General features: G+C 47.4%; 1 protein-coding gene and 1 long non-coding RNA gene across 2 annotated transcripts; both read right to left on the minus strand.

Moving 5' to 3' along the window:
- Positions 1-711: 711 nt before the first annotated feature.
- Positions 712-53,934, minus strand: FA2H (fatty acid 2-hydroxylase). The gene is made up of 7 exons (XM_023637328.2): positions 53,047-53,934; positions 23,907-23,999; positions 13,204-13,346; positions 12,500-12,606; positions 5,139-5,311; positions 3,436-3,688; positions 712-2,185 (listed from the first exon to the last, which is right to left on the minus strand). The coding sequence occupies exons 1-7, from the start codon at positions 53,314-53,316 to the stop codon at positions 2,106-2,108; spliced, it is 1,119 nt and encodes a 372-aa protein (XP_023493096.1). The 5' UTR covers positions 53,317-53,934; the 3' UTR covers positions 712-2,105.
- A 10,615-nt stretch (positions 53,935-64,549) lies between these two features.
- On the minus strand, positions 64,550-70,063 carry LOC138923384 (uncharacterized). Its single transcript, XR_011436903.1, has 4 exons — positions 69,999-70,063; positions 69,402-69,625; positions 66,530-66,711; positions 64,550-65,874 (listed from the first exon to the last, which is right to left on the minus strand). It is a non-coding gene; the product is annotated as an uncharacterized lncRNA (long non-coding RNA).
- Positions 70,064-71,665: the final 1,602 nt, after the last annotated feature.

Consider the following 71,665-nt stretch of genomic DNA (forward strand, 5'->3'; position numbering starts at 1 on the left):
GCACGGCTGCTAGAGCAGGGAGAGGCAGCAGCGGCGCGGGCTCCCTCCATGATGCCAGAGTCTCACCAACATTAGCTCGCTTCTGCTTCCGCGCCTGCGTTTGCTCCCGCTTCCGCTTCCGCTTCTGCATCCTCGGGCAGGCGAATCCAGAGCTCCCGTCTGCCGGACCTACTGAATTAGACTTTTGAGTGTGAGGACCTGGATCTGTATTTTGACAGGTTTCTCTGGTAATTTTGAGGTAGTGACTGAGAAGACATCCTGAGAGACTTTCACCTAGGCTAAGCCGGCCTGAAATTGTTAGTTTCCACTCCGGGCATTTGTTGCTGGAGTCTTCCCCTTTTGTTTTAGGAAAGTCAACTGGAATCTCAGTTGAGATGGGATAAATTCCAGAAGAAATGCCTTCCCAGTGGTGTACAAAGGCGGTTGGTGGGAGTGACACCCTCCCCCCCCCCCCGACCCCACTAGGTGCAAGCAGTGAGGGGAGATGCTGCCTGCAAAGAATTTTAAAACAGTAATAAAACCGAGTAAGAGGATGAGAGTTGGTCAGCTTTTTATCATCACCACGCCGCAGCCAGGCTACACAACCTGGCCAGTGATAAACACCCCTCTCTGCCGGACCGACCACCTCCCATCCCCCACCCTGCAGCCCCTCCCCAGCCATGATGACGTCTGGTGAGTCACCATCAACAAGTAGCAACTAATCTTTGTTGGTTTCTTTTTCAATGTTTTTATTTTTCAAAATATACAATTTATTTACACCTTTATTTCAAAACTGTAGTTTTTATATTTATTCCAAAATCTTTAAATAACTCCACAGTAAACAGTACAAATCACAGGATCGGTCAAACTGCTTCTCTTTAGCCTTTGCACACAGCGAGTTTTTAAAAAGTTTCAAGTAGTAGTGGTTTGTGGGTAAGAAGGGAACAAAAACAGGACAAAATTTTTTACATAAGCTCGACACGTAGAATTAGAAAGGACAATCTGAGCAGCTACTTGGTCTGGGGCCAGACTAAGGGCATTTATATAGTTTATAAATAAGACCCTCTTATGAGCAGTGAGGGTTTTGGTTACGAGGAAGAAAGGGCTGGAACCTCATCTGCCAGGGGGAGCAGGGAAGCAAAGAACGAGGAGATAAGGCACCGCATGAAGGCTCCTTCTTGGCCTAAGGAGGCTGGAAGGGTCTTCAGTGAGGGAGCAGGGGCCCACCTATGCCAGGTGGAGGTCAAGAATGGCCAGGGATGGAGAGGGGCTCCCACTCATGAAGAGGCCTCCAAAGCCTTGGGGAAAAGCTTTGTGGTTCTGGAGGCAGGGGAGAGATGGCTAGAGCAGCTGGTGTTTCCTAAAGAAAGAGGCCTGGGCTCCTGCCAGCCTTGAGGTGATGCCAGCTACCCTGCACTCAACTGCACAGGCAGGTGAGGGCTGGGCGTGTGGGTGCTGGATGTGTTGTAGCCTGAGGCACTTGGTGGTACATCTGGCATTTGTGATTGGCAATGGTCAAAGGCTCTGCTGTGGGATTTAGGGGTGGCCTGTGGGAGGCATCATGCTGTCCCTTCTTGTGAGAGCCCTTCATCCACCTCACTGTTCTCCATTCATTAGGAGAATAGCCGGAGCTACCCAATCCTCCCCAGGAAGGTGGGGAAGATGAGGGCCACAGGCCTTGCAGACCCCACTCTTCGCTGTGGACATCAGCAGCTCCACTGTAGGGGGTGGCTCCTAGGCATCCCAAGGTGCTAAGACACTGGTGGGACACAGGCCTGGCTCCAGGGGTCAGTTTCCTTCATTCCCCTTGAGAAATTCCCCATTGGCCAGGTCCTAAAGCAGTCCTGTGGGCTAAGGCTCTGCGCAGGGATGCTGGTGGAGAGGCCGGGATGCTCCAGGAAAGAGCTAGTCCCTGAGGGCCATTTGGCCACCAAGTGGATGTGACCCTCCTGTGGTGGGTCAGGAGGGCAGTCTCAGGGTCAGTCTCAGCCTTCAGGGTCTCCCTAGCACCCTCCACCAAGCCCGAGGGCCGGACAAAGCCCATCTTGCCTGGCCAAGCAAACCTTCTTTGCAGGGTCTAGATGGGGGTGGGGGTGGGGCAGGGGCCACAGCGGGGCTGGGAGTTGTCACTGCATCTTCGAGTGGGGTTCTTCCGGCATAAGGGTGTGGAAAAAGTAATCCCAAAATTTAGAGCTGATGCCAAATCCTAGAGAGGGAGACAAATGGGGAGAAGATGAGGCACTGTTGAAGGAGTGGGGGAAATTTGCTCAGGAAGGGAGTCTGGGTGGGGGACCGGAGCATGTGGGGAAGCTTTCAACATCTGTCCCTGCTGGCCTTCCCAACCCTCAGGGCCATTTTGGTAGAAGTCAAGAGCAGGGTACCTGTGCTTCTAGTCTTCCAAGAATGCCATTGGAATAAACCCAAATTCCTGATCTGGCCTAGTTCCTGGGAGATCCTGGCCCCTGCCTGCCTCTTCCTCCCTCTCTCTTACACTTCAGACTCTTCCTCCACTGTGAAGCTGTCAAGTTCATTCCCACTTCAAGGCTTTGCACCTGTTGCTCCTGGGATGCTCTTTCCCCAGACATTGGCTGCTGGCTTCTTTCAATTTAGGTCTCAGCTCTAATGACATCTCTGCAGCACACTTGCCTGGACCACTTTATCTAGCACTCTGCCCTCCAACATGGCAGCCACTAGCCCAAGTGATTACTGAGCACTGGGAATGTGGCTAGAGCTATGGAGGGGCTAAATTCCTAATTTCATTTAATTAACTTAAATTTCAGTTAAAAAACATACTTGATTCAGTTCCTGGAAAAACTTTAAGCACACTTGGAGCAACTCACATATGTGAATCTCCTTTTTTTGGCTGTAAATTTTATAAGTTCTAAATACAGATCAAGTATTTCCCAATGAAAATCTGACTTGAATTGAGATGTGCTGTAAGTGGAAAATATACACCAGATGTTGAAGACTTAGTACAAGGAAAAGAATGTAAAATACCTCATTAAAGAGTTTTTATATTGATTACATGTTGAAATGATAATATTTTGGTTATATTTGGCTTAATAAACTATATTATTAAAATTAATTTCATCTATTTATTTTTACCTGTAAGTGGGGCTACTAGACAATTTAAAATTACATCTGTGATTCGTATTATTTTATTAGACAGTGCTGGGCCCCTCTCCCCACTGAAATGGTTCCTCTAACATCATCTTGCTTTATTTTCTTTGTAGCACATATCACTGACTGAAATGGTATTTGCTATTTATGGATTTCCTTGTTTGTCGTCTCTGCACAGCCCCCGACACCAGTGAGTAGCATGGGAGGCTCAGGCTTGCCTTGCTGTCTATGTATCCCCAGTACCCAGAACTCTGCCTGGCCCTCACTAGGGGCTCAATAGTAGCTTCAAATAAATAAACGAACAAACAAGGGAGGCTGGGAGGAGCCGGTCCTCACCTGACTTCTGATGTGCAAAGTGATGCTTCACATGGTGGGCCTTCATCTTGTACAGGTAGGAGCCCTTGTGCGGCGAGCCGAAGTGCAAGTAGTAATGGGTCATGTCGTAGAGGACATAGCCCAGGAGGCCCCCAGCAAACACAGTGCCCCCCACCGCCTCAGGCAGGAGGAGCCGCAACACCATGTAGAAGAAGGCAATCATCAGAGAAGCTGGTACAGGGGGGAAGACCAGGCGGGACTCATCGAACGGTGCCTGCAGATGGAGAGGCTCACGTGTCAGAACACAGCCCAGGGCCCCTGGTCCCACCTGTAGTCACAGCATGCCAAGCCAGAAACGCTCCCCACAGAGGACGGGGCGGAGCAACCCAGACATTGCAGTGAGGGGGCAGCAACCTGTCCTGGGTAGGCTTGGCACTTTCAGTGGCTTTGGGGAGGGCAAGCCACCATACTTGAAAGCCCTAGAAAGACTATCCTGCTCTCAGTTTCCAAGCCAGGATGGAATCTGGGAAAACTGTCCAAGAACATGGGGATGGATGTGTTGTGGGCAGGATGCTCACGGTTCTGAGTTCTGCTTTATGTACAAGAGGCCACTTTGGCTCTGGAACTTGTTAGATGATAGAGGGGAGCCCCCCTGCCAAATACCACGTGGGGTACCTAGACTGAGGCCTGATGTTGTCCGGGAGGGCAACACATCAGTAAGCTGAGGTTAATGCAGACGCAAATGGTGGGACGATACTGGAAGTGTTAACAGATACATTCTCCCCAGACCCACGTGCTAATGGGAGTCATTCTTCCTTCCAAGGGGGTGTTGTCACAGCGAACTAGAAAACAAAAGAGCCAAGCCTTTGGCCCTGGAGCTTCAAAAGCCAAGGGCCTGCCATAGAGGTAAGATTTTAGAGACTGCTTGGTGAGTATTCTGAGAAGAGAGAGACCCTTTAAAGTCTGGAAGAGAAGAGAGAGAGAAAGCAGGTGATAGTCACAGAGCGATACGCTGGTGTGGGCTTCCCTCCTCTCAGACCCGGAGCACCTGGACCCATGGTGTGCCGGGAAACTGGCTCTTGGAAAAAGAAGACAGGAAGGGAGCGGGGAGGGATGCCCTGGGTCAGGCTAAGAACAGCCTGTGCAGGGACAGCGAAGCAGCCAGGGGATACAGCTTCCTCTGGGCAGACCTGGCTTCCAGTCCCAGCTGCTGGAACTGTCGTGCTGTCCTTAAAGAGCCCGGGGGGGTGGGTAGTTGAGAGCACAGACTCCGGAGACCACAGAACAGGGCACAACATCCTGGCTGTGCCAGCTGTGACCTTGGGCGAGTTCCTTAATTTTTCCGAGCCTGTTTGCGGCTCCACAGAATGGGGAGAGCTGCAGCACCATCTGCAGAGGAAGCTCCGTAAGGACCGGGTTCCTGACTGTTTTGTTCAGTGGTGTCTGGAACCGGACCTGGCACATAGGGCGCACTCAGTGAACATTTGTTGAATGAATGGAGGAGTTGTGAGGATTAAAGATGGCACGTGGAATGTACCTGCAGAGTGCCTGGTATTAACATGATGGCATACAGACACACAAGCTCACTCTGTCCATGCCCGGTTCAGACTAGGACCCAGTCCCCGCTCTGAGCAATATCAAATACCCTTGATTTCCCCTCAGTCCCAACCTGACTCCCACAAAGATGGGCAGCAAGGCCCTGGGTGGGAGCCCACCCTGCTCACCTTGTGGTGCTGGCCGTGCAAGACGAAGTGCAGCGTGATGAGGTAATAACTGTTGCTGGGGGGCTTCATGTGGAACAGGAAGCGGTGGAGGACGTACTCCACTAGGCTCCAGAGGAACAGGCCCAGCACGAAGAGGCCCGGGAACACGGACTCGGGCATGGCTACTGAGTACTCTGCAGGAGGGCAGGGGAGAGGCAGGGTCAGGGGGGATGGCCTGGGGTGCAACAATGCCTGCTGGCTCCAGACATCTCACCGCGCCGGTCACCGTGGGAGCTGCTGGACAGAGGGTCTCAGACAAAGGGGCCACTGGCCAGAGGTCTGAGCTCTTCCTGAGAGGGACTGTAAGAGGAGTACTGTGGCCGGTGTTGGACCTCTGCTTGGTGCTATGGTCTAAATGTGTCTCCCCAAATTCATACATTGAAACCTAACCCCCAAGGCGATGGGAGTGATTAGGTCATGAGGTGACTAGATCAGCGCCCTTTTTATAAAAGGGGCCCGAGAGAGCTCCTTTCCCCTTTCTGCTACATGAGGACACAACAGGGAGTCTGACCGGGAAGAGAGCCCTCACCCAACCATGCTAGTGCCCTGATCTTGGACTTCTGGTCTCCAGAACCGTGAGAAATAAATTCCTGCTGTTTATAAGCACCCAGTCTGTAGTGTTTTTTTATAGCAGCCTGAACGGACTAGGACACGGGTGAAGGGTGACCTTGCCTCAGTGGCGTGGGGGAGTGGGAGACGTGATCCCAACGATACCAGTAAAGCTGGGAGATTATGGATGGGGGCAGGGGAGACAGGAACCCCCAAGTAGAGAAATCTCAATGGGCAAGACTTGAGATCATAGACTATGAGGATGATGTGGAAAAATGGAAGATGATTAGTCTGGAGACCAGAAGACCGGAGAGATTAATGAGACCACGTGTGAGGTTCCCAACACCCAACTCTCGGGTGACAGCCTGCAGTCCTTGACGTTCTTGTTTCTTTTCTCCACTTCATTCATCTTTGACTTCACGGGACTTCAGCCCTTGTCACTGTTTACTCCATGTCTGTCCTCACCCTCTTAGCTTGACTTCTCTTTTCCATAAGCCATTGCTTTGGCCACGCTTTCTCGTTCTTTTTAAAAATAACAGCTTTATTGAAATATAACTCACATATCATACAATTCACTCATTTCAAGTGTACAATTCAATGCTTTTTAGTACACTCAGAGTTGAGCACGTCACCACGTCACCACAATTTTAGAGTATTTTACTTCCCTGTACCCATGAACAGTCACTCCCCATTTTCTCTGACCCCCAACATTTCTCAGACCCAGGGAACCACTAATCTACTTTCCCTCTATTGCATTTGTTTATTCTGGATATTTCAGATCAATGGAATGATACGATATGTGGTCTTTTATGACTGGCTTCTTTTAATTACATTATTTTCAAGGTTTATCCATGTTGTAGCACGTATCCAAACTTCATTCCTTTTTAGGGCTGGACAATATTCCACCATATCGACATACCCCATTATATTTATCCATTCATCAGCTGATGGACATCGGGGTTGTTTCTATTTGTGGCTATTGTGAATAATGCTGCTATGAACATTCATGTGCCAGTTTTTGTGTGGACCTATGTTTTCAGTTGCCTTTGGTATATGCCTAGGTGTGGGATTGTTGGGTCATATTTTAACTATGTTTAACCTTTTGAGGAACCACCAAACTGTTTTCCAAAGCCAGCCATTCTCTTTTGAACTTTATTCCATCTCCCTTGCCTGCCCCATGAACTCCTAACCCTGGATCAGGACAAGATGTACAAGCTGCTGAGCATTTGTGTAGCCATGGAGAGTTGTGTAGCCATGAGTCTGGTACCTTCAACCTCAGCTAGACCTCAAACACTGCCTGGTGATCCTTTTATGTCCCCAGGTCCAGCTGCCTCCTCACTGCCCTCAAACATCCCCCCCTTCTTCTAGCTAGCCTCCTATTTCACAGAGAAAAGAGGCCTTGGGAGGAAGAGAGGGAGAGGGAGAATGGCTTCCTTCACAGCCTCCCTTCCACCTTCAACCATATCCAATCCTGCCCCCACCCTGGAACTTCCTTCTTGCTCTTCAGGGAAGAGGCGTGCACCCAGGTACCTGGGCACTGGATGGTGGTGGTAATGTTAACAATAATCATTGCAGATGTGTATTGATCAGTACCTACATGCCAGGCACCATTCAACTGCTTTACATGGATTCTTTCATACTTCATCTCACTCCAACCTTACGAGGGAAGCACTAGCATTGCCCATATGAGTGAGGATGCAGAGGTACAGACAGCTTCTATTACTTGTCCAGCTCAGCCCACTAGGTGGTGCACAGCCCTCAGCCTGCCTCCCGCAGAGCCCCTCCATCCCAACCAACCCCTCTGGGCATCTTCAACTTCTTCTCCACCGGCTCTTCTGCTCATCTTTAAGACGTTCCTATCATAGACTCCGTCCCTTCATAGCCAAGCCTCCTGAAAAGGTAGGCTAGACTCAAGTCTCTACCACTTTCCGTTTGCTTCTCAAGCCCCTAAAGTCTATCTTCTGCAAAGAACTATGAAAGCCATTCATGATGCGTTTCTTGCCAAATCTAAGCAATTTTTTCAATTCATCTCTAACTTGGCTGTGGTATATGACCTTGGTAACTACTCTCTTCTTGAATCTGCAACTGGATAGGTTCCTAACCTGAGGTTTATGAACACCCAGAGGGTCCTCAGTTGGATTTCAGGGTGTCTGTGAACATGCTGAAATGATATCCCAAACGATACATCTGTGTGCATTTTCCTGAGGAGTGAGTCCACAATTTTTCAGATTCTCAAAGGACCTGAGACCAACAAGGTTAGAATACACACCTCCACTTCCTGCCTTCTGGGACACTTGACTTTTCTCCTCTTCTCTACATGCCCTTTGTCAGGCTCCACTGTAGAAACTCTGCCTCTGTTCCCAGGGTCAAAGCCTTGACCCTCCACTCTCACATGCTCTCTGCTCTGTCCAGGATGTCAGCCACACTCACCTGCTGATGACCCCCAGATCTATACCTCCAACCCAACCCTGGACAGCCACTTGCTACTGAGCATCTCCACACAGCTGCCCATGGGCCCCTCAAAGTCAACAGCTTCCAAACGAGGCCAGTCATCTTCCTCTTTCTTCCTGCCCACCCAATTACCCCAGGCTGCTCCTCTTGGGTTCCTTCCCCAGTGAGGGGTGTCGACATCCATACATTACCAAGGCTTAAGTTATCCCTCTCTCCTGCATCCAGTCACCAAGCTCTATCAGCTCCTCTCTTTACTATCTCTTGGCAAAGCAAAAGAAGCCAGACACAAAAGACCACATATTGTATGATTCCATTTGTATGGAATGTCCAGAATAGGCAAATGTATAGAGATAGAAAGTAGACTGGTGGTTGTCGGGGACCACGGGAGGAGGAAATGAAGAGTGACTGCTCAATGGGTATGGTGTTTCCTTTTGGAGTGATGAAAATGTTTTGCAACTAGACAGAGGTGGTGGTTGCACAGCATTGTGAAAGTACTAAATGCCACTGAATGTACTCAATGCCATTGTTCACTTTAAAATGGTTAATTTTATGTTATATATCTCACCTCAATTAAAAAAAATCTGTCTGTCTGTCTGTCTATCTATCTATGTCTTGGGTCAGTTCACTGCTCTTAATCCCCCACTGCCGTATCATCTTTTGCCCAATGACTGCTTCAGCCTCCCACCCCAACTCCTTGCCTCTACACTCTCTTAAAACCTTTCTATGATGCCTCTTTACCCTTAGACAAAGTCCAGACCCCTAGCATGACACTTATGGTCCCTTGAGACCCGGCCCTGCCAGCCACATCCCTGCCTTGTCTCCCCATCACCCTGTACGGGGTCAAAACAAACCACTGTGGCTTCTTAGAGCACCACGTTCCTCACCCTTCCCCACCCCTCCCCTGCATCCTCCTAATCTTGCTCATGCTTCCTTCACTGGAATTCCCTCCCTGCCTTCCTCATCCTTGGAGATTCAGCCCATGCGTCACCTCCTATGAGAAGCCTCTGCAGACGCCCTTCAGCCCCACCCAGGCTGGGTTCAAGGCTCCCACCCTGCCCTCCACATCACCTTTGTCACACTGAACTGTGGCTGCCGTTTTACTCATTTCTCTCCACTAAGTTATGAACATTTTATGGGCATAATTCATTTTATATCTCCAGTGCTTAGCCCAGCAGGTGCTCAGGCACATGTTGGGAGATGAATGGGTGGACACCAGCTTCTCTGAAGGGCTGTACACGGATGAGGTTTGATACGTGCTGTTCCGCGCAGAACCAGGTCCAGAAGGAGGGAGCTTCTGGTTCTGTTTAAGGAAGCACTTCTGAAGGGGTGTGCCCAGCGTGCATGACCACAGGTGGCTGCTGAGGAAGGAAGAAAGCCCAGGAAGGCAGGGAGGTGACCTCCAGCTCTTTGGACCAGATTCCAGGCCCAGTGCCATTCTGACAAATCGTTCCAAATGAGTCTGTGTGCAACGGAAAGATTTTTCATGCCTCACCTGGAAACTAACATGTGATGCGGCTAAGATTCAATCCCTAAAATGTCCATCTCTCTCAAATCAGGTGTTAAACTGGTCTGACATCTCCCATCAGTGGGACCTGCTGTGTCCACACCCGGTACAAGATGCTTGCCTAACAGCATTGTCTGCGAGTGGCCGTTTGGCCTTGGCTGGGCTGCTCTGGTTGGCCAGAGGCTCTGCTTCCAGGGAAGCCTTGACACCTCTGGGGTCCTTCAGAACAATCTGGTGAAGTGCAGACAGCACAGGCTTTGGATTTGCAGACCTGGGTTCAAATTCTGGCTCTGCAGCAGCTACGTGTTCTCTCCACAGTAAAGTATCCTACCCATTGTGAAGGACTGTTAGGGCGGAGGGAGTATAATCCTTGATCATAAGATAAGTATATATATCATCTTCTAAGAATATACTATTATGTATTAATACCTATCATAGTAATATAATACTCCTCATATATAACAAGTAGCTACTAAAATTTTTAAATATAACGAGTCAAATATATCTAAGTTCCAATCCACAGTCCTCCTGTGCCCACCTTCTCTTGTTTCTCCTTGTCGAGCTCTGGAGGGTGCCTGGTTGGGGGAGAAGGAGCTTCTCAGCCCCCTGCCTCCCCACTGCCCAGAGTGCAGGAGCCCGCCATTGCTCCTTAGCTCTCTTGTCGGCAGGGAAAGCACTGGACACACAGCAGCATTCCCTGGCCGCAGACTTTGGCTTGACCTTTGCTGGCGCTCCCACTACACAATCCCCTTGGAGGTCTGCATCCTCACCCAGGATGCAGCTCGGCAATAGTTGCAGCTTGGGAGTCACTCTAACCAGCTCCCAGGAACTTCTCTGGGGCCATCCTGAACATGCAGAAACTCTCTGCTTTTCAAGGCATTTTCACACATGCATCTAGGAATGCCAGCCTTGGACTGATCTCTCTGTTCAGCTTCCACTGCTTCTTGGCACCCTGACTCTCCTGCATTTATTCCAGTGAGCCTTTTGTCCAGCAGCTGCACTGGGACCCTGCTGAGGCCCCTCATCTTGCTTTGTGGCTCTTGTTTTCTCTGCCTGTGGCCAGTGCCTTGCCTGATGAGCTGGGGGCGAGGGAGGCCTGTGCATATTTCTCATGCCACCATCGCTGGCATCATGTCACAGGCCCACTAACCCTCTACACTCAACCTTTATTAGACAGCACGTCAGCTCTCTGAAGAGGCCTGTGGTTCTGACCAAGCCTCAAATCACTCTCCCTGCCATGCAGAAGAGTCTCCTCCTATAGGTCAAGTCTCCGCCCGCCCCCTCACCCCAGCATCACCCCTGTCGGCCCATCAGGCCGGAGCTGGTACCGAGTGGCATCTCTGGAGGAATCTGCAGAGGGACCTGGGCCAAAGCTCCGGCATCCCCTGCCCCCTCCAGCCGCCAGCCCTGGCGGCCCTGCCTCTGTTGGTGATTGTTAGGGGAGCACCAGGCAGACAGTAGGCAATTCAGTGAGCAGGCCTTCTGAGCAACAAGCCCTGTGCTGTGCCTGAGCTATTCAGCGTGGGCAGAAAAGGGTAACCTTGGCTCGTGGGGTACACACACATTAACCCTTGGTGACTGGGAGTAGCTCTGGGCTCTGGGGGACTTCCTGCAGTTTGCTTATCCCTGCCCCGTCCTGGATCAGGTGGGATAACCAGGGCTCCCATTGCCGTCACTGTGGCCCTTCTCATTTAAACCATTCAGCCTTCGATTGGCCACTCCCGGGAGAGGTGGGCAGGAGAGAGCCTCAGAGCGTGGAGAGGAGGAGCCTGCGTCTGGCAGAGGGAGGAGGGTTCAGAAGGCTCCAGTCAGGAACATGGTGTGTGACCAGGAGATGGAAGCCCACCTGAGCTCTCCCAGCACCCCTCTGCTGTCTGTCCCCTCAGCCTCTATCTGAGCCACCTGCCATGGGCCAGCACCTCCTTGAGGCAGGCTCAGCCAGGACGGACAGACCACCGGGCAGATGGTACGAACCTGGAGGCCCAAGGTAGGCGCTGAGCTTGGGAGGCAGGCTGGCAGAAGAGGCCACACCAAGCCCACGGCTGCCCTGAGAGACTCAGTCCTATAGGCTCTTTGGAAGTCACACATGTCAGCCCCTCTCTCTGTCCCCTGCCCCCTGAAGCTGAGGGGCACCTGGCCTCCTGGCCACGTGACCCTGAGGGGCACCTGGCCTCCTGGCCACGTGACCCTGAGTTGCTCACTTGACTTCTCTGAAGCTCCGTTTCCTCGTCTCTCAAAGGGCCTGATGACAGCACCTTTCTCGTGGGGCTGTTGGGGGGCTTCAGTGAGATGGTCCCCAGACAAGGCATGTGGTAAGGGCTCAGTAGAGGTTAGTGGGGTGGCTACTCTGAGTCAGGGCTTCTGCCGCATGGACCTTTGCCTAGGAGACACTGTAGGACACTCCTGGATCTTTCTTTCTCAAGTTCTAATCTGTGCTATGTTCACGGGCCATTCTGGGTCCAGCTCTCAGCTGTGCCACCTGCTGAAAGGATTTCATTTAGTTTCTTGACAAACAATCCCAGAGCTTACATTTCCTAGTATTAGACTCAGTAAGAAATCCCCTTCTCTATTGCTACGCCACCTGATAAAATGATTTCCTTCAGTTTCTGCTAACGTGTTGCTGGCTTTTTAAACCATTTTGTGGGGGAAGGATCTGACATTTCTCTTTGGAAGACTATTTCTACAGATAAGACTCCTTTGAAAATGTTTGTGATGTGGTTTGCAGTTCTGTGTTCTCAGAAACTCAGGACCAGGGTGAGCGCTGAGTTCTCCCGCCTCCAGGAGCCACGGGAGCAATTCAGGAAGGAACCGACATTACCTGTGGTGAAGGACGTGAAGAGTCGGACGTTGCCCTGGGCGAGGGTTCGGTAGTAGGACCAACTGAGGTACAGGATCAGGGGCATCCAGACGATGGGGACGCTGTACCTGCAGGAGGGCCATCAGGGTGAGAGAGATACAGGGCTTGACAGGGTCCGGCTTCCCTAGAGACACACCTCTCAGAGGGAGGATGACATGACACCAAAGCATGTGCAGAAACCATGTGGAGACCTGGGGATAAAGGGACACTGCTGTGGGGGTGGGGAGGGGAGGAGGAGAAAGAAGAGAGTCACTGTGAGTCCATTTGCCCCAGTCTCTGAGATGAGTTATTGGCAGAAAAGAAAGGTGTTCCTGTGGCTACTGACTCTGTGCAGCTGGATAGATGCTGACCTCTTGTGGCAGAGGTACTAATTGCAGGCAAAATTGTTCCCATGGGCGTTGGGGGCTACAAACCCCTCCTAGGCATCTGGAATACAACAGGAGTGACACTCAAAGTGGTTTCTGGCTACATGTTAGGTTGTCACTTACTCGGTAGACAAAACCATGCATAGGAATGGATTATGCCTATGGCCTGTTCCACTATCCCCAAGAGCTTACAGTACAGCTCTGGCCTCTTGGGAGGGACCCAATTGCCCTTCCTCTTCATATCTGGCTGGCACCATCAGGATGAGGGACAGCCCACCATAGGCTCAGGACAGGGCTCACCAGACAGTCTTGGTGAGGGACTCGATGAAGTCTGAATGGAAGAGGCGGATGGGCCTGGTCACCGGCTGGTGGACCCACTCATCGTACTTCTCACCCAAGTGGCCTACCTGCCACAGTATGGGCTTCCGCCAGTCCACCAGGTCCTGCAAGAGACAAAGTGAAGTGGACACTTGATATTCACACCTGTGCACAATCATTCTTCCATCTCCTAGTTACAGTATCCCCATCCCCACCCCCCACCTCAGCTCACATGGTCTGTATGGAGCTACCTACCCTCCTGCTTCAACGATCCAGAACTGATCAAGCTACTCATCTCAGCCTCCTGGCAACAGAAATGGGAACTAGGACAGGCTCATGCACCTAAGCTGATGCAATGAGCTGTCAGACACTCTCTCTTCCTACTGGAGTTGCTAAATTGGCAGGGCATGACCCTGGAGTTGCCAGCAGAACCCTCTGAGGACTCAGTCAACAGAGAGGATGGCCAAGCCAGGAACTAGAGACACCAAACCCTGGTGATAACATCTGAGCACCCAGATTCAGCAGTGCCTGAGGCTTAAAGTCTTCACTAGGACTCTTTAGGTACAGGAGCCAAAACACTCTGTACTAGGAATGAAGTAGGCCCTTTGCCTTCCACCATGGGCTTTCTTCTTAGTGTTGGCCTGGGCAATTCATTCAATCATCCACTCAAAAATTCATCCATTCAACACTTTTGCTTGAGATATATATATAATATATTTATATGCTAGGTGCGGGGAAGAATAAACAGGAATATAAGAGACAGTCTTTGCTTCATACAGCTTAGTGCTTAATCAGAGTTCAGACTCTGCAGTCAGGCTGGGTACAAATCCTGGCTCCGTCACTTACTGTGTGACCTTGGGCAAATTACTTGAATTTTCTGAGCCTCAGTTTCCCCAGCTATGAAATAGAAGTAATAATAATGGTACCTGCATAAAGTGCTCAGCAAGATGAGACATGTCAAGCAAGATAGTTTAATGGTGATGCAGGCAGGCTGAGGTCAGGAGGTAGAACGATCGGTACAAATGCCCGGGTCCAGGGTAGGAGACGAAGGCTTTGAAAAGAAGCTGACATTTGGGCTGGAGCTCATAAAACATGGAGGACTTGGAAGGGGGAGAGGGGAAAGGAGGTGGGGAGGGAGCGTGGGCATAGATGTGGAATTGAGAATGACTGTGGACTATTTGGTACCTTGACACTTGATCTGCACTTGATCTGCAGGGCAGCAGGAAGAAATCTGCTGAGGGCTTTAGATGACAGAACACCCAGTACCCAGCCCAGGAGCTGGCATTTCACCCTCTAGGCCTGCTCTCTCCAAGGTGGGGTGTATGTGTGCCCCAGGGGTACTCACAGGCTGATCCCCAGAGGTGGGGAGAAAATATTCGAGACTATTTTTGATGTATTTGTTGCATCTATAAACCATATCTGAATGTTTCCTAATGTACATAATACAAGAGCACATTAGCACATACAAATAATTTATAGATAATTAAAATGGACATAATGGAGAATGTGTTCAAAACCTTTTACTTAAAGGGATGCAAAGGTCAAAAAAGTTTGGAGGCTGCAGGTCTAGGCAATGGGAAGCCCTTGAAGATTTCTGATGAGTCAGCGTAGTGAAGAAGATTAATCTGGACCAAAATCAGTAAACCAAAACCAGTTAAGAACAACGACGTTACAGTCAGGGGACCATCTTCAAAGCCTGGCCCTGCCATTTATCAGCCATGAGATCCTAGGCAACTGTCTTCATTTCTTAGAGCCCCTTGGCTTTCCCATCTGTAAAGCCAGGTGTGCCAGGACCCACCACCCATGATATGCAGTGATGTGTCCAGTGTCTGGTGCATGGTGAGTGTCAATAAATCTCCAATACAAGGAGTTAGGCAGCCACTGTAGGTGAGAAAGGAGGTGGTGTCAGGAAAGGACAGGAGAGGAGAAAAAGATATATGTGGAAAGAGTCAACAGTAACTCAGAAACCTGCCTTCCTATAGCCCTGGCTAGAATCTCATCCTTGCACAGGCCTCCATACCAAAGCTGGCTCGGCCTCAGCAGGTCTTTCAGCTCTGCTGGAGATGAAGCTAGCCCCACCACCACAGCCTTGGAGCAGAGGTCTGGGGGTCACAGGGCAAGAGGGGAAGGTCACTGAGCATTCTCTCTATGTGTGCAACCCGGGGAAAGGCCCAAAGATGGTTGTGGTTCCAGCCATGTGAACTTGGCAGGTCCCAGGTGCTGGCTGCCTTCCTGTTTCTCAGGCTGGAAGATGATCCCGGTCAGCCTGGAGCTATCCCATCCAATACCAGTTAAACCAGGTAATCATCCAAACCTCACCTGGTCACTGTTCTCTTCCTGGCCCCAGTTGCCATGTCTCCTTGACTTCATCCCTTGGGTCTAGCAGCAAATGGATTCATTGGGTGCATGTTGACTCGTGCCTTACATTCCTCTGCCTTAGGTCTCTACACACACACACACACACACACACACACACACGCACACACAGCATACCACCACCACCAGGAAAAAAAACTGGAGGAACAAGCTAGCGGCCTGTTTACATCTCATCTTTCAGCAGCCTGCAGAGCCCCACCTCAGAAGAAGCTAGGCCAGGGTCACAGAGAGATCTTGAGGCTTTGTCCCAATTACAACAACTTTGGGAGCTAACACTCATAGAGAATTTGTTATGTGCCACGCATGGTTCTAAAAACTTTACATGAATTCAATCATTTGATTCTTACCATACCCCTAACTAGGCAGGTACTATTATTATTGTCATCTCCTGCAGATGAGCAAATTGAAGCTAAGTAACTTGCCCAAGGTTGCCCAGTTATGTCTTTTTGACAAATTGGCCCTTTAGTCATTGGGAAATAGCCATTTTGGTCCCTGGTAATGCTCCTTGCCCTGACAGCCACTTTGACTGATGTTAATAGTGCCACACTGGGTTTCCTTATGCTTGGTGTTTGCATGGTCTATCTTTTCCCATCCTGTTGCTTTCTACTGTGTATGTCTTTACATTTCAAGTGCATCTCTTGCAGACAGCATATAGTTGGGTCTTGCTTTTCTATCTAGTCAGACAATCTTTGCCTTTTAATTGGAGTGTTTAGTCCATTTGCATTTAATGTTGGGGCAGGTCTACCATCTTGCTATATATTCATCCTTAACTTATCACCATCTATCTTGAATGAAACCCCTTGTTTTTATATGTTCCACTTTTGAACGTTGCACATCATGCTCTGTCACTGGTTTTCATTTGTACACTTAATTTGGACTTAGCTACCTTAGAGAATAAACATTTCCAACTATAGCATGGGGGTGTGGCCAGGTGGGCCTTTTTCTCAGCTAAGCAGTAGTTTGGGCAAATTTTTACCTGATGATCCATTTTGCCCTTATTTCATAAAGTGAGTAGAAAATAGCATAAGATTCATAATTAATTCAGTTAAGACCCAGGAAGAAATGTCTAGATGAGCAGCGAGCAGGGATTCCAGCCTGAATCTTATACCCTATTGCAAAGGGAACAGAACAAAAGGACAGAGGAGGTGTGGAGAGCTGGAACTAGATTGCTGAAGAGGTGTTTGTTTACAGCTATGGTGGGAACGTTGCCAGCCCCCCTCCAACACAGGGGTTTCTCGTTTGACGTCTTGTTGCCCATTTGATCTTTGGACATGACTTTGGTTCTTCCCTTGGTAAACCAGTGGGTACTGGTCACTGGACAAATGGTGGGCTTGCTGCCTAGAGTTGGTCCCAAGGGTCTTCTGACTTGCGCCCTGGCCTTGGAGGGCCTCGAACCCGGGCTCTGTGTCGAGCTCACAGTGCATTCTGTGAGGTAGCCCTCCTTGGTGCCCAGGGAGGGTCACTTCTCCCTGGGAGCTGGAGGACCACCCTGGAGGGATCCCAAGAAGGCTCGCCCTCCCCTCTGCAAACATTCCCCTCAGTACTCAAAGGCCGACACCTACACTTCCACCACTGGAGCCTCAGTTCCGCTATTCCAGGGGAAGTAAAGTGAGCCTCCCACGTAAGTACAGAAATCAGGCCTGCTAACTTCCTCTGCATTTTATAGACAGGCACCCTGAGGCCCAGAGGTGTTAAGTGCCTCTTGAGAGTAGATTGGTTGGTCCCGAAGTGGGAGTTTCCCTTCTGGCCTCCCCCTGGCTGAAGCACCCTCCACACAATCTCCCAGGAGCTGGGACATTCACCGTATGCTCCACCTTCGTTTAGATGGTACATAGAACGACAGGGTGTCTTTTCTCAATTTTCTTCCAGTCCTGATCACTGATGAGAATGTCTCAGCTGGGTGCTAATATATTCAATACTTCTCACTTGCTGGTCATTTCCAACATGGCAGCCAGCTTGGAACTGGTTTGAGAAGGGAGGATGGCAAGAGATGATGGCTGGGGATCCAATGAGGTGGGAAGGGACTCAGGATAAATTTCACTTCCTACTTTCCCTGGCCAAGGACCCCTTGGCCCCTTAACCCTCACACACAAATGGCTCTCTTCCTGCCAAACTGGTACCTGGTCCTGGCCCCTTCACACTCCTACTTCCTAAGGCTCAGGGGACACAGAAAAGGCATTGACAAGGGTCTGCTGGCCTCTGTAGGAGGTTAGGTGGGGAAAAGGACCAGGGAACAGACCAGTAATCACCCATCCAATTCCCAGGCATCTAGGGGCTTCCATAGCTACCCTCACAATAGCAAATCTTCCTTTTACAGCTGTGGAACCTAACCCTCAGAGAGGGCAAGTGATTCATTCACGGCCACCCAGCTAAAGCTGGACTGCATGCTTGAGGGTGAGGATATGCCCAGAAACTGCTCTGGAGTGGGCTTGTTGGGGATGGTGGGGGCAGGGGGGTGTTGTCATTGGGTGAACTCAAAGACCTCATGTAACAGGCTGGGCCCCAGGAAGTACTTGCAAATTAGGGTGAGTTTGGCCAAAGCCTCTTGTGTGTCCCATTCCACCTCCCACCCCAGCTCTGCCCCTGCCCCAACAGGAGGGAGGAGGAGGGCCTCTCCCGGGCTATGCCAGGAATGCAGCTGCAGCTGGGCCAGCAGGGGGAAAGGGCAGCCTGCTGCTCGAGGGTGGGTGGAAGGGTGTGCTGCCACAGTGGGAAGGGGCCTCCTCTGCTTCCCCACCCACTCCTCAGGTCCTCCTCCTCCTGGGCAGCACAGGGGCCAGGTGGCATAGAACTCTCTCCAGGGACAGCCCCAGCTCAGGAGTGTTGAGCTGGGAATATGCTTCTCCCCAGAGCAAAAGACAAATGTGGCAAGATGGGGCAGGTGCTCTGTGCCAGCAGCTCCTCCCACCACCACAGCCCGGAGCCAAGGCAATTGTTTAAAGAAATGTGCACCCAGACCCCAGAGCTCACAGCTCCAGGGCAGCTTTCTGAGCCAGGGAGGCGGAGGCTGGGCTTCCAACCAGCAGGAACCAGCACGGAGGGGAGTGAGGACAATGAGCTTGCAAACCGGCCACTGTTTCTGTATCCTGCTCACAGGCCTCTGGGTGCAGAATTCATGTCTATTATCCTTCATACGGCGTAATTTTGAGAGAGAGGGCCTTTGACAACCTCACTTACAAATGAGGAAAATGAGGTCAGATGCTCAGCTGTATATGCTGCAGGCAGGACCTGCACCCAAGTTGTCCAGAAGCCCAGAGTCTTGACCACAGGGCCAGGAGGCCTCCTATCAGCTGGCTCAGGACCCCCATGGCTATGAATTCTCTCGCACAGAGGCTGTGAGGGACCCAGCAGGAGAGTGTAGTGGCATATCTGGTGTGGTGGTCCATGGCGGCTCTCGGTGGCCTTGCAGGGGTGGCAGCAGGCCTGTGCTGTGCAGTCTAACTGGGAGCCCCCAGCTCAAATCCACAGAAGCAGTTCTGGACCACCTGCCTCCTCCCTGTGTGCCCTGTGACCCTCGCTGCACTCAGAGGAGGTCGCTTTGGGCTCCCCACCATGAGGGTTCAGGGAGATGAGAGTGGACAGGGAGCAGGGGCGAAGGGGCTGAGGCCCAGGGAGAGAGGAAGGAGGGCTGCGGCAGGCAGAAAGCCAGCGTGACTTGGGTCCTCGGGCTGTAAACAGCAGAGGGCCTGCCTCGTCCCCTCATCCTAAGGCGAGATGGGCTGGTCTTTCAGCGGCAGCTCACTGTCTGATACCCATGTCTACGTTCTGTTAGATCCTCCCGGCAACCCCACACAATATGGGGCAGGAATAATTTCCTCCACCTTGTTGATGGAGAAGCAGACCAGAGCCGTTTGTGATCACCCAGGGGCACCTCCTGCGCCCTAGCCTGCCTTGTCCACTGCCCTTACAGGGACAAAGAGGACAGCACCCAGCCCACCTGCCTGGTTTCTCCTAGGAGGTGGGTATTTTCTGAGTACTGCTAAGCTTTTCAGAAGAGGGGCAGGAGCTCTGGGCGAGGGGACAAGCAGAGAGGAGACTCAAGAGGCCCTGGGCTGCCGCCGAGAACAGTCCTGGGGAGGTCCCTGCGGATCCCTTCAGGCAGCCAGACCCTCCAGACCCCTGCTCTGGGGCAGGTCAAGGGGAGAAAGGAGGCCCAAGGGGGCCCAAGGCGACTGGGCCAGAGCATTGGGAAGTGAGCCAAGCCAGCTCCCACAGCAATGAGGCTGGTCCTTCCCCAGAGGTGGGCTGTCCAAAGGGCCTTTGTTCTCATCCAGGTGCCACTTTCCTGAGTTCTCAGGGATGTCTCTGAGGGTCCCGAAAGGGTAAAACCCATGTGGCCAACATCAACATCTTTGCCAGGCCCTGGGGACCCTCGGAGCAGCCTCCGATGCCAAGGGTTGTGTATGTGTACATGCACTTACATATCTGCGTGTGTGTGTCTGGACAGAGGCCAGGGGGGTTGGAGAGCTGCATTTTGCTTTGTGACACACGTGGTGGCTGGATGAGTCTACCCACTGGTGCCTCCAGGAGCTGGAGTGAAGCAAGTTCTGCTGGAGTCTGGCTTAGCACGAGGCAGGATAGGGGAGATGTGGCCCCGCTTTGCAGACATCTCCTAGTGGCTGCTCAGCCTCCTCCCTCCCTTCTGCCACCCCCTCTTGTGGTTACAGGCCTTAGGGTCTCATTCTTGGCTAGCTATCAGGGTAGAAGTGCTGGGACACACAGAGGCAGGCAGGGCTGGGGAGGGGGGCTCAGCAGTAACCTCTAAGTAAGCCACTAAGCTAAATAGCAGAGTGACTTTGACTTTGGGCAGGAAACTTCTTTTTTTCTCCCTGAGGAAGATTTGTCCTGAGATCGCATCCGTTGCCAATCCTCCTATTTTTTTGCTTGTGGAAGATCAGCCCTGAGCTAACACCTGTGCCGATCTTCCTCTATTGTTTTTGTATGTGGGACACCGCCGCAGTATGGCTGGCGAGTGGAGTAGGTCCCCACCTGGGATCTGAACCTGGGAACCTGAACCCCGGTGCCAAAGCAGATCGTTGAGCTTTAACCGCTTGGCCCCCGGAGCCGAGCTGAGCAGGGCCCTGGGCAGGAGACTTAATGCTCTTCCTCATCAGTTAAATCAGGATCATTATAATCCCCATCTCTTCCTGTTGTTGGAAGGATTAAATCAGATAATAGATACTACAGTTAAAGTGCTTGGCTCCCAGCGTCTGGCACGTGGTGAGAGCTGAATAAAAGAAGCGTTAATTCAGTGCTGAGGCCGCTGCCTAGGGGGATCTGGGCAGGGAATTCTGCAAACCCTTCAAATCACACCAGTTCAGTCTGGTTCCAGGAGGCTGGCCCCCAAAGTGGGAAGAGTAGAGGAGGCTGCCAGGGGAGGGCTCTGAAAAGGACACAGTGAAGCAGCAAAAAGAGGCAGCGGGACAAATGGGACAGGTGAGCCCAGAAGCCAGGAGCAGTGGGGAGACCCGGCCTCCTCTCCAGGGGCAAGCTCCAGGCTGGCTGTGTTCCCAAACAGGGAGAGACACGTAGGGTGTAGTGGGAGGTGTGAGGAGCCACAACCCGGGTTCTTGTCTCACAAGGAAGCTGGGTCCTGCCTGACCAGGGGATCAAAGGGATGATTTAGAAACTGTTTCAGTAAAATTCCAGGCAGAGCCTGAAAGTCAGACCACATCGTACCTCTAAGCAGGGCGGGGCACTCACAACCTGCTTCCTGGACCTTTCTGCTGTCTTTTCAGAACCTTCTACCCTCTGCCCAAGCTCCCCATCCCAGTTTCTCCTCATTCTTTCCAGTGAGACCCATTCTGGCCTGCAGCTTCTAGGACAAGGGAGGCTGGGCCATGAGAGCCCAAGACTCCTTTTCTCAGGAGCTCCGGGAGGGGTTCACCTGGAATGTAGAACTCAAAGGGTTAACTTTGACACATCCCTTTGTCCCTTTGTCCCTTTGCCCCAGGAGCCAGTGTGCAAATCCACCCCAAGCCCAAGGACCCTCAGCTGAGACAAAGCTGTTGCCCACTTGGCCTTTCTCCACAGCTCCTCAAGATCCAGATGCAGCCCCTGGCCTGAGTAAGAAACAAATACAACGCTTACGTTAGGCAAGGGGCTCTCGGGCTCTCCCTGTCTCTCTGCTCCTTGCAAAGGGGCCAGGATTGACCATGTAGTGGAGAAATAAAAAAGAAAGCAAACCACTCTTCACTCTCCCTGGGGAGCCCAGGTCCCAGAGCTGGGTCTTCTCAGGGTGCTGGTGGAGGAACCAAGCCGACCACATTGCCACCAGTGGGGTTGGGGGCTCCTTGCCAAAGTGGGTGTCTATGCCCTCTCTCTCAGCCATGGACACAGGAGGAGGGGTGGAAGAAGAGAGAAAGTGTGTGTGAGAGAATGACAGAAGGGTGGGGAAGGTGAGTCAGGCCTGAGCTGCCTGGCAAGGAGCCAGGAGCAGGCCCTGGGGGAAGTGGGGGATGGGAGGCCCTTCTTCTCCCCAGGTGGGGGCACAGGTCAGGGCTGAACAAGTTGGGAGTACTTGATCCCCCTGCCTCCTACAGTGACAGGGCCAGGGTCAGCCTTGAACCTGTGGCCCAGGGAGACTGGGAGGCCCCTTCCTCAGAGCAGGGCTGGCAATGAGGGATCTGCCCGTCCCTAGCCAGCCTCAGACGACAGCCCCTTTCCCTCCAGGATGAGTCTTTCTTGCCACTCTGCCCCGAGGGCTGCCCATGTTTATTCAGCCCTGGTCAGCTCTCTTAACCTCTAAGCCAAGACCACAGATGCTGGCCCCAAGGACCCCTCTTCTCTGCCCCTTCCACTAACATCCACTGGCCACAGAGCCCTAAGCCAGATGCACCAGCCAGATGCACCACAGCTCACTCTCTAGTCCTGCTTCATCCCCGTCCCTTTCTCACCTCCCACCGAAGCTCCTCCTTTTTCAGGAAGAGGTCCTGACTCCACCAGGTTCCAGGGTCCTTGTCCTCAAGCTGGCTGTCTCTCACTCCATCCTGCCCACATGCAGAACAAGCCCAGGTCCCCAGAACTTCCAGAGAAGTTGCCATTTGTACCAAGACCACCCAACCTTGGCCCCTGGCCTGGGCAATGAGCAATCGCAGCAGAGCCCAGGGGCAAGGTCAGGACACTGGGTTCTGGCGAGCCCTCTGGATCCTGGACACTGTCCGGCCTCAGCAAGCCTTTCCCCTTGCTTGTCTTCTATTTCCCTTTGGGTCATGTGCCTCCCTGAAGGAGGAGGGGCATGGAAAACCCATCCCGGCCTCTCTAATACAGCACCCAAAGGTGTCTTTGCCATGGCTGATGGGCTTCTCCAGAGGCAGTGGCAATTCCCATGTGACAGATGCCACTTGTGAGTCCTTGGGGTCAGGGCCTCAGGAGTCTTGGCTAAAGGGGCCCAGCAGACAGTCAGCTTTGTGGAGTCCCCACCTCTCCTCTGGTCACCTGTGTTGCCTGGGTGTGCTTCTCGCATCTCCCCATTGTAATAAGTGTTTATGGGAGGGCATCTGTCTTCCCTACCAGTTTGTGTGCTCCCTGGGGGCAGGGGCCTGACCTGTTTGTCTCTTGTCCCCTGTGTCCAGCACAAGTGGGGGACATTCATGGACATAGTCACTCGTGTCTATTCCAGGAGGAAATTGCAACACTATGTTGCGAGAGTCCCATGGCCCAGGTTAGAGGGAGATGTTACCCAAGTCTGGTTCCCTCCAGAGCCCCAGGCCATGCTGCTTCTCCCCCTCCCCACTGAGGGGCTCCACTTCCACCTGTGACCACTCAGCTCCCCCAAGACTCCCCTAACCAACAAATAGGGTCTGATTAATCACAGCAAGGTACTGGCCTCTGAACACCAAGACAGGTTTGTCGTCAGGCTCTGCAGACAAACGTCACAGATGGCCCAGCTCCATCTCCCCCGGCCTCAGCAGGCCCCCATGCCCATATCAGCCGCCGACCCTCGAGAGTGATCACTGGTACCTGAGGCAGCTGCTTTGTGCACTGCTCAAGCTGGGCATGTCTGAGCCAGCTGACCCTGTCATCGTGCCCTCCTCAGTTCCAGCGGTCTTTGTGGGAGACCCCCCTCTTCTCTGGGATGTTTGGGGCCCGGCCCTGCCCAGACCTCCCTGTGCAGTTTTCTTGCACTCACCACAACCTCAGCCTGGGTTTGCTGCCCCAAGTCATGTCTGTGAGCTGTGGGCACCTCCTTCCCTGGCTTTATCTTCCCGGGCAAATGTCATGAAGAACCACAGCCTTTAGCTCCACATACCCTCCCCTGGGCCCTGGGAACCCCCGATCATCATCCCGTCCCATTCTGTGCCAGCTACCTTGTCCCAATCCACCACTTTGAGCTTTGGCTCCATCGTAGGGTCTGTCTCCTGAGTGTTCACAGAGGTTACAGCCCCATTCTCCACGGAAGCCTGGAGAGAGAAGATATGAGGTGATTACCTACAGTGGGTGAGGGAAGAGAGCCCCCAGCCGCCCTGCAATGAGGAAGCCAGGAGTGATGAGAGCCCTGTGGTGGGGCAGGGTGGGCGGATATCAAGGGCGCTGAGCACAGCGAAAGCAGGCAGACACTGTTGTGGGTGGTATTAGTCTCTGTACTTTTCTTCTCCCTTAAAAAAATAATTTCTGCAAAAACAAGAGGCAGAAAGAGGTGGGAGAGAAAAGGCACTGGTGGAGGGAGTATAAGGAAACGAGAGCTGTTAGTGGGACTGCTCTGGGCAAGGAAGTCCCTGCCAGCCTCCCCTGGGTCCCTGGCAGGTGTCAGGCAGAGGGAGTCACAGGGAGTCACCTGGCGGGCTCACTGTGGCACGCCCGATGACTACCCCACCTCCCTCCCTCCCTGGTAATTCAGCAGAGCTTGTGGGTCACAGGCTGGGACATCATGTCCATGTGCCCACAAGAAAGAAAGGCAGCAGAGAGTGAGGGAGACGGTCCATCCAGGAACGTCCATGTGTGGGTCAGCCGCCACACATGGGGCAGAGCTGGCAGAGGACAGCCTAAATGGGCTCAAGGTTAAATCGAAGTAGCAAAGAGGTAGAGACAGAAGGAAATGGAATGTGTGGGGAAAATCACGTGGCCCCAGCTGGCCCTGACGTCACATAGGGTGAGGCCGGAGAGGGCAGGCCAGCACGTAAGTACAACTCAGGCTTCCCTACAGGAAGGGTGGGGAGAACACTTGCCAATGGGGGGCCTGCCCTCTGCACCCCTGTGACTAAAGGAAACCAGGGTGCTCGTGGCCGTGGAGGTGCCCTTGGAAGCTGGGTATCGGCAAGAGCCTGAGGGGACTGAGCAGCCATCTGGGTTTTCTCTTGTCACGATTCTTACATTTTTGCTTCCAATGAACCAAGAAAACCTGATGGTGACTGTGATGCTGGCATTTTCTGGGAAAACCCACATGTAACCCAAATAAAAGGGAGCTTTCGTGGTCCTTCCTGTCTTGATTGGGGAATCTCACTATTTTTAGTCTGTGTCACCATGCTAATACCTAAATTCCTAAAAACGGATCTCTGATGATCTCTTAAGGACAAAGAAAAGTGTATAGCATACCATACAATGACAATCCCTAAATATCCAGTGTAAACGTCATATGATAATCTTGTCCTAATTCTGTTCTAGCCTCAAAATACCCCCAAGTTTCCCCATCACTGAGCTGTTGATTCTCCCCCCACCGGAGAGTTCTTTGCACCTGGTCACCCCAAGTCCTTTCTTAAGGAGGGTGACCTAATCCTTCTCTGCACCCCTAACTCCATCCCTCTCTCAACAAAAGGTGCATCTTGGGGCCTGCGCATGCCAAGCAGGGAAGGAGTTATCCTGTATTGTTATTTAATGCTTTTGTCTGTGCTATACTATTCAGACACCCCTGAGTGGCAGACACAGATCTGTTTTGGGCACACCCACCTGAACAACCACTGGAAGCAGAGGAAAGGGCCATCGCCTCTTCTTACCGGGCACTTGGTACCCACGCTCCTGCTCACTCAAGTCTGGACTGTTTCCTGAGAGCTCCAGTCCTTGGGAAAGTCTCCCTTCTGCTCAGCTGGCTGCCTCAGTTTCCAGAGATCACTCCTGGCTCTTCCCCTCTAGGACTGTACAAGTTCTCTCTTTTTCACCTGGCAGGCTTATACATATATGAAGACAGCCAGTACCCCCCACGCCCTGCCATCTGCTTTTCCCCAAGGCCCTCTTAGGACATAACAGGGTCTCTAAGTACAACGGTTGGTCCGTGTTCCTTTTCCAGGGCAGGTGTGATGGGGCCAGGGCAGAACCCCGCAGGGCTCGCACCTCCCTCGTATAGAATGTCATACTTCAGGTCATGGAACTCCCATTGATCTTTCTGACTGCCATCTTACATGGCTCATTCACCTAGCTTATGTCCACCTGAAGCCTTTTTCGTGGACTACTGCTGCTGGTATGGAGTGTGGAGAGCTGGTGTGGTCCAGGAGGTGATTTGGACCTGCAGATCTGTTCATTGGAGGATCACAAAAGATGTGTGACGAAGACAGGGATACCCAGAGTAGTGATGAATGGGAGAGCAGTAGGCAGTGGAAAACAGAGAAAGCTTGAGAAATGGGATCCTCAAGGGGAGTTTGCAGGGATGGGGAGCCCTGGCTCCATATCAGCCTCCTCTTCAGGGGCTGGTGGTCTCAGTGAAGTATGGTCCCCTTCCTTGTCCCTCAATTCTTCCTGCAAGGATCTCATCCATGGTTACTGCTTTCATCCACTCATCCACTGCCATACATGTTTGAACATCTGCAACGTGTCAAACCATCAGCTCAGAAGACTCTACAACAGCTCTCTCTCTGACACTGGCCCCACTCCTTGCCCTTGAAGAATGTTTCCAACTGCCCACATCATAGTCTGACCCAAGAGTCCTGCTCTCCCCTCTGATACCACATTCCTAAGAGTGAACTTACTATGGTCCACTGCAGATCGGCTTATCCTTGACTTCCCTATATTTTAAGTCTTTCCCCTGTATCCGGTATTCCCAAACTCCTCTTCTGTTATGCCCTTGGATTAACCCTAATTGTTCCCTCTAGTCAGCGTGGACGACTTGCCATTTCCCAAACATGCCTTGCATTTTCCTTCTTAAGTGTCGCCCTGTCCAGGATGATGACAGAGGTCACAAATTCACAATATTCATAAATGCTTACTACGTGCCCAACCATTTAATCCTCATAACTGTATGAAGTAGGCACAATTATCATTCCCACTTGACAGATGAGGGAACCTACGCATGGAGCAGCCCCACAGCTAGCGAGGGGTGGAGCCAGCAGTTGGACTCCGGAATATTCTCTTGACCACCATGCACTTCTTTCCTAACCATTCTAGACAGAAATGATCTCTTCATTTTCCGACTTTTAAAAAATCATACTTCCCACGTGTCCCAATGCCTCAGGTGGTCTTTATAATTTCCTGCCTCTTGTTTTTGTATGTTTGGGCAATTCTCTCATTTGTCCAATGGTGTTATAGATTCCTGTAAGGCAGAAAGCTACTGTTTTCTCTCTCTCAGGCTGCCTAGGATGGGCTCTTGAAAATATTAGATGCTGCACTCACATTTCTTTTTTCTTTTTTTTGAGGAAGATTAGCCCTGAGCTAACATCCACTGACAATCCTCCTCTTTTTGCTGAGGAAGATTGGCCCTGAGCCAACATCTGTGCCCATCTTCCTCTACTTTATACGTGGGACACCTACCACAGCATGGCTTGATAAGTGGTGTGTAGGTCCCTGCGTGGGATCTGACCCAGTGAACCCCGGGGCACAGAAGTGGAGTGCGTGAACTTAACCGCTATGCCACCAGGCGGCCCCACTCATATTTCTTGAGTGGACCATTTTCAACGTTGGGTCTTCGCAAAACAGCCAAGGTCCCCTAGACTCCTGCAGTGTGGTAGGCTTGGCTGCTGGGGCTGGAGCTCTGAAGATCTGCAGGGCTCATGCTCCTCGGAAATGTAAAATAAAAAGGGTCGACACGTCTGCTTAGATGAGCAGGGTGGCCCAGGATACTGAACACAGCATCTTAGCGCGCCACTCTGGGCTGTATAGGACAGTGCCCACATACAAGGGTCAAAATTACAATAATCTGGGCCATAGATTTTCAGTGCCGTTTGGCCACACACAGGATAGGCACAAGCAGAACTGAAAGTACACAAGACCAATATGAGAGTGCCAGCATTTTATTTTGCCAAATAAAAATATTTTTAAAAGTTATCATCGGCAGCTTTTCATAAATGAAAGGAAATTTCAATACCAAATAGGTAGGAAACACATGCTTTCAGAATAAAAGGCAGCTCTTCCCAAGGAAGGGCATTTGGCAAATTTACACTAACATTAAAAAAAAAAGGTTCTATTTAAAAATATTTATTAACGCAGAACAATTGCAACTTAAAATTTTCCGTGAGTATTAACTGTACATAATTGTTTTATTGGTTCAAAGTGGTGGGTGTGGGGGCTCTAAAATCGATGTGTAACAGGAAGCAGATCAAATTTTCACTTTGTTCCTGTTCTGAGGTTTTCTTAAAAAATTACTAAAAATCCGGTTTTGCAGAGACGTTGGCTAAAAGTGGGAAGAGGACGTTTAAGGTTTCCTCACTCAACTGGAAATCTTCCAGGTGAAATGAGGGAAGTGGCAGAGCCCCACGGCTCTCTGCCTGCCTCCTGAGAACCAGGAGGAAGAAGGGCTCGCACCCAGGGCATGGCCCACTGGCTGGCATCCCCAGCACGGAGCGGTCAGGGATTCTCTCAAGGTAGCTCCCTTGAATTGTGGACCAGCACCGTCTGAGGGCTGGCGCTGGAGGCACAGTGTCTCTGGAGGATGAGGAAGGGAAGGGAGTAGGCACCGTTTCCTCCTTGTCCTTCACCCTCCTTCTGCTGCCCCAGCTTAATCACAACTTGAGAGTCCTGGAGCCACCAGGCAGTAATGTCGTGGGCGATATGCTTTTGGCAAATAAATCCCAGACTGACCATATAAGCAAGGTGCTCTCTGGGTGGCCTCATCACGACCACACCCCTCGCTGGCAGAAGCCCAGGTTATTAGTCACAAGATCGCGCACACCTCCAATCTGGGAGGAGACTTCAAGGAGAGCCAGAGCGCGCAGCACGTTGGTGCCGCCAGGAGCAGAAATTCCCTCAGGTACAAGGAAGTGTCCCCTAGCGTGTCTTTCATTGATTGTTTTCTCAAGTCCAGTTGTGAGATTTCAGAAGGTCTGAAGACCTTTTTCCGCACACAGACAGGACATAGCCTCCCTGGAGAAGCTCTCCCATTCCTGCTCTAAGGGCTGCTCCCATCTGCACCGGGCAAGGTCGGGTTGGGGGGGGCGCAGGGTCCAGAACTGAGTCCGGCTGGGAGCCGCTGCACCACACACACTGATCTGGGCCATGTTTTCCAGGCTTCCATGCCCCAGTGTTTATTTTATAGTTGAGCTGGGCTCACCCTTGAATTCCACAGGCAAATACCATCCATGAATCAGAAGTGTGTAAAGGTCATTCCTGGGATCGAGGGTATGGCTCAAACTTTAAAATACTTTTTTAAAAAAAGAAAGAGTTGGTTCTTCGAAAGAATTAACAAAATTGACAAACCCCTAGCCAGACTCACCAAGAAAAGAAGAGAGAAATCGCAAATTAATAAAATCAGGAATGACAGAGGAGAAATCACAACAGATACCAATGAAATACAAGAGATCATAAGAGAATACTATGAAAAACTATATGCCAACAAATTGAACAACCTGGAAGAAATGGACAAATTCCTAGACTCCTACAATCTCCCCAGACTGAATCAGGAAGAAATGGAGAATCTGAATAGACCAATCACAAGTAAGGAAATAGAAACGGTAATCAAAAACCTCCCCAAAAACAAGAGTCCAGGACCAGACGGCTTCTCTGGAGAATTCTACCAAACATTCAAAGAAGACTTAATACCTATTCTCCTCAAACTGTTCCAGAAAATTGAGAAAGATGGAGAACTCCCTAACACATTCTATGAAGCCAACATCACTCTGATCCCCAAACCTGACAAGGACAACACAAAGAAGGAGAACTACAGGCCGATATCACTGATGAACATAGATGCAAAAATCCTCAACAAAATTTTGGCAAACCGATTACAGCAATACATCAAAAAGATTATACACCATGATCAAGTGGGATTTATACCAGGGACACAGGGATGGTTCAACATCCGCAAGTCAATCAACGTGATACACTACATTAACAAAATGAAAACCAAAAACCACATGATCATCTCAATAGATGCAGAGAAAGCATTCGACAAGATCCAACACCCATTTATGATAAAAACCCTCAGTAAAATGGGTATAGATGGAAAGTACCTCAACATAATAAAGGCCATATATGATAGACCCACAGCCAACATCATACTCAATGGACAAAAGCTGAAAGCCATCCCTCTGAGGACAGGAACAAGACAAGGGTGCCCACTTTCACCACTCCTATTCAACATAGTTCTGGAGGTGCTGGCCAGAGCAATTCGGCAGGAAAAAGAAATAAAAGGAATCCAAATAGGTAACGAAGAAGTAAAACTCTCGTTGTTTGCAGACGACATGATCTTATACATAGAAAACCCCAAAGAATCCACAGAAAAACTATTAGAAATAATCAACAACTACAGCAAAGTAGCAGGGTATAAAATTAACGTGCATAAATCAGTAGCATTTCTATACACTAACAATAAACTAACAGAAAAAGAACTCAAGCACTCTATCCCATTCACAATCGCAACGAAAAGAATAAAATACCTTGGGATAAACTTAACCAAGGAAGTGAAGGATCTATACAATGAAAACTACAAGACTCTCTTGAAAGAAATAGGCGATGACATAAAGAGATGGAAAGACATCCCTTGCACATGGATTGGAAGAATAAACATAGTTAAAATGTCCATACTACCTAAAGCAATATACAGATTCAATGCTATCCCAATCAGAATCCCAAGAACATTCTTCACAGAAATTGAACAAACAATCCTAAAATTCATATGGGGCAACAAAAGACCGCGAATTGTTAAAGCAATCCTGAGCAAGAAAAACAAAGCCGGCGGAATCACAATCCCCGATTTCAAAACATACTACAAAGCTACAGTGATCAAAACAGCATGGTACTGGTACAAAAACAGGTCCACAGATCAATGGAACAGAATTGAAAGCCCAGAGATAAAACCACACATCTATGGACAGCTAATCTTCGACAAAGGAGCAGAGGGCCTACAATGGAGAAAAGAAAGTCTCTTCAACAAATGGTGCTGGGAAAACAGGGCAGCCACATGCAAAAGATTGAAAATTGACCATTCTTTTTCACCACACACCAAAATAAACTCAAAATGGATCAAAGACCTAAAGATTAGGCCTGAGACAATAAGTCTTTTGGAAGAGAATATAGGCAGTACACTCTTTGACATCAGTTTCAAAAGAATCTTTTCGGACACTGTAACTCCTCAGTTGAGGGAAACAATAGAAAGAATAAACAAATGGGACTTCATCAGACTAAAGAGCTTCTTCAAGGCAAGGGAAAACAGGATTGAAACAAAAAAACAGCTCACTAATTGGGAAAAAATATTTACAAGCCACTTATCCGACAAAGGGTTAATCTCCATAATATACAAAGAACTCACACTACTTAACAACAAAAAAACAAACAACCCGATCAAAAAATGGGCAGAGGACATGAACAGACATTTCTCAAAAGAAGATATGAATATGGCCAATAGACACATGAAAAGATGTTCATCATCGCTAATCATCAGGGAAATGCAAATCAAAACTACACTAAGATATCACCTTACCCCCGTTAGATTGGCAAAAACATCCAAAACCAAGAACGACAAATGTTGGAGAGGTTGTGGAGAAAGAGGAACCCTCATACACTGTTGGTGGGAATGCAAACTGGTACAGCCACTATGGAAAACAGTATGGAGATTTCTCAAAAAGTTAAAAATAGAAATACCCTATGACCCAGCCATCCCATTACTGGGTATCTATCCTAAGAACCTGATATCAGATATCTCAAGAGTCCGTTGCACCCCTATGTTCATTGCAGCATTATTTACAATAGCCAAGACGTGGAACCAGCCTACATGCCCAGAAACTAATGATTGGATAAAGAAGATGTGGTATATATACACAATGGAATACTACTCAGCCATAAAAAAAGACGAAATTGGCCCATTCACAACAATGTGGATGGACCTCGAGGGTATTATGTTAAGCGAAATAAGTCAGTCAGAGAAAGACGAACTCTATATGACTCCACTCATAGGTGGAAATTAGTATATTGAGAAGGAGATCTGATTGGTGGTTACCAGGGAAAAGGGGGGGTGGGGGGAGGGTACGGAGGGGGAAGTGGTGTACCCACAACATGACTAACAAAAATGTACAACTGAAATCTCACAAGGTTGTAATCTATCATAACATTAATAAAAAAAAAAAAAAATACTTTAGGAAAAAGAAAAATGAAAAAACAGGTAGCAAATGTAGCAAAATATGGAAAATCAGTGAATCCAGGTGATGGCCATCTGGGAGATTTAGTGTATTATTTTTTCTACTTTGGGGTATGTTTGAATATTGGTGTACGTTTGAAATTTTTTATCATGAAAATTAACAAAAACAATAAAAACAGAAATATTCCTGTCAAAAAAAAAAAAAAAAAAAGTTTCTTGGAAACTTCCACAATGCATAAAAGACTCTCCTGATCCTGAAGGCATGCCAAAGGGAGCTTTAAAAAGCAAAAAGCATTCAGAAAGTGAAAAATATGTGTGTTCTTTTCCAGGAGGTGAAAATCGTTGAGCGATGCCTTCGGATTGGATGAAGTTCTGTATTTGTAAGGGAAGTGAGTAATTCTGTAGTCAGACTCATACTGGCTGTCACAAGAATGGTCAGCCCAAGTGTTAATGGATGAGGCTGGACGTGGGGTGTCCCATCCACCTGTGACAGGTGATATTCTTCTCAGAGAGTCCACCTGAAGGATACAAGACTATCCTGGGGCAACAAGAATGGAGCTGAAGACCCAGCCCCTTGTGCTGGCCCCTCTAGACCTCTCTACCTCGGGGAGGCAGGGAGCGGACCAGCTGGCTGCAATGCTTTTGTAGTCAGGCCCAAGGCTGTTTGGGGAGGAACCCAGTGAGTCCAGCAGGGTAGCCCCAGCTGAAAGCATCTGGCTTTCCTCCTGCATTGGCCTCTTTTTGTCTGCCAAGCTGGAATGTAAGTTCCACGAGGGTAGAGACCCTGCTGTCATGCGCACTGCTAGGTCCCCAGGAGCCAGCACACGGTCAAATACTTACTGAAGGACACATTAATGAGTAGATGGTGGCCTGTTTAGCTCTGGTGGCCCAGGCCTGGAGAGGTCCCCAATGTGTGTGGAGGCCAGGCAGGAGGAGAGCTGCCCCAGCGCCTTCCAAAGCTTGTGTGTACTTGGAGAGAGAAGGTCAATGTGCTCTGCCAAGGAGATTGGGTAGACAGGCCCTGCTCATTCTGAGCTGAGAACCACTGGACATGCTGGGCAATAGGGTGGGGGCAGTGAGGAGGGCATTTTGATGCCTTTAGGTCCTTCCAGCCACAGTCCGAGGCTTCAGGGAAAGAAGCCAGTGAGACAGCCATGTCAACCCAACTTTCTCCCAGCGTAGGGCCAATTCCTGGCTGGTCATGAAGCATGATTTCCTCTTGGGTCAGCCCAAGCCATGGCTCTCCTCTCATGGAGATGGTCCTGCTGACACCACTGTCCCTTCTCCTGGGCTCCCTCCTCCTCCCACCTCCCTCACACTCAGTTCAGCATCCTCAGATCCAAACTCACAGAGGATGCAGGAGTGGTTCCCTGCCAGCACCCTGAGGTTCCAAGCCAGTCTCCCCAACACATCTGTGCCTCAGGGAGGCAGCCCTCAGGGGGCAGGGGGAAGAATCCAGGGCCAGCCTTTAGTTCTAGACGCTGTGCATTCATCTCCAGGCTAAGGGACACAGTTCTCTACCAGGCTCCATTATCAACTTGCTGTGTGACCTGAGGAACTTCCTCTTGAAACAAGAAGTCGCTTCTCTCTAGAAAGCGCACCTCAGGTTCCTGCTCTGTCCTTGAAGGTTGAGCAGGTGACATCAATGAGTGAAGCAGGCAGGGTATGGTTCATGGTACGGACCCATTTTGTCTGCACATTAAACATGTAAGAATATTCTTCACTTCTGCAAGGAAAGATGCTCACTCAGAATTTCCTTAAAACATGAGGCACCAAGAAACAAAAAACCAAAACCATGAGGCACCCTTTTGCTAGAGACATGGGTACAGAGAAAAAAAGAGATGCAACAAGTGCAGTAATCAACAGTCATTGTCACTTGGTCTTGATATCAGGGAGGCTGCAGGGCACGGAGCAGACTGCAGTGAAGTGGAGGCATCAGGCCCTGTTAAAAGGGGTCAGCCCTGGGGCCGGCCCCGTGGCCAAGTGGTTAGGTTCGTGTGCTCTGCTTTGGCGGCCCGGGGTTTCGCCAGTTCGAATCCTGGGCGCGGACATGGCACCGTTCGTCAGGCCACGTTGAGGCAGCATCCCACATGACACAACTAGAAGGACCCACAACTAAAAATTCACAACTGGGTACTGGGGGGCTTTGGCGAGAAAAAGTAAAAATAAAATGTTTAAAAAACAAAAGGGGGGCAGCCCTGACTTAGGTCAGGTGAGGACAGAGTCCAGTGCTGTCAGACCTTCTGATTTCTCAGAAAAGCTGAAACACTAGATTTCTATGTGAAATCTTCAGGTTTTAAAATTTGACTTGCATTTAAAAGAAGCAAATGATGGGGACCAGACCAACCTGTCTGAATACAAATGTAACCCTTGGTCTGCTGGTTTGCAATGTCTGGGTGAACTGCAGCCTCCTGCCCCTGCTTCGGCCACAGAGAAGGGTGGGCATGGACAGGCAAGAATGAGGGTTATGCACCCCCTACACAATCCCCAGGACAGGGGATCCAGACAGGAGCCTGCATCCAGGCTGTGCCCCTATGGGGCACGTCTGCACAGTCAGCTGTACCAAGGCCCCAGGTAGGGTGGGTGACAGGCTAGCACCAGGGGGATCAAAGCCCCAGCAAGTTTCAATAACGGATGACCTCTTCCTCCCTCCAGATTAGCCAAGAGGATTGACTTCAGGAGGAAGCTGGGGGTGGGGGGCAGAAAGGGGTGGTGCATGCTGATTTCACCGGTTCTCCTCCCCTTGTGATATCTGGAGAGGAGACCAAATTTGTGAGGCTGAAGGAATCACAGTGGAGATGGAGGCCATGCACCAAGGATGTCACCTCCAGGGTCTTACTTCCAAGTATAGAGGCCCGTTATGGGTTAAATTGTGTCCCCACCACCCCCAAATTCATATGTTGAAGGCCTAACCCCAAGTACCCCAAAACGTGGCCTTATTTGGAAGCAGAGTCTTTGCAGATGTAATTAGTTACGACAAGGTCATCAGGGTGGGCCCTACTCCAACATGACTGGTGTCCTTTGTAAAAAAGTGTCTTTTGTAAAAAAGGGTAAATTTGTACACAGAGACACACGCAGGGAGAATGCCATGTTAACATGAAGGCAGAATCTGGGGTGATGTATCTACAAGCCAAAGAATGCCAAAGATTGCCAACAAACCACCGGAAGCTAGGGAGAGGCCTGAAACAGATCCTTCCTCATGGCCTCAGAAGGAGCCTACCTTGCCAACTCCCTGATTGCAGACTTCTAGCCTCCAGAATTGTGACACAAGAAATTTCTGCTGCCCAAGCCACCCAGCCAGTGGGACTTTGTTACAGCAGCCCCAGGAAACGAACACAAGGCCTCAACCTGTTCCCCTGGGGTCAAGTCAGGGCCACAGAAGGAGAAGGACTTCAACCAGGAGAGAGAACAACTGAGAGAGGCACCCATGGAGATGTGGAGACGATTCTGCTTCTCCTCCTGTGCTGAGAAGGCAGCAGAAACCAGGGTCTTGCACTCAACACAGCCTTCCTACGGGGCCCTCCTTAGCACAACCCTTGGCCTACTTTGCACCCCTCCCCACCCCCAGCCATGTGAGTCCTGGGACAGCCATGCCACCTCCATGGTGAGCACCATTACCACCCTACATGTGCGGCCAGCTTCTCATTGGTGTCAACACAATTTCCTCTGAGAGACTGGAAGGAGGTATTCCATAGATGGGGGAAACTGAGCTACAGAAGGACCAAGTCACTGATTCAAGAACTCTCAAATGGTTGTTGGGAGAGCCAGGCAGGAGCCCACTTCCCCTGCTGTCTCTGCTAAGATTCTTCATGCACCTTCCCCTGCCCCCTCTAGGAGGACTCACCGGATGCTCCCAAGCCCCTGGCAGGGACTCTGCCTTAGCCCCCAGCCATCCTCCAGTGCCCCAGACCCTGTCGTCCCCAGAAAGACTTTGCTTGGAGGGTGCATGAGGGGGAGAAAAGAGAAGAACAACAGAAAGCCTGCCCTCTGCACGGCAAACAAACAAGCCGACCACAGAGGCCTTGAAAGGAGGCAGTGTGCTGAGGGGCGGGGGCTGCGGGAGGCGGGGGAGCCGGCATAAAGGAATGTTGTTCGGGAAAGCCGGGGCTGGGCACCAAGGGATGGACAGATGGCCTTTTATCCCGCAGCCTGGGTATGGCCTGAAAACCCTTTTTCTGAAATGAGATGGTGCCCCGGGCCCTGTGTCCAGCTGCTCCCACCCCATGGAGGCCCAGAGGAAGGTGGGGGCTCCAGGTGCCTCAGCAGGCCTGGGAGCATGTGGCCCTGGGCAGGTAGGAAGAGGCAGGCCCGGGGAGGAAGAGGACAGTGCTGGAGCCACAGCTGCACCAAGTGCCTTCTTTGGGAGGAAGCCTTCTGTGTTAACAAGCCCCCCGGAGGACCTCAGGGAGCAGTCTCCTCAGAGCTGCTGGTTTTCAGTAGCCGGAAATTTGGGGCAATGAAGGTAGCAGGATCTGCTTACTTCCGTTTCTAATAAGGTCCAAATCAGAAGTCAGGCCCAGCTAGGTCCCGTGGCCAAGCCTATCCTCAGAACATGTAAAATAAACTCTTTACGTGCAAAAACAAAACTAAAACAAACAACAAAACAGAAATCATAAATGGCAAGTGACAAGCCACAGAACCCCAAAACATACTCTCTTCTCACCCACAGTTACTGCAAGGCTGTTAGCTCCACCGGCCATGTCCCCGTGTTCATGGTAGGAAGACGAAAGGAAAAGAGAAAATGAGGACACTGTGCCTGAGGTGGGACCAACTTCTCCTGCTCTGGACATGTGGGGATCCAGACAAGACAGTCTCATCCTCCTGGGACCTTGAAGTCAGTTTGCCATGGACCTGGCATTGCGTCTACTCATGAAATGATGTCCCTCGGATGACATCAGCAACAAACTTGTCACCAGAAGCAGAAGCCAGCATAGATGGGCAATCCAGGACATGCGAAAAGGGGGCCAGTGGATTGAAAACACTAAATTACAGCTCAAAACTCACCAGAGTGTGCCCAGCAGTTTTCAGGCTACCAGATCCCACCATGGACCATCCGCATCCACATGGATCCTTTCCCCTTGGCCTCCAACCTCAGATTACGGCACCATTTCCAGGAAGGCATCAAGAGTAAGTGGACATGTGGTTTCTTCCAATGAAAGCCTGACTCTGGGATTTGGAGGAGCCCAAGGGGAAAACCCCAGCTGAGAGCCCGGGATTGGAGGTGGGACCTGGTGGACAGGGGCTCTTCTCTGAGGCTCTCCTCCAGGTCCTGCCTTAGAAAATCCTGCCTCATGCTGCAAGGGTAGGAAGGGTGGGATGGGAGTTTCGACTCTGATGTACAGTATCGGCAGCCTGCAGAAAATGAGTTTCTCAAGATTCATCCTTCTGTAGATTTGATGGGACCTTTCTAGACTGCAGTCTATCAAGACTTAGACCTCACATTCTAGAGGTCTAGCTTATAGAAGGTGCTATCCACAAGGAAAATACACTTAAGCCATCTCCTCACTGACCCAACTTCTACAATGAGACAAATTTCAGATCTATCATATAGCCCTCCAATTTATAAGGATTATCTTCGAAATATTGTATTTTCCCTGTTTTTAAAGGAAAAATAAGCATTGATTTACAAACAACCTATATCACTCTTCCAGAAACAATATTGCTACGTTTTCCTTTTACAATCTAATAACTTAATAAAGAGAAATAATTGTCGTTCTCATCATTGTTTACAAAATGGCAAATGATTACACTGCTGAAAACAATAAAAGTCACTGAACTGTTCTACAAACAAAACAAAACAATAACAAAAAAACAACCTGCCTTACACTTACTACTTCTTTTTACTGATTCAACAATTCCCTCTCCCCCTGCCTGGACATGCAATCTTCTCCCATTTACAGTTGAGGATGTTTATGTTCAGCGAAGTTGACTGGCTTGTCTCCAGTAGAATGGTTAGTTCTGGAACACAGGACTGTTGGATTCTAAGCCTGTGTCTTCTTTTCCACTCTCATTTATCAAACCAGAACATTTCTTAAACTAGCAAAGTCTCCACAGTAAGCTCTAGAATTGATGTCTCCTCGTGAGCCTACACTCCATCTTTTATGCTTCTTAAACACCATGTCTTATATTTGTCACCATAATGGTGCTCCAGAACCAGGAGATGATGTCCTTGAACAACCCCAGGGAAAGCTGTCCTTCTGGGTGGTCAGTGCCTCTCTGATGTGGCCACAGTTCAGGGACATCACTAAATACACGATCTGGTGTGGTCAAGCAGAGAAGGCAAGAGGGAGCCATTTGTGACACCAGCTTCCCAGGCCAGAATTACCAGATGAGGACGCCATTATCCTAGAGAGAAATGCCTTGGGACTCTGGGCCACAGCTCTAGACCAACACTGCCCAACAGAACTTTCTGCAATGATGGAAATGTTCTATATCTGTGCTGTCCAATATAGTAGCCACTAGCCATATGTATCTACTGAGCACTTGAAACGTGGCTAGTGTGACCGAGGAATTGAATTTTTATTTTATTTAACTTTAATTAATGTAAAATTAAATAGCCGCATGTGGCCAGTGTCTATCACTTTGGACTGCACTGCTCTGGACTCATATATTCAACTACTATTTGAAATCTCTACCTGGATGTTTCCTTGGCATCTGAAACTTAATGTGGCCCCAGTGAACTCTGTCCCATCGCAAACCTGGGCCCCAATCCCAGGACTCATCATTTCTATAAATCAAACCACCCGCTTGCTCATGTCAAAAACCTTGGCAACGCCCTCAACTCCTCTTTCCCTAACTCCCAACATTGAGTCCATCTGCAAGTTCTAGTGGTTCTTCCTCCAAGATATTTCCGATTTCTATCCACTTCTTTCTGACCCAATGGCCACCCAGTCCAGGCCACTTTCCTCTGTCACCTGGACAACAGTGATGGCCTCTTTGCTCTCTTCCTGCTTCCACTCTTGACACTCTTCAATTTACCCTCCATATGGCAGCCAGAATCATCAAATAAAATGTAGACCAACTTTTTCAATCTTCTGCTTAAGATCCTCGAGTGGCTGCCCAATGTACAAGACCTAAACCCTTACAAAGACCCATGAACCTTATTGAGACGTGGCCCCTGCTCACCTCCCCACTTTACCCCACACCATGCTCCCCATGTTCACAATGCTCCAGCAACACCAGAGCCTCTTTTTGGATTCCTGACGTCACCAAGTCCGGTTATACCCCAGGGCCTTTGCACTTGCTGTTCCCTATACCTAGACTGGTTTTTGTTTTTTACCCCATTCTTCTAACGACAGCTCCTTTTCATCCATCAGATGTCAGCTCCTCAGAGAAGCCCTCTCTAACCACCCTCACCAGAAGCTGCAGCTGCTACTCTGTCGCAGCCCCCTGTTCTAAAATATATTACCTATTATGTTGTATTTGATATATAATACATGTATATATTACATATAAGATATATATACACAGACTATTTTATTTTTTTTAAGATTGGCCCTGTGCTAACATCTGTTGCCAATCTTCCTCTTCTTTTTTTTCCTTCCTTTTTTCCCCAAAGCCCCAGCATGTAGTTGTATATCCTAGTTGTACATCATTCAAGTTCTTCCATGTGGGACGCCGCCATAGCATGGCTTGATGAGCTGTGTGTAGGTCTGCGCCCAGGATCCAAACTGGCAAACCCTGGGCCGCCAAAGTGGAGCACGCGAACTTAACCACTTGGCCACGGGGCAGGCCCCCAGACTATTTTAAATATATATGTATATAGATAAACTGCATTCTGTTGTTGCCACCTGTAATTGTCCTTTCTGCCTCTCTGCCTCCACTGGCAGCTACACCTCGTGAAGGCAGCAGCCAGTCATCTTTTTCTCCCCAGCACCAACCGCAGTCCCGGCGTGAGGAGACGTCCACCATGTTTGTGGTTGGATAGAGGAAGGAACGGTGGGGAGAAGAAGGCAGCCTTGCAGCCTCCTGGAACCACTTGGGGCTTTGCCAGCCTCATTGTTGACAACTGTCTGTTCCTGGCCAGGGTGCATGCCTCCAGCACTGCTCTCATCAAGATGAAGATGGAATGAAGGTAGCAGGTTGATATAGACCCTACATGCTCTAGCTGAGGGAAGGGGCAACTCTGAGAGGCTAGAATGTCACCACTCTCCACTTCCTCCAGAGGGGTGAGTGGTCTTGCCCAAGAGGGTCTGAGCACATAGCAACTCAGGTTCTGAAAACATCCATCCCTCATCACCTAATAGGAATCTACCTTAGCAGACACTGGGGCCCATAAGCATTCTATTTCAGTGTAATCTATATGTTCTGTTTTACAGATCTCATTGCAGCCACACAAAATCCTGTAGGGATGCAGGGAATAAGGAAACCAAGGCTGTGAGAGGTTAAATGACCCACACATTGTCACATAGCCAACAAGACCCAGAGCTAGACGCAGAGCATGGGGCTTGGGTTGCAGATCCCAGGCTCCTCCTCTCTCCCTGAAGGCAACAGAGTGGGCTGCCCATTCAACACCCACTGCATCACTGCTCTGTGCCGAGCTCCACGCTGGGAGCTTGGGGATGCTGATTCTCTAGTAATGCCAAGAGATCTGCCCACTGAGCCACTTTTAGTGCCTCCAGTTTTTCCATCTCCATTTTACCTCTGCCCTTAGCCCTCTAGAACAGCGGGTTGCAAAATTTATGGTGCTTCTGAGCCACAAAGAACGCTCGTTAAAAATACAGATTTCTGGGGTCTTGCCTTTAGAGATTCTGACTTTGTAGATTTGAGGAATGGCTCAAGAATACGGATAGATATGTGTGGATCTGTATGCTCATTAATTCTTTAATTTAGTTACCTGTGTGTTTTTTCACTCAAATGAAATATCAAACTTTTCACACAAGTCTTAAATATTGGCATCTCTGTCGCTACTAGAGTCACTTTTCTGAAATATAACACAGCTCTCCAGTGCGCATCATATCCACTTCCATCTAGGTTGTTCGAGCGGCAGAAGTTGTTTAATGATATCCAGCGTGGGAGGAATAGCACCTCTCACCCCGAACCCCCACCAAATTCGTGTCTACCTGGAATCTGTGAACGTGACTTCATTTGGAAATAGTGTCTTTGCATTAATCGAGTTGAGATGAGATCGCACTGGCTTAGGGTGAGCTCTAAATCCAACAGGACTGGTGTCAGAAGAAGAGGGGAAATTTGGAGACACAGACGCAGAGACATGAGGAAGAATGCCCTAGCACGGGTGCAGGCAGAGGCTGGAGTGACAGAGCTAAAAGCAAGAACACTAAGGGTTGCCAGCCCCACCAGAAGCTAGGAAAGAGGCAAGAAGAGATTCTTTCTCTGAGTCTCCAGAAGGAAACAACCCTGCTGACGCCTTGATTTTAGACTTCTAGCCTTTAGAACAGGGAGAAAAGAAATCTCTGTTGTTCTAAGCCACCCAGTTTGTGGTACTTTGTTACAGCTGCTCTAGGACACGAACACAGTTTCACTGGATACGGGATGCCTTGTTGCACATGACCATTCGCACACTGTTATTTCGTTTTATTTTATTTTTCCACTCAACCTTTAAGAACATGTCTGTAAGTGATGTCCACAATGTAACTTAGTATTTTTCCAACATTTTATGATGAAAAAATTCCAACACGCAGTCAAGCTGAATCTCACCATGAACAGTCGTAATGCCACCACCTACCACCTACTATTCACTTTACACTGTTTCTTTGTGTTTTTGGGGGGTTTTTTTTTTGGTGAGGAAGATTCGCCCTGAGCAACATTTGCTGCCAATCTTCCTCTTTTTGTCTGTGAGCCACCACCACAGCATGGCCACTGACAGATGAGTCGTATAGGTCCAAGCCCAGGAACCAAACCTGGGCCGCCGAAGTGGAGCACACCAAACTTAACCACTAGGCCACCAGGGCTGACCCCACTATTTCTTTGTAAAAATAATCTTTAAAGGCTTCTGTATCCCAACATCTAGCTCTTGCAGCCACGAGGGCGTATCCTTAGGAGCAACTCCTAAATATGAATTAAATTTATTTGCCTCTCCTTTTTTAAAAAAAAAATGGGTATAATTTTCATATAATAAAAAATTACCAATCCTAAATTGGATAAATTTTGACAATTACATGCCTGCTTGTAGCCAATACCCAAATCAAGATGTAGCACATTTCCATCATCCCAGAAAAGTCCCGAGAATTTAATAAGCTCCTCGGATTTTGATGAAAGGAAGACGGAGGATAAGTATCCAGGTCCCTCTGCCAGAGGCACAAGACGTTTGAGATTTACAGAAATTTCCAAGCGAGGTGCCAAGTTCCCTGTTTGCAAACACAACTGCTTCCCTGCTCTCCTAGCATCTGGCTGCTCACACACACAGAGAACTTGACCTCAGGCCCCTCCTCCAACCCCAGGCTGCGAATACAATGCAGGAAAGGTACACAGGACCCACCGGCATGGAGTTCCAGCGGCAAGGCTGCTTCCAGGAGCTCCCTCCACATCCCTCCCCGACCCTGCCTTCCCTGAGGAAATCGCTACCATTCCATGACCACCGCTTGGACACCCACTTTTGACACCCCCCCCCCCCCCCCACCGCCATGGGCTCACTCACTGGGGCTTGTCCCCTGTGTGGGCTTCCTTGAGCCACTTCCTGCCTGCTCTAGCTCCACACAACCTCAGGGGCCAGGGTGCACCAGGCAGCCCCAGGCCCTCAAAGTCAGACTCGATTGTGTCTCCTCAAGGCCAGCAACATGGCCCAGAAATAACGCTCAGCTCTGGTCCCGCTCTTTGCTTTCTCTAGTGGAGCAGGTGGGAGCAGAATCCCTGCTGGAATGAAGCAGAAAGAGGGGAAAAAAAACCACACTAACAGCTAAAACCCAATAAAAAACAAGTGATTTCACTGGTACAGAAAAGAGTCCAAAAATAGACCAAAATATATCCGTGAATGACTGATGAGCGATGAAAGTGTTTTTTAAATCAGTAGGAAAAGAAAGATTATTCCATAAATCTACTACGATAACCAGTTGGTCATTTAGAAAAACATAAACTTAAAATAATCCCTATTTTGTTCCTTATACCAAAAACGTTTCAGGTAGATAAAACATTTAAACAAAAACAAACAAACAACAAAAACATTAAAAATTATTAGCAGGATACTAAAGTATTTTTATTTTTGTGTATAAAATCTTAAAGTAGAAGTGGTCTTTCTAAGAATGATAAAACTTGATATCTTTTACTACATGGAAAATTTAAAGGTTTAAGTAGAGAAAAAAACATTAAACAAGTCAAAAGACAAATGAAAACTGGAGAATAAATAGTAATGTGTATGATGGAAAGTAGGCTAATGTTCTTTCTATATAAGGAATGATTATAAATCAATAAGAAAGAACAAATATCTAACAGAAAGATGGACAAAGGAAGAGGCAAGTTACCAAAAAGGTGCAAATAGTTTAGACACATGAAAAGATATTCAATCTCTCTCATAGTTCATATAAATAAAATTTAAACAGGGAATAATTTTTTCACCCATTGGCAGAGGTTAAAAATACTGGTAATACACAGCATCGGGTGAGCGTGTGGAGAAACAGGCATTCTTACATGTTTTTGGAGGAGTTTAAATTGGCACAACCTTTTTAGGTCAGCGTGTTTGACCCACTGATTAATCAGTAACGAAGAGCACAGAGAGTGAGTCACGTGTCAGGGCCAGGAGAGCCTGCTCCCCTCTGAGAATCTCCCTCACACGCATCCACCCCTCCCCGCACGTCACCCTAGAAGGCAGAGGTAGTCTATGAGGTCTAGAAAGCCATCCGATTCAGCTCGAGAGCCCCCCTCCTCTGTCTCCAAGGCCTGACTTCAGCCCAGTCAGAAGGATCAGAGGGAACCCTATACTGCACCCTATTGCTCTTAGCTCCCCAAGAAATGCATTTGCTTCCCATTGGTTCAATCTCACGCCTAAGATTTGTTCCTAATGGGTGTGCAATGGAAATTGACTGGGCACTTGGAGACCACATTCCATGATCTCTTAGCGCTAAAGGTTTCTAATCTATGAAATGGGAGAATTGACACCTGCCCCACCTATCTTATGGGCTCAAATAGAAATCAAAGGGAAAATATTTTGAAAAACATAAATTGCTATGCAAACTTAGGTGTGTTATTATTAGTTCTAAAAGGATCATTGTTATCCAAGTGTTCTTTATCTGAGTCCCTGGAGATTCAAGTTGCAAAGGACAGAAAAAAATCACCTTAATACTCAACTATTCATGAGTCAGCTGACCACTTATAAATTTATTTCCTCCTCAGATACTGACCACTACCCCCCAAACCTCCCAGTCCCCCTAGGAGAAGTGATGGTGGGGGCTGCTATCATCTGAGAAAATATGATGTAACAAAATGCAAACTGACCACAAAGGGAAATTGAAAATACAGGAAATTTCATGAGGCCAATGAAAGTGATAGAAACCGTTTTACTCACAATTCCATTGCCAAATAAAAATCTGGCAGTGTTAGGCCAGTTAACACTGAAAAACAGGCAATTAACAAAAGATGAGCTTCTTCAAAAGGATCAAGAGAAACCCTCAGCCCTAAAATACTCTTGCTAAAACAACCCTCGTTATGACCTCGTTATGCTGTGAAGGCCAGTGTGAAGTTTAGAATGTCACGTTGTGCTTTCACACCGTTTTGTTAGAAAAGCCACATGTGCACAAAAACAACACTCCTTGATTCATTATTTGCTCAATGTAAGAATGGGCATGCAGTTGCAGTCTTACTTTTGCTGTCAGGTTAAAATAAACTAAAAAAATATTTTTCAGTTTCGCTTTTCAGGATAATCAATTTCCCTCTTCCAACCTCCTGGCCCATTTTCTGTGAAATTTTGGTCTTCATTTAAAATAGATTCACTTTTCGAACTAGTGTTTTCAGGTTCTTTGGATAAATACTCAGAAGCGCAATTGCTGGATCATATGGTATTTCTATGTTGAATTTTTTGAGAACACTCACATGTGGAAGATAAACAAACAAACACATAGATGTAGAGAACAGATTGGTGGTTACCAAAGGGGAAGGGGTTGCGGGGAGGGTGAGAAGGGTAAAGTGGCACATAAGTATGGTGACAGATGGAAACTAGACTTTTGGTGGTGAACATGAGGCAGTCTATACAGAAGCCACAAGATAATAATGTACACCTGAAATTTACTCAATGTTATAAACCAATGTGACCTCAATAATAATAAAACAAAAGTAGACTCACTTTAAGTGACCTTTTATCCTAGGAGTCAAGGACTTTCCCACTTAGGTCCAACAAATGACTGAACTTTTTAGGGCACCCTATCTCCAACCTACACTGGGCACTCCAAAGGGTCCTGTCTGGGACGAGAGAGAGCAATCACGAAATCAGGCTGATCTGGCCTTTCCCCTGGCTGGGGGGATGCAGGATCATGGAAGCTGTATTTATTCAGCCCCTTATAGGTGCTCCTTATTCCTCCGGGACAGCCAGTCTCAAAGTATGTGCCTTGAATTGACTTAAAAATTTGAAGTCTTTCTTTGACCTTTGTGGATAAATGATGCCCATTTCATAGACTTTCATTATTACCTAAGACTAGGGGCTATTTATTAGCAACTAACTGAGTTATTATGGACTACTAACATTTGGCATTTATAAAACTAAAACTAGCCAGAGACCCCTAAAAACTCTGATTCCATTTTCCAGTGGGAAATCTGAGCATCATGAGATGCTAAGCAATGTTGAAAAGGTTCTGCTGGGCACAGAAGAATGTAGAGAACCAGAACTCTACACCTTTTAAATTTTATTGCTTTTAAAGGAGAAATTATGCCTAATTCACTTAGGTAATCATCAACCAAGTTTGTTGTAGATTGCGTGGTTCACTCTAAGTGTGCAGTCACATGTATTTGTGACGAAACTTCTGGCTACTTGTTTTCCTGTGACAAAACTTTAAGACATTCTGTACGCATCATAGTGCAAATATCTTACAACAAATCCCCCTAAATTTGCTTGATCTGGTAATGCTATTTAAATACCTTGCAATATACATCAAGGTAAGAACCAAAGTATTTGGATAATTATGTTTTGGGGCAATGCTTCGCAACACAAAATCCTGAATATGAGCTTTACATTTCTCAATAATAAACTTCACGAGCGTTGCCAGCATCAAGTTTGTTGTGCTCCAATTTTTTTACCATGACTGAGCTCTTTTTCCACTGGGGAACAGGAGCAGGTGGGGAGAGTGGTTTTTAGTCTTCTGCCATCTTAGACGAGCAGCAATTAGAGAAGAGGGAGGGAGAACCATTGTTCTGAGACTACTTGCTTTAGAGAAATTTACATAAAAATATACAGGAAGAGTAAACGGAGGTGGAAATCCAGGCAACCCGGGTCCTGCCCATGCATGTCATCCAGACACTCACAGCCCCATGGGGATTGGTCACAGCCCTGAGAGCAAGGAGGGCTCTTGGTTGGCATTTTCTATGGTTAACTTCACTCCTACCCTTGTAGGGGTCTCATGGGCAAGGGTGAACCGCAGTAGCCTGGTATGGAAGTAAATAAGTGAGGGCAAAGGCAGAAGTGAGTGACTCATCTGACAGCCCTTCATCCTTTCCATCAACTCCCAGCCCTTATAGCTAAGAAAGAAGAAACTGGAAAGAGTTTGTTTTTTTGTTTGTTTTACATTTTAATTCTAGAAGTATCTTGTGTGTGCTAATTTTACCATTTTCCTTTTCAGTTATGCACATATCTCAGTTTTTCAAGCAGCTCATTCATTCATTTATTCAGACATTTATTACTTCCTGTTGGCATGCACCAGTGTAATGGTGTGTCCTAGCGAAACCCAGATGAATCAGACAATTCCAGCGTTCAGAGCTTATAGTTTAGTAGAGAAGATAAGACGCGTAGTGAAAATATAGTAAGGAAGAACATTATGAACGCTGTAATGAAGGTATAGGCAAAGTGCTATGAGAGTTTGGAAGAAGGAGAAAATCAATTCTAGATGGGGAGGTGAGGAGAAGCTATATGGAGGAAACAGCATTTGAGCTGGACTTAAAGGATGTGGCAATGGGGAGCCATTGAAGGCTTAGGAATATAGCCATAACATAACCAAGTTCTCTTTAGAAAAGTTTACAAGAAATGGGGTGCAGAAAGCATTGACAGGTAGAGACCTGCCCAGGAGACTTCTGCCATAATGAGCATAATGGGGCTCTGGCCAAAGTAGGGTAGCAGTGGGGAGTTATCCGGGAAGGAAGACTAAGGAGGCTAATGGGATTAGCACATGGTCTGTCCAAACCATCGACACTCCTTTTTCCAGTTATTCCTCATTTTTCCCCTTCTACAGCCTATGGATTCTCTAGGGCAAAGCAGACAATGGAGACAGGTGCTGTTAAAGTAAGAAAAACACAGGTAATCTCCCAGACGTAGTATTGCGTGAAAGAAGCTGTACAGCAGAATGCACACTGGATGATTCCATTTAAGCTTTGTGCACCTTTCCGGGAAATGAGAAGCAAGAGAAACCAGCAATGGAGACTGAGAAGTAATGACCAGGGGTATAGGTGGTGAAGAAGGTAGAATAATGCACCCCCCTCCAAAGTCTATGTCCCAATACCCGGAACCTGTGAACGTGTTACCTTACATGGCAAACGGGACTTTGCAGACATGATTAAGCCGACCTTGAGATGGGGAAATTATTCTGGATTATCTGGGTAGGCTCACTGTAATCACAAGGGCCCTTATGAGTGAAAGATGGAGGCAGGAGAGTCAGAAAAGGAGAAGTGACAGGAGAGCCGAGGTCTGAGCAATAGCCGGCTGGGGGCCATGAGCCAAGGAATACAGGCAGCCTGTACAAGCTGGAATAGGCAAGAAAACAGATTCTGCCCTAGAGCCACCAGAAGGAAGGCTGCCCTGCCAACTCATTTTTGACCTCTGACCTCCAGAACTATAAGAGAATACATTTGTGTTGCTTTAAGTCACTGAGTTTGTGGCAATTCATTACAGCAGCAACAGAAAACGAATGCAGGTAGAAACCCAAAAGGAGGTGGTACCCAGAAGCCAAGTGAAGACAGTGTATCAGGGAGGAGGGAGTGACCTCAGTGACAAGAGCTGCTGCCAGACCAGGTGGATTAGGTGAGAATTGACCACCAGGTTTAGTGAGGTGAAGGTCCGGACGAGCCCGGCAAGGGCAGTTTCAGTGCTATGGGGGGTTTCAGAGAAAATAGGGAGCTTATTACATGTCCGTCTAAATTAATGAAGACAGCAGATGGCCCAGTGATGAGTGTGTGTCATAAGGAGAATAAACGAACAAGTAAGGGGAAGATGAGGGATGCTGCTCAGGCATCAGTTTGGGTTCTTGCCTGGGAAGATTTCCCAGGAAACCTTGGGATTTCTGTTTCTGGGATTCCTATTTGTTTCTTTATTTCCCCCAGAGAGTCCTAATTTCTGACCTTCCCCCCAATTTGCATCTCAAGGGCCCTTCATTCACTGATTTCTGGGATGACACTTGGGAGCACTCCTGGAGCCTGTGTTTACCCCGGTGTCATATGGAAACACAGTGACCTGGGTCCCTGGACCCTTTACCAGCTGGCCCTAAGTTCATCCTCCAGGTATGACTCACCTGGTTTCAAAGAATAAACTCATCTATGTGGCAAAATAGTGAGATTTGTAGGTAGAGATGAAAAGCCAGAGCTTGAAATTCCCTGGCAGGTAGCAAAGGATGGCAGCTGCTGATTGGCTAGGCAGGCTCAATGGGAAGCCCTTTTTGTTGGCTAAGCAGATCTCAACCCCCTTCAGTTAGCAGACTTAACATGTCCACTCCATTCTGCAGGCAGGAGCAGTCTGGCAAGTTTCCCAAGCATCAGCTTTTACTTGAATTCTCAACTCAGATCAGCTTTCCAAGTTGGGCTGTGCTCAAGATGGTCTGGAGGAGCCCCGGGTGGGAACCCCAAGTCTTCCTGCACCTAGCTCTCCTGCCTATTGTCCATCCCTATTTAATTACTCAGGTCCTAAAGCTCCGAATGGCCAGGCCCCAAAGCCTGGCAGAACCACATGTGACAGAATCTGTGGACTTCTCAGCCACTCAGAAAGAGATTCACGCTGTGGGATTAGGACCTTCAGACATCAGGGTTATCCCGACCGCAGTGGCTGGGGTGTCAAGCCGTGCCTTCCTCCAGGGTCTTCTCAAACAGAGGGTTTTTATCCAGGAGCATGGTCAGATGTTTGCCCACCAGAGGAGCTCTCAAGGTCTGTGTGTGTGAGGCGGGGAAGTATGAGCCGCCCTTTGACATTATTATCCTCTTGGCGGCAGGTTTGGGGTAAGGAAAGATTCCAGTTGGACTGTGACGAAAACTGTAGCTTTCTCACCAGAAAAATGCACCACCAGGCATTTTTACACACAATTTCATCTCTTTCATCAATCCCAGAAAATGAACCACAAACCCCAGAGTTTAAAAGTTCTGCTCCATATGTTTTCCAAGGTGTGATCAATATTCCACTGATGATGCCCAAGATGATCTTAGGGGATACGAGGATAAGCATTTCTGGTTTTAATAGAAATATTTATTTCATTTATTTTAAAGTGCATATAAAACCTGTGCTCTTACTGGTATTATTGCCTAGGGTAAGCAAATGGTAAAATAAAAAGTGAGTCTACTTAAAGATAAATATTAAATATAATAGTTTATGTGGTATGCCATTTCAGAAAAAACTGGGACAGTAATTTGTGGAGGACCTAAGTCTGAGAAACACAGTATCTACGGCCTTGGGAGGAGGTTTGGACCCAAAGTTCTCTCCTTTCCTATTTCTATTTTTCTTTCTTTTTTTTTAACAGAAATGCTAGTCACAGCTCAATAAACGGACTTCATGCCCCACTAATAAGGTGAGTTCTCCTACCTGAACTGGGAGTGAGGAGCTTGACCCTGCTGGCCCCTGAGGGCCAAGGCTCAGCCATCACTCTTTTACTTGCTCAAGGCAGGCAGCTCAGCTTCCCCAAGTCCAAGGCCACAGCCACAGCAGACCTTGTTTCATCCCCACAGTATGTTGGCCCAAACAAGTTTGACTTGTTTTGTGTGTGTGTGTGTGTCTTCGTGTTAGTGTGAATGTGTGTGTAAGTGTGTACACAGAGCGGGTGTGGCAAAGTGGGGAAGAGGAGAAACCAACGGGGCCAGGACTTCTCCATGGAAATTCCACAGCCGACCTCCAGGACGTTCCCCTCCAAGGACGACGCTTGGGAAGAAGCATCCCTAGGAAGGACACCATTCAGAAATGAGGCCCAAACAACAGAGCTGGTTCATGACACTCCCCTTCCCCATCAGCACCCCTCCTGGTCCTCACATTACAGGAACCGGGCTCTAACCTCAACAGGTGTCAGTACCCCTGGTCAGCATCCCTGGTCCAGCAGGAGGAGAGGAGAGAGGTGGAGAAGGTAGCATGGGGGTTGCTCGAAAGGCTTAGCTAGGGAGAAGAACAAAAATGTCTTGTCTCCATTCAAGCCTTAAGAAGAGGGCTTCTCTCCAAAAGGATACCCCTCTCCAGATTTCTCCTCTGACTACCTCTCTCCCCCAGTTTAAAGACAACCCTACACTATCTTCTAGAATAGAAATCTGTAGACAGAAGCCAATAGGCAACCAGAGTATTGGGCAAATATGGCCACTGGTCAAGTTTGGGCCATGGGTTTGTAAATATGTTGTAGTTTTTAGTTTTTTCCCACATCCTCAGGTTGGGCCCCGATATAAGAATGCCTGCAACATGGCCACACTGGGATTCTTGGGGTAACAGGTGAGTACAGGAGTAGGAAGCAAATTTGTCTGAGTCCTCCCTGAGGGTCAGGTAAGATGAAACAAAGCAAAACAAAATCAAACCAGAGTACTGGGTGGTTAGCGGAGCTGGCAGGTGGAGTCATCTAGGGCAGCTGGCCAGGAGTGATGCTCACGATGGTGCTGAGAGGAGAAGCCACACCCTAAGGCTCCTGTTTATAGGACACAGTGACAATGTAGGATGGCTCCCATGAGCCGTCACAAGCCTGGAAGTCTCTTGTATTCTGGTCCCAACCTCTCGTTTCCTACACTCAGCTTTAGTTATATCTATGGCTAAACCTTCTGTCCCTTCAGGACGACTCGACGCCAAACATCAACTTCCAAGATTAAATTGGGCTCCCACTGCACAATGCTGAGTCCTGGCATTTTACCTATGAAATCTCCCCAATTCAACCCCTTTCTCCCCTCCGTTGCAGCCACCATGGTGCAAGCCACTGTTACCTCTTGCCAGGGCTACACAGAAGCCTCCTGCCTAGTCCCTTACTCCACTTGTGCTCCCTCTATTCCTTCTTGGCACTGCAGCCAGGGTTCTCTTCCCAAGATGCAAATACGACCACGCCACACCCCTGCTTGAATCCCTTCCCTGGCTTCCCGTGGTCCTTAGAATAAAGTCCCAAATCCTGACCACAGCCTAGGAGGCCCTGCATGATGTGGCCCTGGCTGATCTCCGGCCTCCTCCCACATCCGTCTCCTTGCCCACCAGCCTCTGGTCACATTGGTTTTATTTCTCTCCCTTGACTGTGCCAAGCCCTTCCCCTTCAGAGCCTTCACGCATGCTGTTCTGTCTGGAATGCTCTTCCCGCCACACTTTACCTGGCTAAGCCCTATCCATCGAATAGCTCAGTGTAAATGTCACTTTCACAAGAAAGCTCTCCCTTGAACGCCTCCTCTCCAGCTCTGTACTCTGACAGCAGTAAGTAATTAAATAATTACTGTGCAATTAGTATGTTCCCTCCCCTTTTCCCCTTTCTTATTAGACTGTTAGCTCCATGAAGACCACATTGGTTTTGTCCATTGTTGTCTCTCCAGTGCCTAGCTCAGTGCTGCCAACCATTAAGGGACCAAGTGAGTGAGCGAATAAATGACTGAAGAATTAGGCAAGATGGCCCAGTGAGGAGCCACCTGGAACAATGAGAAGCAAGTCCTCTCATCCAAAGATCTAAAAGCACTTGCTGGGACCATCTTGAAAGCAAGAACTAGAAGCAGGGAACAACCGTTGGTTGTCACCAGTCCTACAGTCAGGCCCGGGGCAGGCCTGAGGAGTTGGTTCGCCCCTGGCCCAAGCCTATCTGGAGCCCTGTGGGTAGTGGCCATCTCCCCTGCCCAAAGACCCCTGGGATGGAGACAGCATCGATTTTGGAGTCAGGTACACTTGGCTTTTCCACTAACTAGCTGTTTGACCTTGGACAAATTACAGAGCCTCCTTGAGCCTCAATTTCCATATCCTAAAATGGGGATAACAAAACCTACTCCAGGGTCAGTTAGAGGCTTAAGGCCATAATGAGCTGTACTGCACAGCAGCATGCAGCTCAAAGTGAGAATCCCTTCTCCCTCCGCAAAACTGGCTCACCGCTGTCATTTCACTCTCTTAGACACCCAAGGCGGCACACCACACAAGGAATAAAGGGAGCTCTGAGGGGTCGGAGGACACAGTGCACCCAAGACACTGCCCCAACCTCTCCACCCACCTAGGGGAGCGCTAGTGCCAGACTAGGGCGGCACCAGGAAATCCAAACTAGCTGAGAAGGGTGATATCCGTGCCTTTTGGAAGCAGGAGTAGGGTGAGATAGGAAGAAGAGGACAGGTGAGCTTGGAAGCTATTATTCAAACAGAAGTGAAGAGCGGTTGCAAAGAGGGAGAGGCTGATAAGGAAACAGGAAGGAAAGACCGGGCTTTTGAGGGGGCTGGGAAAGGTGATCCAAGCTGTCAGATTACAGAAGCTGCTGAAGAAACAAGTAGGAAGGAGGGGGTAACTCGGAAGGTGGGAGAAGCAGCAGATAGAAGAGGGTCGGGGGAAAGCTGGGAGAGGAAGGGCAAGGGCCTGAGAGCAGGGAGCGGGGTCAGTGACCTGTTACCTGGAGAGAAGAGAGGGGAAGCGGAGGCGAGGGCGGAGGCTTCACCTTGGGTCCCTCCTAGAGGGCAGGTGAACGGGGCTGGCTGGGGAGTAGAAAGTTGGGGGAGGGAGGAGGAAGGTGGAAGGTGTGTGACCCCCGGACGGGCTGTACCTGAGGGTCTCCCAGCAGGTCGCCCACGTAGTACTGCTCCAGCCAGCGGCGCGCGTTGGCCGAGTGCCGGTGCGGCGGCCCGTCCAGGTCGGCGCTAACGTCCTGGCCAGCCCGTGCCCGCAGCAGCTGCTCGCCCCCCGGGTGGTGCCGGACGAAGCCGGTGAGGTCGTAGAGGCGGGCCCCGCAGCGGACCCAGCAGTCCCCGGCCGCCAGGCGCCGCTGGACCTCGGCTGCGGAGAAGGAGGCGGCGCGGGGCGGAGCGGGGGCCATGGCGGGAGAGCGGAGCTCGCAGCTCGAAGCCCGGGCGTCTGCTCGGCGGCTGCCCAGCGCGCCTCTAACATCCCCTGAGCGCGGCCGCCTTGACCGGCCGGCCGCCACCGCACCTGCTCATTTGCATGCCGCGCTCCTATTGGCCGCCCCGCGGGACGCTGCCGGAGCCCGGAGGGGCCCCCTTCCCCATTGGCCGGCAGGCAGCCCGGACAGACCCGCGAGGGGCGGGCCAGGCGCTGCCCGGCGCCCGCCAGGTGGCCCTAGGCAGGTAGAGGGCGCTCCCGCCAGGTGTGTCCCCTCGCTGGAGAGCGAAGGGGGCGGGCGGATGCAGGCGGGGCGCGTCTTCCTGTCGCTGCGGCTGTCCGGCCCCACATCCTCGGTGGTCTGATCGCCCCTGGAATAACACTTCTGCTGCCTTATGGGAGAAACTTGCTGTTTTCGATCCTCAGGCTCCAGGGCAGGGCGAGGACTTGAGTAGGGCGGGTGAGGCACTGGCTTCCAGAGCAAATTTTAAGGGGGCGCCCCCAAATTCAGAAGTCACATTGCATAATATTTTAATATAATATTTTAAAAATCATATCGTTTCACAACAATATGAATGTACATAATGTCACTGAACTGTAAATTTAAAAAAGGTTAAGATGGTAAATTTTTTATGTATATCTTACCACAATAAAAATACATATAATAATTTTTTATAAATCATATTGGCAAACTAGAGCCTGTGGACTGGCCACCTGTTTCTGTAAATAAAGTTTTATTGGAACCAGGACTAGTGAGGCGATTGAGGCAGGGTGGTGAAAGTGAAGGGTTGGATCTTGTATTTAATATTAAAATTTTTTGGTATTTTGTTCATCATGGATTTTTGGCATTAATTTTGACTTTTTAAAATACCTCATTGAAATATTCTTTTGGGTTTTTTTTTTTTTTTTTTTTTTGATGAGGAAGATTAGCCCTGAGCTAACATCCGTTGCCAATCCTCCTCTTTCTGCTGAGGAAGATTGGCCCTGAGCTAACATATGTGCCCATCCTCCTCCACTTTATATGCGGGACGCCTGCCACAGCATGGCTTGATAAGCAGTGTGTAGGTCCACACCCGGATCCAGGCAGTGAACCCCCAGCCCCGGAGCAGAGAGCACCAACTTAACCACTACACCATGGCCTGTCCTCGTCATTGAAATATTCTTTATCTTGATTACTGAGTTTTTTGGCGTGCTCTTGAATTTTGTGCCCAGAGCGACTGCCTCGCTTGCCTCACTCTTGTCTGGCCATGGGGGGAGGACCCTGAGGGGAGAACAGAGAATCCTGTCTCCATTATAGAACGGGAAACAGGGACCTAAAGGAGTAAAGCCTCGGGGTCATGCTAGATGGAAAGGAAAACTGAGTGTGCTCATCCGGTTTTGTTTATAACAGGGAATAACTGCACACAACTTTATTTGCCCAGCAATTGGGGATCTCACTTGAACTCATGATTTGTAATCAAGGGATCCTGATACTGAGGCTGCTCCATTCAGTTGGCCTCTGTCTCTCTCAGGAAAAGGTATTTTTTGGATCACCCTTGTTTATACTTTTCTGGGAATGGGCATCTGTGCCCGGCCAGCGCTGTGGGGAAGTCTGGCCCAAGTGCCTCAGGGATCACCCCAATAATAAATGTGCCCAAGGTCAGGATATTTGTCCCTTCCTTCTCTCCCTTCCAAGACTTTCCTAGCTCACCCTCAGGGAGTAGGCAAGAGATGGGCTGAGTCTGTGGTTCTGTTATTGAACTGCTGTCCAACAGACCTGGAGACTTTAGGTGACTAATGTTGCTTTTCTCAAGTGGTGAATACCTTCACCCCACTTCCACGCCTACTCTGTTCCATATGCAAAAGCAATCAAGCACCCACTCCTAGGTGTCTTCGGGTACTTCCTGCTGAATATCTGTGGGACATCCCCTTTGGATTTCTCACCATTGTCTTCAACCCCTATTTTCTGAAGTTGAACAAACAATTTAGCCATCTTTGGAATTGTAACACGTCTCTTGCCATAGTAATTCCACTTGTAGAAATTTGACTTTACAGATAGACTGCATACAGGTGTATCCATAATGATGTTAATTGCAACATTGTTTATAGACTAGAAACAACCCAAATGTTCATTATTAGGGAGGACTGATTAAATTAATGATGGTATATTCAGACAGTGAAATACTATGTAGCCATTAGAAAGAATGAGGTAAATCTATATATACTGATATGGAACAATATCTAGGACACGGTAAATGGAAAACAACAAGAATGGCGTGTATGGTATGCTAACAATTATTTTGCTGTTTTTAATTCTTTAATCTTTAAAAACACTTTGAACGCAAACAAAAGAGTATATGTAAGTTTTAAAGCAAAAAATAGCATAATTGACTCACTGAATTTACCTCCCAACCAAAGAGCTAGAACATTACCAAAAACTTGCACCCGCTTCTGTCCTCCAATCCTTCTATCTTTCTGCCTTCTCCCAAGAAGAAACCACTGTCCTGACTTTTGTGCTTATCCTTCCTTTGCTTTTTTTTTTTTTTTTTTTGAGGAAGATTAACCCTGAGCTAACATCTGCTGCCAATCTTCCTCTTTTCGCTGAGGGAGACTGGCCCCGAGCTAACATCCGTGCCCATCTTCCTCCACTTTATATGTGGGACGCCTGCCACAGCATGGCTTGCCAAGCGGTGCCATGTCCACACCCGGGATCTTAACCAGTGAACCCTGGGCCACTGAAGCAGAACATGCGAACTTAACCACTGCGCCACTGGGCTGGCCCCCCTTTGCTTTTTATTTTTAATATTTTTATCACATCTATCTGTATGCCTATACAATATGTTGTTTAGATTAGCTTGTTTTTGAGTTTTATGAAAATCACATGATACTGTATTTTGCTTTATGTGGCATTGTATATTTTACTCGATATCATTGTAAGCTTCATCCATGTTGCTGAGGGTCACTGTAGTTCATCAATTTTCATTGCAGTGTCATTTTCCACTATGTGAGTTTATTCACCCATTTTCCTTTATTATAGATAGAAATTTGACTTGTTTCTTTTTTTCTGTAATGAGCGTTCTTGTACATATGGGGAAGAGTTTCTGGAACCAGTATACTCAGGAATGTAGCTGCTGGGTCCTAGGGTATGCAAGTGTTCAAATTTAGAAGCCAATGTAAATTAAATTCTAAGTGGTCATCCATTTTACGTCTGCATGAAAGATGTATGACAATCCCTAGCCCTAAGTCTGGGGACAAGGTGAGGACGCCCAGTCTCCTCACTTACATTCACCGTTGTGTTAGAGGTCTTGGACAGCAACGTAAGGCAAACCAAAAACCCAAAACGTGTAAAGAGCAGAGATGAAGCCTAGAAAATCTCTCTACTTGTGGATAATATGACTGTTTACATAGGAAACCTCAACTAATTTGCAAAGCAACTAGAACTAATAAGTGAATTTAGCAAGTTCACAGGATCCAAAGTCAAAATACAAAAACCAATGTGTTTTAATAATTAGCAGCAATTAGAAAATGAAAATTTTTAATTCCATTTATAATAATGTCAAGAAGCATAAAATATGTGAGAATAAATTTGACAAAAAAACATCCAAGACCTCTAACTGAAAACTGTAAAACACTACTGAGAGAAATTAAACAATATTTAAATAAATGGAGTTCATGGATCTACCAAGTTCCAAGGTCACGGACTGGATGACAATATTAGAATCTCAAATCCTCCAATTTATCGAAAGATTCAACACAATCCCAATCATAATCCCACTAGGTTTTTTTGTTTTTGAAATGGATATACTTGTATAATGGAAATGTGCTAAGAGAATAGAACTTAAATGTTCTCCCCAAAAGAGAAAAGAAAAAAATTGATAAACTGCTTCTAAAATTTATACGGAAATGTAACGGACCTAGGCTACCCAAAGCAATACTGAGAAAGAACAAAGTTGCAGGATTTACACTTCCTGACTTCACTACTTAATATAAAACTACATGTTCAAGACAGTGTAGTACTTGCAGAAGAAACAACAAATAGATTAACGGAACAAAACAGAGTCCAGAAAAAAGACCCAAACACAGAAAATAATTTTGTCCTTTTATTTATTTGACTTTTTGTTGAGGAAGATTTGCCCTGAGCTAACATCTGTGCCAATCTTCCTCTTTTTGCATGTGAGCCACTGTCACAGCATGTCCACCGACAGAGAAGTGGTGTAGGTCTGCACCCAGAAACCAAACCCAGGTCACTGAAGCAGAGTGCGTTGAGCTTAACCACCAGGCCACCACGGCTGGCCCATTTCGTTCTTTTGTTTAGGTATAATTTACATACAGTAAAATTTGGCCTTTTTAATGCAGTTATACGAGTTCGGGGCATCTTCCATCCTGTTGTGAAGATCAGGTTTGTCTTGTGAAGATCAGGTTTGTCCCTACCACACTGTCTTCATTATTATAATAAATCTTGATATCTGGTAAGGCTGCTACCTACGCCCTGTTCTCCTTTAAGAGTGTCTTGCTTTATACTTGGATTTTCTCTTTTTTTATATACACTTTAGAATCATTTTGTCAATGTCCATGAAAAAGCCTATTGGGACTATGCAAGGAATTGCATTGAATCTATAGATTAATTTGGAGAATTAATATGTTTGCAAAGCTGACTCTTCCTATTTATAAACTTGAGCTATATCTCTACTTATTCAGGTCATATGTAATATTGTTCCATAAAGTTTAAAGTTTCCTGCATATAGGACTTGCACATATATGTTAAATTAATTTCTAAGTATACTTTATAGAGGGTTTTTTTTTGCTATTGTAAATGGCTTCTTTTTAATTTTTTTTTCTTTTTGAGGAAGATCAGCCCTGAGCTAACTACTGCCAATCCTCCTCTTTTTGCTGAGGAAGACTGGCCCTGAGCTAACATCCGTGCCCATCTTCCTCTACTTTATATGTGGGATGCCTACCACAGCATGGCTTTTGCCAAGCGGTGCCATGTCCCCACCTGGGATCCAAACTGGCGAACTCTGGGCTGCCGAGAAGCCAAACGTGCACACTTAACTGCTGCACAACCGGGCTGGCCCCATGGCTTCTTCTTTATTTTTCCTTTTTCTCCCCAAAGCCCCCCAGTACATAGTTGAATATTCTTCGTTGAGGGTCCTTCCAGTTGTGGCATGTGGGATGCCGCCTCAGTGTGGCTTGATGAGCAGTGCCATGTCTGTGCCCAGGATTCAAACCAATGAAATACTGGGCTGCCTGCAGCAGAGCGTGCAAACCCAACCACTCGGCCACGGGGCCAGCCACCCCATGGCTTCTTTTTAAAGTAAGCTTTTTGTTGAAGTATGACATCCCTAGAGAAAAGTACAGAAAATCATAAGCATACAGCTCAATGAATTTTCAGAGAATGAACATATGCTTACCAGAAGATAGAATTCTAACAGCCCACAGAAGTCTCTCTCATGCCCTTTTCACAGCTACGGCCTCCTTTTATCCCCGAAGAAAGTCACCATATTGGTTTCAAAAGCTGTACATTAGTTGTGTCTGCTTTTGAACTTTGTATTAAAGGAATCATACAGGGTGTGTATTCTTTTGTATCTACCTTTTTTCACTCAAATTATGTTTGTGAGATTCATCCACGCTTGGGGGTGTAGTAATCATCTGTATATTCTTAAGGCTGTGTCGTATTCCACTCTATGAAGATGCCACACTTAACATATCCATTCTATCATTTATGGCTATTTGGGTTGCTTCCAGCTTGGGGTTATTAAAAATGGAGTTGCAGGGGCTGGCTCTGTGGCTGAGTGTTTAAGTTCGCACGCTCCACTGCAGCAGCCCAGGGTTCGGATCCTGGGCATGGACATGGCACTGCTCCTCAAGCCACGTTGAGGTGGCGTCCCACATCCCACAACTAGAAGGACCTGCAACTAAGATATACAACTATGTATGGGGGGTTGGGAAGATAAAGCAGAAAAATAATAATAATAATAATAAAAAAGAATGGAGTTGCAAGGCCGTCCCAGTGGTGCAGCGGTTCAGTTCGCATGTTCTGCTTCTCAGCAACCCGGAGTTTGCTGGTTCAGATCCCAGGAGTGGACACGGCACTGCTTGGCAAAAGCCATGCTGTGGTACGCATCCCACATATAAAGTAGAGGAAGATGGGCACGGATGTTAGCTCAGGGCCAGCCTTCCTCAGCAAAAAGAGGAGGATTGGCAGTAGTTAGCTCAGGGCTAATCTTCCTCAAAAAAAAAAAAAAGAATAGAGTTGTTATGAACATTCTTGTATCTATCTTTGGACAAATACTTGAATGCACTTCCGTCAGGTAGATATCTAGGGATGGACTTGAGTATGTTTAGCTTCAGTAGACTCTGCCAATCAGTTTTCAAAAAATGTATCAAATTAGCGGGGCTGGCCCCGTGGCCGAGTGGTTAAGTTCGCGCACTCCGCTGCAGGTGGCCCAGTGTTTCGTCGGTTCGAATCCTGGGCGCGGACATGGCACTGCTCGTCAGACCACGCTGAGGCAGCGTCCCACATGCCACAACTAGAGGAACCCACAACGAAGAATACACAACTATGTACCGGGGGGCTTTGGGGAGAAAAAGGAAAAGATAAAAAAATCTTTTAAAAAAAAAAAGTATCAAATTAGGCAGGGGATATGAACAGATATTTCTCCAAAGAAGATATAAGGATGGCCAATAGACACATGAAAAGATGCTCATCATCACTAATCATCAGGGAAATGCAAATCAAAACTACACTAAGATACCACCTTACACCTGTTAGAATGGCAAAAATATCCAAAACCAAGAGTGACAAATGTTGGAGAGGTTGTGGAGAAAAAGGAACCCTCATACACTGTTGGTGGGAATGCAAACTGGTGCAGCCACTATGGAAAACAGTATGGAGATTTCTCAAAAAGTTAAAAATGGAAATACCTTATGACCCAGCCATCCCATTTCTGGGTATCTATCCTAAGAACCTGAAATCAGCAATTCCAAAAGAACCATGCACCCCTATGTTCATTGCAGCATTATTTACAATAGCCAAGATGTGGAACCAACCTAAGTGCCCAGCAACTGATAAAGAAGATGTGGTATACATATACAATGGAATACTACTCAGCCATAAAAAAGGACAAAATCGTCCCATTTACATCAACATGGATGGACCTCGAGGGTATTATGTTAAGCGAAATAAGCCAGACAGAGAAAGACGGACTCTATATGACGCCACTCATAGATGGAAGTTAACATATAGACAAAGAGAACTGATTGGTGGTTACCAGGGGAAAGGGGGGGTGGGGTGAGGGCACAAAGGGTGAAGTGGTGCACCTACAACATGACTAATAATGATGTACAACTGTAATTTCACAAGGTTGTTAACTATCATAATCTTAATTTTAAAAAAGTACCAAAAAATGTATCAAATTACACTCCTACCAGCAGTATATGAGAATTCCCATTTTCCCACACTTTCGCCACACTTCATATTATTAGTCTTTAAAAAAAGCTTTTATTTAGCCATTCTGGTGGGTACATATTGCTGTCTCACTGTGATGTAAATTTGCATTTCCCTAGGGACAATGAGATTGAACAATTTTATTTTTTTGGTTATCTCTGGCCCATTTTTCTACTGAATTTTACGTCTTTAAAAAATCAATTTATGTGAGTCTCTTCTCTTCTAAATAGGAGTTCTTTGTCAGTTATGTGTATTGCAAATATTTTCTGCCAAACAAGGCTTATCTTTTTTCTTTCTCGATACTATCCTTTGAAGAATATGGTTTTGTGTGTGTTTTTCTTTGTAAAGATTGGCACCTGAGCTAACAACTGTTGCCAATCTTCCTTTTTCTTTTCCTGCTTTTTCTCCCCAAATCCCTCCAGCACACAGCTGTATACCCTAGTTGCGGGTCCTTCTGGTTGTGGCACGTGGGACGCCGCCTCAGTGTGGCCCAATGAGCGGTGTCATGTCTGCACCCAGGATCCGAACCGGCCCAAGAACATGGTTTTTAAAAAAATTATAAACTAGTTTAACTTCTCAGTCTTTTATTTTATGATTAGAGCTTTTTGTGTCCTGTTTAAGACCTATTTGACTACCCCCAAATCATAAATCTATTTTTCTATATTATTTTCTAGAAGATTTGTTGTTTTACCTTTCATATTTAGATCTATGATCAGCTTGAAGTTGATGTTTGAGTCTGGTATAAGGTATGGGTCAAGATTCATTTTTTCCATATGGATATTCAATTTATTCAGCAATAGTTATTGAAAAGACCAGTCTTTTCTCCACTGCTCTATAGTATTGCTTTCATCACGAATCAAATATAGGAATATGTGTGGGTTTTTTTCTTGACTCTCAAATCTGTGCCATTATTTTGTCTATTCTTGTGCCAATACCATACTATCTTAAGTACTGTAGGCTTTTTATTTATCTTTTTGCTGAGGAAGATTAGCCCTGAGCTACCATCTGTTGCCAATCTTCCTCTTTTTTTTTTTTTTTTTGCCTGAAGAAGATTAGTCCTGAGCTAACATCTATGCCAATCCTCCTCCACTTTATATGTGGATCACTGTCACAGCATGGCTGATGAGTGGTGTAAGTCTGCGCCTGGGATCTGAACCTGCAAACCCAGGCCATGGAAGTGTTGCACACCAAACTTAACCACTATGCCATGGGGTCAGACCCCTTTTAGACTTTTAATAAGTCACAAAATCAGGCAGGAAAAGTCGTTCAACTTTGTTCTACTCCTTCAAGACTATCTTGGCTGTTCTTGCCCTTTTCATTTCTACGTAAACTTTAGAATCAGCTTGTTCATTTTCACCTTAAAAAGCTGATGGGATTTTTCTTCTTTTTGGCCCTGAGCTAACATCTGTTGCCAATCTTCTTTTTTTTTCTTCTTCTTCTTCTCCCCAAAGCCCCCCAGTAATAGTTGTAGGTCCTTCTGGCTCTGCCATGTGGGATGCCACCTCAGCACGGCTTGGTAAGCGGTGCTAGGTCCACTCCCAGGATCCGAATCAGTGAAATCCTGGGCCACTAAAGCAGAGCCTGCGAACTTAACCACCTGGCCATGGGACCAATGGGATTTTGATTGGAATTGCGTTGAATCTATAGATCGGGGAGAATAGACAATTTTACACAATCGAATCTTCTAATCATCAACATGGCACATCCTCCCATTTGTATAAGGCGTCTTTAACTTACCTCAATGATTTTTGTAATTTTCCACGCCAAGGCCTTGTACATCTTCTATGAGATTTATTTCCAGGAACTTTATGTTTTTTATGCTGTTATATATATGTTTTTGTGCTATTATTTTTATATTATATTATGCTATTACTTTATGCTATTATAATACCCCTGATATTGGTAACTTGGCCTTCCTCTTTTTTATTGATCAGTATTGCTAGAGGTTTATGGACTTTATTAGTTTTTTCGAAGAACCAAATTTTGGCATTCTTGATTTTCTAGATCACACTTTTGTTTTCTATTTCACTGATTTCTGGTTTTATTTTTATATATCTTCTCTTCCACTATTCTGTGGTTTGATTTGGTGTTCTAAGTTCTTGAGATACATACTTAAATTATTGATTTTTAGCTTTTCTTCTATTCTAATTTTGGCTAAACATCACCAAGAAAAAGTTGGTAAAACCTTCCACCACGATCATAGGATTGTCTATTTCTTCTCTTGTAGTTCTGTCAGCATTTGCTTAATATATTTTGAGGCCGCATTATTAGTTGAACAAAAATTCGAAATTGTGACAGGGTCCAGCGAGTCTGACCTTCCAGCAGTCTGAAGCGACTTTCTTCATCTCTTGTGATGACTTTGCGTCTATGTCTGATTTTGCGGGCTGTTTAATATTCCTATCCCAGCTTTATTTTGGTTAGCCCAAGCTTAGTACATCTTCGTCCCTGCTTTTTTTTTTTTTTACTTTTAACTTTTTCATAAACATACGTTTAGATTTCTCTCTTGTAATCAGTGAATAGTGGGTCTTAAAAATGTTTTGACTGACAGCCTGTGTATTTTACAGATTGGAAAGTTTAAAAAATTATCACAAAGCAAAAGTTAAACTCAGCTTTCTCTTAGGTCAGTGGCTCCTTCCAGATTGCCTTATTTCTGCCCATGACACCACCGCTCACCCAGCCCTGACATCCGAAACTTTGGACTCAGTCATCCAAGATCTGTGCTCTAGCCTCCTCCTTTAAAACACATCTTCTCTACTATTTCCTCTTCATTTTAGAAATGTTAGAGTTAAAAGTGATCCAAGCGAGGGAATATGGCTCAGTCTTGTCTTTTGATGGATGAGGAAAGTGAGACCTGCTATCGCACAGCTAGGAGCCAAGCTCTCTTCAACTTCATGTTTAAGGCTGGTTCTTCTATTGCCACTAGACATGAGCAACTCAAGGGCAGAGACCATCTCGCCTACAGCGTTGTTGCTTTGCTCCCAACAGAGCTTCTGACATGTAGTAGGTGCTTAGGAAACATTTGTTGAAATTGTCAGATGCTCCCCTCATGCCTAGACTAGTGCAATGGCCTAACAGCCTCTCTTCCTTCAAGCTCCACTTCTTCCAAGCCATCTTCAACACCACTGAAGAATTGAAATTTAATTTAGTGCGTGTCGTCACCCTGCTCAGAAACTGTCAGAGGTTCCCTCTTGCAAAAACAATGGGATCCAAATTCAACCTGGGATGCAAGCCCTAACTACCTCTTCAAACTCACTTCCCTCGGCTTCAAATGGGAAGATTCTTACATCTCTCTGCCTGCAGGCCTGACCCCTAGATCAAGGGCCATCTCTCCGTAGAATCTTCTCTGATTCCTTCACTGCCTATAACACTCACACTGCCCTCGGCCCACAGTGGCCTGTACTGTTACTCCCTAACTAGACCAGAAGTGCTTGAGGGCAGAGACTGTTTCTCCAGTTAGTTTGAATCTCCAGCACTTAGCACACAGTAGAAAATCAACAAATATTTACTAACAATTATACTAGTAAATTTGCCTCACAAAGTTGCCTAAAACATAGGCACACTCACAGAAAACAAACATATAGGCACATATTTTAAGCACTCTTTTGAACGTTAAACATTTCGCCTATCTTAGGAAATCTGAAAGTAATATCTCTTTCTCCTACACGTTATTGAATATGTACGTCATTCATTGTGGGACAAACCCTAGGATTTTTGTGGGTTTTTGTTTGTGGGCTGGTAGGTTGGTTTGCTAAAAGGCAGCATTGTGTGAAACGAAGCGTTGGTTTTTTTCCAGTTTTATTGAGAAGTAATTGACATACATCTCTGTATGAGTTTAAGTGTCTGTATGATCTCACTTATATGTAGAATCTAAAAACAAAAACCTAACTCATAGAAAAAGAGATCAGATTTGTGGTTACCAGAGGCAGAAGCACTGGTTTTTGAGTCAGAAACCCTAAATCTACTATAGGTCCTAACCCTGGTGACTTTAGCAAGTTTCTTAAGCTAACAAACACTAGTTTCTTTTTTTCTTTTTTAAAATTGAGTTAAGGTTCAAACAACATAAAATTCATCATTTTAACCATTTTAGCATGTAAAATTCAGTAACATTTAGTACATTCACAATGTTGTACAACCATCACCTCTACCAAAATATTTTCATCACCCCCCAAAAAAACCTTAAACCCATTCCCTTCTGGCCCCCGCCCCCACCGCAGCCCTGGCAACCAGTAATCTGCTCTCTGTCTCTATGGATTGGCCTATTCTGGATATTTCATATAAATGGAATCATATAACATGTGGCCTTTTGCGTCTGCTCTCTTTTACTTAGCATAATGTTTCGAGGTTCATCCATGTCATAGCACGCATCAGTACTTCGTTGCTTTTTAAGGTTGAATGATATTCTACTGTATGGATATACCACATTTTGTTTATCCATTCATCAGTTGTGACTATTGTGAATAGTGCTGCTATGAAAATTTGGCTTCTTTCTATGTAAAATAGGGATTAAAAAAAAACTCCCTGGCCTGGATGCCTCAAGGGAGCCATGTATGTCATGGGAATTGCCGGCGGTGGAATATTATGGATATGGTTATAGGCAAGTTCACCTGTTCTGGCCTCAGGGAGAGAGAGACAGCCTTCTCCGGCCTCAGCCTTCCGTGCCATCTTATTACCCAGTGCCTTGCTGGCGGAGACCAGCTTCTCATAGCTAAACCTGGACATCCATGGTTGGCCATTTCAGATAAAGCAACTGGGGCAAAGAGCCAATTGTCTACAAGGACAGTAACTTGCTTGGAGTTCTGAGTCATAATTCAGCCTTGCTGTCGTGGGGCCTGAGTTATTCACAGGTGAGTAGGATAATATCTAAACAAATCTGCTGAGCGGGGTGCATCTGGACCAGGTAGGATGGGCAGTGAGTGACTGGGGTTATTGAGAAACTCATTAGTGCTCTGTGCTAGACAAACCTGCAGTAATATATTATATTAATATATTTTGAGGCCGCATTATTAGTTGAACAAAAATTCGAAATTGTGACAGGGTCCAGCGAGTCTGACCTTCCAGCAGTCTGAAGCGACTTCAAGCTCCACTTCTTCCAAGCCATCTTCAACACCACTGAAGAATTGAAATTTAATTTAGTGCGTGTCGTCACCCTGCTCAGAAACTGTCAGAGGTTCCCTCTTGCAAAAACAATGGGATCCAAATTCAACCTGGGATGCAAGCCCTAACTACCTCTTCAAACTCACTTCCCTCGGCTTCAAATGGGAAGATTCTTACATCTTCCCATTTACATGCAGTAAGAGGGTGACCTTCATTTCCTCCTTCTTGGCCAAGTGCCCACTCTCTCCAGAGCCAGGCACACGAAGGAAAGGGAAGATATCGTCCGTATGCCTCCAGACAGGAGGAAAAGACCATGTGAGGTTAGAGAGTGTTTGGAAACACTCATTTTCAAAACTGTCTAAACTGCTATGGTGCTAAGTACAGAGAGAGAAAGAATATACACATTAAGGAATGCTAGTTGCGTGAAATCAGTTAGAAAAGGCCTCCAGGCAGTGGGTGCTCAGGTGATTTAGAAAAAGGAAAGTTGGGATTGGTGTAAATTTCTTGAACCATCCCAGGGGGTTTGCCTGAGGGTCAGGGTCCCCATCTGATCTTTTGTGATACCTACACACTTGCTGGGACACCTTTGGTGTGTGAGGTTGGCGTTCTCCCTCTGTCCACCAGATGGCTGTAGCATCCACACCGCCCACCTCCTTGTTTCCACACTCACCTCCCAGGTCGAAGACGGAGAGGGAGAAGGGAAACCAGAGCACGGAGTCTCGGGTCCTTGTAGAGAGCTGGGGGCCTCTCCTCTCTCGCTTCCTACAGACCAGCTTTGGCCCCACTGCACTGATGCGAGTATGTCCACCGGTGTCTTACGATAGCAGCTCTTGTCCTGCTGTCACTCCTTGGCTGTGGAACACAACCTTCTTGTGGATTCTGGCCCCTACCCTGACACTCACTCTCCTAATTCTTTGCCAGCCTCTTTGATGGCAACTTCTTTTTTCCCACCACTGGCATATTTTCTTTTTCCTACTATGTCTGAGGTGGAGATATTTCATAAGGTGGCCTCCACGTCTCCATTCTTCCCTGTACTCTTTCCCTTGGTGACTGTATCCACTTTCTCGACCTCAACAACCATCTCTAGATGTTGAATTCTAAGTCTGTAGCTCCATCCCGACGTTTCCAGTGTTTTGACACCTCAAACAAAGCAGCAGTGAGTAATCAGCTTGTCAGAGCCCAAGTGCCTATTAAAAATAGGTGGCAACAGGGGCCACCCCGTGGTGTAGTGGTTAAGTTTGTGCACTTCGATTCGCGGCATGGGGTTTGCAGGTTCGGATTCCAGGTGTGGACCTACACACCACTTATCAAGCCATGCTTTGGTGGCATCCCATATACAAAGTAGAGGAAGACTGGCACAGATGTTAGCTCAGGGACAATCTTCCTCAAGCAAAAAGAGGAAGATTGGTAGATGTTACCTCAGGGCCAATCTTCCTCACCAAAAAAAGAAAAAAAAGCGGCAACATTTAAAGAGAAGATTTCACACCCACCCATCTGGAGGGCTATTTCTGACCACCGTCTGAACCTTCTACATGCCTAACATGCCAAACCCAAATCCACGAGCTTGCCCCTAAAGCCAGCTTCTCCTAATTTCTAGAGTAACTTCATGAAACTTTCAATACTCAGCAAGGAACCTCAGAATCCGCTTTTATTTCTCCTCTCCCACACTCCCTGAACCAATCAGCTGCTGAATTGTGTTGCTTCTACCTCTGAGACGTCTCTCATCTTCACCCCACCTTCCCCATCTGTGCAGATGCTCACATCACTCGCCCGGACCATAGAACCTCACATCATTCCGCTCAGTAAAGAGTCTTGGGATAACTAGTTAATTACTAGGGCAAATTAAACTATGTGCAGCAATTTGGAGGGTAGGAAGCAAACATATTAGAGACATGTGGTGGAGCTGCCTGGTTCGGCGGAGAATCTATCTGAGGAAGTTGGAAGAACATGCACCAAGATGTTATTGAAGGTTAGCTTCCTGTTTCTATATTTACGTTTCCTGCTTTTTTTTTTTTTTCTGAAATGAGCATGTGTGGAGGAAAAACAACCTTATTTAGATTAACATATTTATTTATACAGGTGATTTACGAATGTATTATTATTATATAAAAGTTCTACAAGGGACAAAATCAGATCAAGGATTGTGGCTGAGGGAGAGGACTGACTGCAAAGGGGCATGAGCGACCTTTTTGGGGTGATGGAAATATTTTATATCTTGATTTTGGTGATGGCAATATGACTGTATGTGTTTGTCGAAACTTATAGAACTGTATACCTAATAGCGCTGAATTTACCGCGTGTACATTATACCTCAATAAACCTGACTTTAAAGAAAAGAGTTAAATAATATAGGCGTTTATAGAGTCTGTGAGGCAAGTCCTCTTTCAGCCATCGCTCCACCAGCCTGGTCTCCCCAGTGTCACTTCCCTGACAAGAGGCAGCCACCAGTCAGAGTTTGGTACATTTCCTTCTAGTTCTCTCCTTACCCCTACTCCTGCCCCACATTCACTTCCTAAAAATTGAGATGTAATTGACATATAGCGCTGTATTAGTTTCAGGTGTACAACATAATGATTTGATATATGTATATATTGCAAAATGATCACCACAAGAAGTTTAGTTAACATCCATCACCAGACATAGTTATAATCTTTTTTCTTGTGATGAGAACTTTTAAGATCTATTCTCCTAGCGACTTTCCAATATATGATACAGTATTGTTAGCTATAGTCACCATGCTGTACATGACATCTCCAGGACTCATTTATCTTATAACTGGAAGTTGGTACCTTTTGCCCACCTTCCAAAGGTACAAACTTTTGGGGAGTGGGCAACATCTGGCAAGTTAAAAGGAGAAGAATTTAAATGGGAAACGATTCCTCCCCACCTCACTTTCCATGATTCTTACAACCTACTCATTCTTATCCTGCTTCCTCTTGTAATCCATTCTTCTATTAGCTATGTTGATGGCTTATGAGATTTCATTCATTCATTCAACAAACATTTACTAATTCACCACCCCTATCCTTTGGGTATGCAAAGATGACTAAGTTATTATTAGTTGTGATTCTTGATTGCAAGCAGCAGAAACCAACTCTACACAAAAAGAGAATATTCTGGAAGAAATAGATGGGAGGCAGGAGAACTGGGCTTGGAAAATGGACAGAAAACAGGGCAGGTGTAGAGGGCCAGCGAACAGGAAGACAATCACCATTTTTTAGCAGAAACCATTAGGTTGGGATACTAACACCACTGCCACCACAGGCCGTTGCTGGATACCACCATCCCCATGAACAAGGTCTGTCTCCTTCTCTTTGAGTCACCAACTCAAGATTCTGTGCCCCAGTTGGGAGAAGTGATTGGCCAAGCCAGGTCCTGTGTCCTAGCCCTGGTGGCTCGAGACAGGGCAAGAGTGTTTCATGTCCTTTTATGCTTCCATATGGGAACGTAAACTTATACAACGCTAGGCGCAGGAGAGAGCTCAAAAATAGGAAGGACCTTGGCAGACAAAAACTACACATTTCAATAAGAAAAGCACTGACCTTGTCTTTAAGAAGTTCCAAGTCTTGAAGGAGAGGCACACGATAAATAGGTCAAACCCAACAAAGAAAAATAAACATGATAAAAGAGCCATGGTCAGGAAAACGTCCAGTGCCAAGTTCCGGGCACAAACTCTGCAATCAGATGAACTGGGGTTAGATCCTGGGTCTGCTGGGTGCAAGCTGTGTGACCTTGAGAAGTTTTTAACCTCTACTTGCCTCCTTATCTGTAAAGAGAAGTTAACAATAGTAATCTCTTCAGAGGACTGTTATTAAATAAAGTATGCAAAGCAGCATAGTGCCTGGTACGCGGTAACATCCCAATAAATGCTGGTGATGACTATTAGCATAGAGGGCCAGGGGTTCTACCAGAATTGGCTGACAAGTCCATTGTTCACTCACATAAAACTCAGACCAAAGGGCTCTATCCTCTCACATCTTTCCAGAAAATAGATTCATTAAATTTTGCCTTTGGAAGCAGATAAATGAGTCTGCCTAGCGCAGGGACACAGACTGCCATTACAGCTTCCAATCTTTTTAAAGTTCTTCATTTAATTCATAGAAAAATGGGCTGGGCGGTGGGGAGACAGGTCATAATACCTCCAACAGATCCTCAGGTTTAGCGACTTCAGAACAAAGTTGGGAGCCTCCACGCTAGAAGGAAGCTGTGCAGAAAGAGCTTTTGAGAAGCATGAGGTTAGTGGAGGAACTGGAATTGTACGTGCATGCCCAAATATGGATGCCCCAAGAGGCCAGTGGAAGTTTTAAAAACATTACCCCCCTTCCACGGCCCTCTGTCATCCTGCCATTATCTAATACTCTGGGATTGTTTAAAAGAAGAGCATTTCTTTATGGTTCCACAGGCTTGTCCTGTAATCTCGGTCAAGTCAGAGAATCTTTTCAAAATGTCTTGCTTTCATCCTCCAAAGCAGTGCCATCCACTAAAACCTTCCACAAGGATGGAAATGTTCTGTATCTTGCTATCCAACATGGTAGCCACTAGTTACTGAGCACTTGAAATACGGTTAGTATGACTGAGAAACTTAATTTTTAGTTTTAATTAATTTAAATTTAAATAGACACATGTGGCTAATGGTTACCATGTAGGATGGTTAATTTTATATGTCAACTTGTCTGGGCTAAAGGATGCCCAGACAGCTGGTAAATCATTATTTCTGAGTGTGTCTGTGGGAGTGTTTTGGGAAGCAATTAGCGTTTGAATCAGTATACTGAGTAAAGAAGATCGCCCTTACCAATGTGGGTGGGCATCATCCAATCTGTTGAGGGGCCCAAATAAAACAAAAAGGTGGAAGAAGGGCAGATCACAGCACAGCCTTTAGGATTTGGGAGCAAAGCCCTACCATCCTCTGCAGATAACTACTCTCCTTTTGAGAAACAGCTCTTGGCCTGCAACTGGGCCTTAGGAGAGACTGAACGCCTGACCATGGGTTAGCAAGTTACCCTGTGACCTGAGCTGCCCATTATGAAATGGGTGTTATCTGATCCACTAAGCCATAAAGTTGGGTGTGCACAGCAACACTCCATCCTCCAATGGAAGTGGTAGATACGTGACCTGGCCAGAGCAGGCCCTGAAGGCACAAGCAAGTTACACAATGAAGTGACTCAAATGGCCATGGTCCCCACTCCTGCTACACTGCCTTCTCTCTCCCAGGCTGCACCCATAACTTCACGGGGAGTTCCCTATAATCAGCTCACAGAGGAAGAAAAGACTTGGGCCTGGTTTACAGATGGTTCTGTATGATATGCAGGCACCAGCAGTAAGTGGAGAGCTGCAGCACTATAGCCCCTGTCCGGGACATCCTGAAGGATAATGATGAAAGGAAATCCTTCCAGTGGGCAGAACTGCAGGCAGTGCATCTGAGTGTACACTTTGCTTGGAAGGAGAAATGGCCATTTGTGCAACTATATACCAATTCATAGGCTGCAACCAATGGTCTGGCTGGATGCTCAGGGCTTTGGAAGGAACATGATTGAAAAATTGGTGACAAAGGAATTTGGGGAAAGAGGTATGTAGATGGACCTCTCTGAATGGGGAAAAAAAAAAAACATGAAGATAGTTGTGTCTCATGTGAACGCTCACCAAAGAGTGACCTCAGCAGAGGAGGATTTTAATAATCAAGTGGACAGGATGACCCATTCTGTGAATACCAGTCAGCCTCTTTCCCCAGCTGCTCCTATCAGCACCCAATGGGCTCATGAACAAAGTGGCCATGGTGTCAGGAATGGACGTTATGCACGGGCTCAGT

The sequence above is a fragment of the Equus caballus genome, chromosome 3, assembly GCF_041296265.1.
Source record: "Equus caballus isolate H_3958 breed thoroughbred chromosome 3, TB-T2T, whole genome shotgun sequence".
Lineage (NCBI taxonomy): Eukaryota > Metazoa > Chordata > Mammalia > Perissodactyla > Equidae > Equus > Equus caballus.

Bases quoted from the DNA above. Each gene is read 5' to 3' on its own strand.
- FA2H (XM_023637328.2), bottom strand. From the start codon at position 53,316: ATGGCCCCCGCTCCGCCCCGCGCCGCCTCCTTCTCCGCAGCCGAGGTC. The intron at 13,347-23,906 runs GTAGCTGGCACA...TGTCTCTTGCAG, and splicing joins AAGTGGTGGATTGGGACAAG to GACCTGGTGGACTGGCGGAA. The intron at 3,689-5,138 runs GTGAGCAGGGTG...CTCCATCTGCAG, and splicing joins TGCACGGCCAGCACCACAAG to GCACCGTTCGATGAGTCCCG.